At 40.4% G+C, this 72089-nt stretch overlaps 1 protein-coding gene across 1 annotated transcript; it reads right to left on the bottom strand.

Moving 5' to 3' along the window:
• Positions 1-38779: 38779 nt before the first annotated feature.
• crb2b (crumbs cell polarity complex component 2b) lies at positions 38780-67842 on the bottom strand. The gene is made up of 13 exons (XM_020102344.2): positions 67556-67842; positions 60915-61610; positions 59310-59505; positions 56627-56766; positions 55173-55358; positions 54944-55057; positions 49625-50578; positions 48293-48834; positions 47125-47290; positions 45276-46137; positions 44491-44607; positions 44144-44270; positions 38780-43546 (listed from the first exon to the last, which is right to left on the bottom strand). Exons 1-13 carry the CDS (start codon positions 67623-67625, stop codon positions 43325-43327), a joined length of 4392 nt encoding a protein of 1463 aa, XP_019957903.2. The 5' UTR covers positions 67626-67842; the 3' UTR covers positions 38780-43324.
• Positions 67843-72089: the final 4247 nt, after the last annotated feature.

Raw genomic sequence — 72089 nt, 5'->3', positions numbered from 1 at the left:
ATATAGGGCATCTCAGCACTAAAATGCATTTATAAGAGCAGATACTTTCTACACAGTATGAAATGCGTTTCACTTTTACCTCACATGACCGGAAGCATATTTCTAAGCTTCAGATCTATTTCATCATCTCTGCCAAAACATGAGTCACTGATTGAATGTAAACATCCTGTGCAGACCCAGATATAGGACTGTGCTGATATATTACACGACCACTGATTACACCAGGTGTAAAGAACAAATGTATTATGATATCACAAACGCAATTGTGATGTAATTTTGCAAATTAAAACATTTTAAACAGTTTGTAAATAGAAAATGGTTGGATTTTATATAGCACTTTTCTAGTCTTGATGAAATCCACCATCCACCCATTTACACACCTCCAGACCCACAATTGCCCAAGTAACCAAGTTGTGTTCTTAAGTTGCATGCTTGAGCTAACATATCATATGCACCCTAATAGTTGTATGTATATTTTTACAGAAAATAATGTTTTTCTTGCTGAAATAACGGCTAGCTCTTTTTACTAAACATTGTAGACTCATTATTATGCCGTCACAAGAGTTAATATGTCCCATGATCAATTATTTATCAGCAGAAAACATCACATCATAGCAGCTGTGTTGTTTTGAGAATCATGCTTCAAATGATTATGACTTATTTTCTTTATGTTCCTCCCATCTCCCCTCCCTAATTTCTCTCCACATCTCTTGGGTGGGGGTGGTCTGCTGAGTGAATGGCAGAAGGGAGTGGGTCAGCAGCGCTAGGTCGGTCATGCGAGATTAGCCGGAGTGCTTGTGGTCATTATCAGAGAAAAGTCTCAACGTTGCCGCACCAATTAGTTTTGACCCAGAAGGAATAGTCTGTAGAACAGGGATTGGCATTGCTCCATCCACAGCAGATTCAGATGGACACACGCACACACACACACACACACACACACACACACACACACACACACACACACACAGTTAGGCTAGCTTGCACAAGGAGCATCACTTTCATTTGTACTGCGTGAGTGTACATCTCTGGATCTCTCTCCCTCATGCCCCATATTCTGTTGTGTCCGTTCACATCCATGTCGACACAGAAGTTCAGGTGCGTCCTGACAGACAGGATCTTTCTGCAATGACAACCTTTACATAAATCTGGGTGAACATCTTGAAGGATGGACCCTCACAGGGAGATACATTTGTTTTGATCACAATATAAGACCTAGAGGGATGGAAATGTTGTCTGTTTAGTAAAAATGTTTATTTGAAAGTTTGTAGATGGGCTCTGCTTTTGAAAATTTTAAATTGGCCAGTGAGAAATAACCATTGCAGGAAAAAAAATTATTATTACTATTGTGTGTAATGGAGAATCTTTACAATCCAGGTTTTTTAAACTAAATATCTAAGTAAGTAGGTGTGAGTTATTGTTATTCACGATACTCAGCGTAAATGTTTTCATTCGAGTCTCCTCACACAGAAGACTGCTCCTCCAGCTGTGGGTTGTAATATCATCCAGATCAATTGGTTCAGACTGAAATCTTTACATTTCTAAGACTAAATGTTTTCCAATCCTCTCATGTGTTTCCCAGTGTCAGATGTTAGGAATCCAGTTTACCTCAAAGGAACTACCTCAAATGTGTCACAGATGCAGAAAAACCTACAGTGAAAACATGGATGTTCACATGCAAAACCCAAAATGATCTATTCATCAGGTTTTTAACTAACCTGGTTAGGTGATATTACACCCATCCACCCAGATTCCATGTTCGTCCCCTCATTTAAACCCTGGTGGTCTTCTCCTCTGTCTGTGTCCCTCCTGGCTGCCAGGTCTGCCCAGGCAGACTCCTCTCTGATTTGTTAAGGTAATGATCTAATCTGCGGCCATTAGGGAGAACAGCCTTTAGTGTTTAATGTGTGGCCAGGTGGTCCAGCTGCCAAGCTCCACATATTAAAGGGCCCGGGCTCAGCGGTAATGAGTAATGAGCTGTATTTAAAAGCTGCCATACCTGAGCCCACTTGGCCAGGCCTCAATATGGCCAGGTTCAAATGAACAACTTGACTGCTTTTTTCAACTCCCCAGATGCTCAGATGAACTACAGTGCACAATGTCGCCACACACACACACACACACTCTCACACAAGTCCTGTTGATTGGTTGTTGTTGTTTTTATCCATCTTAAAACTCTACTCACGATCTCTGGGAGTTTGTCATCATTCTTCTGGTTCATACTGGCCATTAGGAGATCCCTTCATTCTAAAATTCTTACTCTGTGGGTGATGAGGGACAAAATCCACACCCTGTGAAATGTGCAATACTACTGTAAATGCAAGTCTGTCGGAGGTTTGTATGAGACTTCATGAGCCTGTATTAGACCAATCCAGCGGCTAATCTTCCAAAGTTTTATGACAAAGGAAACTTTGCACTTAAAGAAAAATTGTGAGCCTAACCTTAATTGAAGGTTTCGGAGCTGCCCAGCCTTGTGCTTTCCAGTTGGGTGGAGTTTGATGTGTGGCCTATTAACAAACACAAATATCTCAGCTCTCCCAAAGTCAATGTATTAGCACTGTGAATCCTCAGCATTTTGTAGCAAAGAACTTTTATTCTGAAAACAAAGCAGTTAACCTTCATTTGGATAGATTTGACTGGTTTCCAAGCAGCGGGTAAAGGTTGTCTATAAGTGTGATACATGTATTACAATACTTTTAATAAAGTAAGCGTGTGTTTGGAATGTTATAAATTACATTTGATAATAGCCCTGTTGATACCTTCACCTTAAAGTGACAGTGAAGTGGCAGTGCACATTTCCATAAGAGCACTGATACATGCAATTTTCACACAGCAGGCAGGTTGTTAGCAAAATGCTAATGGCAGCCAATGTAGACATTACTTTGATTTTTTTTCTGGTATTTAATTAAAATTTGTGTTTTAATGTGAAGGGTATTTTATTTTATACATACGATTTATATTTTCCATGGTTTTAATGAAGCAGTTAGTCTATCTAATCCATGATAAATTAGTGCATGAGTAACATCCTTGCATTGTAATGGAATAATCCTTTTTCCATATCAGCTGAAGAGGGGAACTACATGAATTCTGTTTACACAGTATCATGAGCACAGAAATAAGATAGATCCAAATTAAAAGTCAAAAGTAATTACAAAGTTCTACAAGAAGAGGATTAGTTGGTATTCAAAACTGGTGCATGTTTACAAACTCCCACACAGATCCTGGAGTGCGTGGTGGCTATTGACGGCTGACCACACTTAATCAGTGCGTGTGTGACAGTGTGTGGTGAATGCATGAAGCCTGCCATGTCACATTATATTCATTTACCACACACACCCACACACACACACAAACACATCTTTCCACCACTTTGGATGACATTACATTGACCTCCATTTATTTCCTGCACACATACACCTACTTTAACTAACTCCATCCTTCACCTAAACCTAACCTGAAACAAAGTCTTAAGGATAAAAATGATTGATGCTCTCGCCTGCCATTGTTTGTTTTTCAAATTTTTTGTTTGTTTGTTTGTTTGTTTGTTTTTGTATTGTGCACATTGTTTGTAATCGATACACCATATAGGCAAACTATTTCTGACTCATAAATCTGAGACGAAGTGGAGTTCCGCATGATTGTGACCTGATAGTCACGATATAGGAGTAGTAAATATCTACATCTTTACATTGCAATTTTCACAGTGTATATTTTTTTCCTACCTGATACATTTTTAGCTCCCTCAAAACTTTTCTTGAGGTAATTGTAATCGTTATCTTGAGGGAGGTTCACGTGACAGTTAGACACCTCTGTATCTGCTGCTGTCATGAAAAAAGTTTTGTCCCACAGGCTGAGAAACTAAAATCTAAATACAGTTGCTGCAAAACAACAAGCTCACAAATACAGTATATACATATAAATCTGTATATTTTTTACTTTGGTCATAATTATATTTGCATCTCAACCTCAGTGTCAGTGTTGTGTAATCCTGAGAGCATTAGTGACACATTCTGTGAAGTACCTTGGTTCTACACGTATATGCTAACCTTTATCTACCAGATGACCGCTACACTGGATGTCAGTACTTCTCTGGCCTGTTTAAAAACTAATTAGGTATTTGAGAGCCGTTGTGATTGTTGGCTCTGTGTCTGGGTCAGACCATCCGCCCATCCAGGCCTCCTCGTCGGGGCTGATTGACCTCCACTTCAATTTCATGCATGTGTGGCAGAGAGCTGTCATTAAGCAATGTGATTTGAATATTCAGATGACTGTTTTAATTGAAGAGAACAAGTGTTCACACATGGCGGGGCTGGCGGTGTTGTCGAGTGCCTGAGGCCAAGTCCCCGAGCGGCCCAGACCCATCTGATCATGGCTCAGTGGAGACCACGAGCCCACCAACACTACGGCAAAACCCTGGCTTCTTTTAATGCCCCCAGGCTTCCATCACATCCACATCACACTGCACACACACACACACACACACACACACACACAACCACACACACACACACACCCACAGAAACACACTTACAGGCCGACAAAGCATACGAGAGGACAGGGAGGAGGGGAAGAATAAGGACAGAAGAGGAGACATAAAATAGGAAGAGGGAAGGCATAAATGAAGTGAGCGGCAGCTTTATTTAAAACAGCAAACACATTAACATGCACAGCAAATAGGATTTCAACAATGTCAGTGATTTTGCTGCAGTCAGCGCAAGCAGTGTAACAATAAAAACATGGAGAGTACACTCATTTTATAGACATTCATAAGCATAAGTAAATTTGAGTAAATAATTAATTTATTGGTTTGAAAACAAATACTAATAATTTATAATTACAGTATAATAACATAAAATAATGGCAGTGCATATTGTGCCTTCCAAAACCAAAAAGTTGTGGTTCATTAGAAATTAGAAAAACTATTCTGTATAACTTTTATACTCCCTTCCTGACATTTACTTTCATTGATCAATTGTGGACATGATACTTGAACCTAACTTCTATCTTTGCAGCCATTAAAAAAAACATAAGGCTGAAATATGTGGATAAAAAGCTGAATCAATATTTTGTATTGTGATTTGTCTGTGGCTGACAATAGGGCCTATTTTATTAAAATGATATTGTGGCCTCTGGATTAAAATGTATATTGAATGAATTCGTCCCAAAATAACATGTGGTGGAGTTTGAGACTGTGCTTTTGGCAGCATGCATGAATCATTGTGTCAGGCTATGACAATAATGACCAACATAATAAAAATACAGTATAATGATGACAGTTGAAGGCAACTTTCACAAGTGTATCAGCATTTTTATCACTCCTATCTCCACTCATTCTGATTACTATAGCTGGACAGTAAGCGGAAGCTGTTTAGAGAGACTGCAACTCTACAAACAAGAAACTGTAAAATTGAAAGGGGAAAACTAGCAAACCGGCCTCCGTCTTATCTCCAGGGAAAAAGCTTCCCTTTCAAAAATTAAAAATATAAAACTGAATAAAACTGGTAAAAGTTCAAACATTTTTTTGTTCACCTACTTATTACAATTCTGTCAGCAAATAAGTAAAAGGCAAAACGGTCATGGCCAGACAATAATGCTACATAATTCACAAGTCTAAGATAAAAGAAAATTGAAATTTGCCATTTAAAAAATAATATTATATTGGAAAAGTAAATATAGCTTATTAATGTAATGCTGATGAATGCTGCTTTTTGTATTATCAGATGAGTTTATTGTATTTGATCAATATGCATTTTGTCTGACTAGATTAATTGTATATGTGTATATAATTTAGTAGTGGATTAATGACTTTTGTTTAAAATTTCCATGAGGACTATATACTGACTTGAAAATAGAAGTTGTGTTTGAAAACATTTTTCTCTTTGCATGTATGGAAACAATATATATTGGCTTGGTCGAGCCCTGTATTAAATACAAGTGCCGATGCTGTGCTGTTGGTCCCTTTTACTGCAATAACTGCAATAACAAGTTTATCATCGGGAGATGTCTGCCTTTACAAATCCAGCTAGAGAGGTGGAAAACCTGTTCATCTGGTGTGAGAATTTCCACAGAACAGAGATATTACCTCCCTGTTTTCTTCAAGGTTTTTACCATAAGACAAGTCTAACGTTAAATTGTCAAATTTAGCATGAAAGATCTTGGCTTTGCTGCAGTCTGTTCTATCTGAGCGCTCTCTCTTGAGGAAAAATCCAAAATATCTTCTGCTGTTTTACGTAGATTAAGAGAATAAATATGCGTGCCACTGTCGTGCAGGAAATGTACTATGCCGTGGCTGGGTGATTGCCAGGATCACTATGGAGAATGAAATGGTTGAGTGATGCTGGGGTCTACTAGCCCTTCACCCCCTCACGCCTGGTCCTCTTACCGTGTTCAGGCACCTCCTGTCCTGCCCAGATCATCCACTCCTCAACCGCATTAATTGGCTGTCAAAAATGTGCTGAATTAACGGATTAATGAGCGTGGATTTGAATCCTAAGTTTGGCAAAGGGGCGATGTTTCCCTGCCGTGGCGCAGGCTCCCCCTGCCTCCCCTCTCGTGTGCGCAGGCCTGTTACAGATATGCATCCAGGACATTTGAGTGGATTGCATTTCATTAGTTTGATTTGAGCGGACAGCACTAAGCTGCTGAGGGCTCTGTGCTGACAGCTAATTACAGGAATCAGCGTTGTCCACTGATAGAGAACAATGGGCTGGGATGAGCCCGCCTCGCCAGGGGGACCGGCCCTGCATACAGCCCCAGTGTTTGGCTCCCATGTAGTCCCCAGTATGGAGACCCATTACTTGTGTTAAAGGATATGGAAACCCTAATTGAGTGCTACCTTTCTCCTCAGCTCCAAACTCTATTTTGAGACAGAAAGAATGATAGAGAGATAGGGAAAATGGCCTTCCTGCCAGAGCACCCCCTCATTCACACACACCTCTCCACCAACTTCCCCCCACTTCCCCACATCCCCACTACTACCCTTCAACCCACAGCATCCTCATATCCCTTTGCCCAGGCCAGCCGGCCGGATGCATGCATGGGTCCGTCCGCTTCCATAACTCTGTCCATCTTTAAATCATCAACATTAAAACACGCCATTCACTCATGTGAACACTTTCCCCCTTAAAAGAGAATTAAATGGATTAGTGCAAACGTCAGTAAATTTAGCGGTGCATTACCCTTGCAACATTCCAAATGGCAGATCGCAGTCAGACAACTGGATTAGCTGAGTTCCTGCTCCCTGCCCGTCATAATCTTTTGTCAGGAATCATGTTTGCTCTCTCTCTCTTTCTCTCTCTCTATCTCTCTCTCTCTCTGTTCTTTGTTCCATGCAAATAAGTTTTCTTTTATTTCATTTTTAATGAACAGCTTTGTTTTTGAAGCCATACAAAACTATTTCAGATTTTCTGTGTTCTTCTAAGTTGCAGTGCTGAGGCAATTTTGGACAAAATCTCTGTCTATTTTGTGCTTCTCTCTTTTGTTTTGGAAGCATTGATATGGCCAGTGGCTAGTGGCCAGGTGCGCTGACACAGACTATTATTTTGGGAGTGAGTAGCACCATCTCCCAGCTTTTTGTGCCATTTTCAGGTCAGGCCTTTAGGTCATTTTCCCCTACAGATTCTACCAGTCTATTTTCTAGTCGGCTGATGGAAGGTAATGACTGAGAGGCTGATGGTGGTGCTGGCTGTGCCTGCATGTGACCATGTCATCTCAGCTCAGTGACAGGGCCTGTGGTGGCCAGCGTCTGCCAGGGGAGCACAGAGGAACAGGCAGAACCCAATGCCTGGTCCGGGGGGTCAATGTGAGGTGGCCCCTGTGCTGACTGACAGGACACAAGGGTTTGTTAGGGAGATTTGTCCCTGCTGCGGATCTCCTGTCGGCCTGGTTGTGGCACTCGTGTCAATTTGCACCCCACGCACGTCGCCAGTCTAGCTGACAGGTGAGCGGTGGTATGGCGTCCTGTCCGCCTAATTGTACCCCGCAGTCCTGCCTGTGTGTGGGTGCAGCGAGGATGGCTGAGGCCCAGGCCTGTTAGCGCCCTGCTTGCCCTAGCGGCCAGGCCCAGAGCAGCCTCCTCAGCATGGGAGTAATCCAAGGTGAGGGCCTGTCGCTCTGTCAGCAGGTTGTCTAGCAGCAGCAGAGGATGATGGACATGTCTCCATGTGCACGCAGATAGTATTCTGAGCCTGCTGTCTGCATATGGCTCCATGCACAAAAAGCATGCACATGCACATACATACACAGAGACCCAGTCACAACACATGCAAACAATAAATCAAACTACATTTACATGAAATCCAGGGAGAGGTAGATAGATACACATGCGTTTATGTCATGCATGCTGTATTCTTTGGGGAATCCAAGGCTTTCAGAGTAGGGGGGGAGGGAGGAGGTAGGTTGTAATTGTCAAATTGCCCGTCTTTGAATTCCCCAAAGAACTTTGTATGTAAATATGTTGAACACAATTCTTAAGCAATTCCTATGCTTTGTTTTCCAGCTCTGGTTTGTGTTGAATGGGCACAAATTAATGTTGCAAGACTCAAAATTCCTTGCATAATGCAAACTTTTGTCATGTGATGTGTCGGCTATTTAGAGAATGATCCAACATGACTGACAGACAAACAGCAAATGAAACCCCTCCCACTCATCCCACCATTATTTTTTCCTCCAAAAAGAAATCAATGGCGTTTGCTTGTTTGATTAACAGTGTGAAGTGGGTGTGCATGTGAGTACATATGTGTGTGTGTGTGTGTGTGTGAGTGTGCTTGTGGAGTGAGCGAGGGAGGGAGGGTTGGGGGGTTGACGGGGAGGTGTGCCATTTCCTGGCTCATGAAGGCCTCAATGCCAGCTGCGCGGGACTGGTGCTGCTTCCTGGGGGCAGATGCCTGCAGTGCTGCCTCCATGATCCCAGCTCTGTTCCTGCACCAGCCCCTGCAGTCTGCTTCACGCCCTAGGGGGGATGGGGGGGGGGGGGGGGGGGGGGGGGACACACACACACACACTCTCACATAAACACACACACACACACCCCTGCCTGTGCACGCACAGTCACACCGAGTACATAGGAGACTGGACGTGCAAATACACACACTCACATAGCCTACACACCTCCTAGGCTCTGGAGCATTAATTAGGCAGCCTACAAGTCTGCCACACCATGGTCTACCTCCATCACATGCTGGAAAACAGGCAGAGAAAACGTAAAGCACAATTCAACACACATGTCGCAGAATTCAGCTGAACTGGGAGGTGCGACTGAACCCCGACCACAGCGAAAAGAAGAAAAGAAGAGATTCCAGTAGGTTTTCTTCGCTTCTGAACATCAGCTGCCCCTCGCCTTCAACCAGCTCGTCCATCGCTTTCATCACTCATTCCCTCTATCAATGCGTTCCTCGCCTCTCTCTGCACATTGTTACTGACACCACACTGGCACCTAGAGGCCCTGCCAGTTACTGCAGCTTCTCTGCCATAGTGTTACCCCCACACCACCACCACTAAGTCTATAAATAGGCTCTAATTAACCACAGCACTGTACCTTTGGAGATGTTGTTTGGAGTGGGAGAATGTTTGTTGTCTTGTATCTATAGAAGTCGCTCCTCTCTGGGACTGGAGGAGGACGGAAGGTCTCTGCATTTTGAAAATAACATGCAAGATGTAAACTGGTGCTCAGCCAGCATGTGGAAACGACATGAAGTGAAGACATGAGCTAACCAGGGTCAGGCTGATGCATAATTCTGATTTTGGACTTGATATGAAAAAACCTAGTTTGATAAAGTTTCCTCTCTAGTCACAATAGTTGTGTATCATCAGAATCCTGACCAAACAATTTGTTCCTGTCTTTAAATCCCGCCATTACCCTGACAGATTCTGTGTTAGCATCATAAAACTAACTAATATAGTATAAACTCACTGAACTGGGATTTCAGTGGGAAGTGTTGGTGTCACATATGAAGGTGCATGACTGTTTATGTTTAACATCAGTTACAGATCAAACATAGTGTACATTCATATTAAAGCTAACATTCAAATGTTTTTCTTTTGGCATGATACTAACATTTTGGATTTGATTTTGATTATTCCCTCATGCTATTTATAAATCTAAAAATGAATGTCCTTTGGTCCCTCTGTGTGTCCTTTTCTTAAACGCCACAAATTCCCTCAACAAATGCGTGTAGGAGTGTTTCTGAAAACCCCATAAAGTCCAGTGTCGACTGCCGGCTGAGCTATTGCCAAGAGTCCAACTCTCACTCAAACTCCTACATGTTTGAAATGCACTTGCTATGATGTCGCTGTCATATCACTGTTTGTGAATAGAATCCATTTCCCCCATCAGCCTATTTTTTGTAGAGGGGCTTTCACAAACAGGCAGTTTGAACAGGAAAGACATAGTAACTTGTCTTTTTAAAATACAGATCTTTTCTTTGCTGCTGTTAGATAGTTTTTAATGACATGGAATTTAGTTATGCAAATTATTATTATTAATCTATATTATGAGCTCCATATAAGCATAACAATTTAAAAACTCACAATGTCACTGATGACGACACACGAACACGATAATATGGTTTAGAAAAATATTCTGCAGTAGTGTAATTGTAATTAGCCACACATCCTGAGTTGAAATACATAGTATTTTTGTCTTCATCTTTATTAATGTGTCCTTTGTCTGTTTTGTTCCTGAAGTATAAACCTTAGTCTCACAGCATGTAATTGATGGAATCAATGAGAAGTTACCAGAGGGAGACACCTGACAGTGTGGTCGCTGACATTCTCTCTCTCTGTTTGCAGTGGGCCTGGCTGCAGAGAGCTGTGGCAGCTGTCTGAGCGCGTGTTTTGCCCATGCGGGGCAGAAATGCTCATGGTGTGCTGATTTCCGATAGGTCTTCACCTCCTCTGCTGCTCATGGCCTGCGGCTCCTTCCTCCTTCTCCCGCTCCTCCTCTCCACTCAATCAATTGACTGACGCCGCTGACCAGCTCCCACAGCACGCTGCCGGAGGAGGGAAGTTATTGGAGTCGTGTGTGTATGTGGGTGTGTGTGTCTGCATCAGATACCTCCAGTGGGGTTGTCCATACAGTAATGTTTGCATAATCTGAAAATAATATTTATTTCCCTTTATTTTAATGTGCATTTTTATTACGTCCATACCAATGGACATGAGAGGGAATGTAAACACACACACTCACATCCAGTGTGAGTGTGTATACTATATATATATATATATATATATATATTGTCATAGAGCTTCATAATTTATGAGCTAAGACTGTATATTGACCTAACCAACAATTATTTCAGAAAAGCATGCAATAATTTATGATGTAACATGAAATGTATCAATATGTTTCACCTACTTTTGCTGCTTAACCTGTTCAGATGTGACATCTTGGTAAGGTTCTAAACAAAGATCCATAACATTGTAAGCCAACGGTCTCAGACCTCAACTACCTTCACTCATAAATGAATCCTTATTGACACAGTGGTGGAGCAGAGTTTACAGTGAATATAGCAAATGTCCTCCGCATACTGTACTAAGTGGTTAGCTGTCAGGTTGAAGCAGTAAGGAGGCAATACATAGTTTGCAGTAAATTCATATGCTCAGAGAACATTCAGAGACTTAAAATACATAAGAAGACACAGTGTAACATCCTTTGAGTGTGATCAGCACTACTAAGGTGCAGGTCTGGAATCCTCTTTGCTCCTCTGATGTAGTACTGCTTCTGACGTTTTTGCTGAATTTGAAGAAGATTGTACACCTTTTGGTACTGCAGGCCAGAGGACTGTGCTGGAGCTTAGTACAGTGCTTCTGAGGACTCTGCCCATAAACACAGGTGAGTACTCTGTATCTATAGTTGTGTTCCTCAGGGTAAGAAATGCAAGATGGGGGTCTGTGTTTGCGGCACTGTCTTCAATATGTATTTAACAGCTTTCACTGTTCATTCAGATGGTACATTTGGTTGTTGGCGCTAACTTTTTTATGACCAGGGACGAAGTTCAAAGTTTCTAATTTTCTGACTTGCAAATGGAACATGATCACACACTATCTCCCTTCATTGGTGATGTCTACTTGTTCAGGCTCAGTACCTCTGAGTATTTTGAGAGGTAGGAGATCTTATTTTGAGATGTTTCTTCAGATTGAAGAACCTTGGTACAGGAGCAGACATGACAGAATCATTCAGTGTCTTTACTGCATCCTCCAGTTCCTGTTGGCAGTGTCCTTCCACAGTAGTTGTCTAAGGCCCAATCCCATTTCACTCCATAGTCCTACCCCTTCATTTTGCATGTTCCAATGTAGGGGTAGGCTGTCCCAATACCTGTTGGGACAGAGAGGTAGGGCCAAGTGTTAAGGCTGTACAGCCCTTGAAACAGATTTTTCAGAAGTACACTTGAAACCAAGGGGTATGGGAATTTGCTGGGAGAGAGACCCACAAATGTAGCAATTTCTCTACTGATATGGATTTAAAAATTGCGATAATGATTGTAATATCTAAGTTTAATATCGTTTTAATGTAAAACAATTGATAGTTATCTTTTTTTTTTGCATGGTAAGCCCATAATTTCATATAATTTTATTTGAAGATACACTCTCACTTGATTTAACCAGCGTATAGCAGCATGTTACTGAACTGAACTGCTCCTCTAATAACAACGGAATGGCAGGGTTGCATACAGACCAGTGCTAGCAGTCTGAAGCTGTGAACTTTTGATTCATATGTGACATGATGCCGAGCATCCAAAGCTTTTAATTTCAAATGTCATTGATTCATCTGCATTAGCATAGATGTTATTAGGATATTATAGGTTTGTCACTTTAGTAACTGCAAACAATAGCATTGGTTTGTATAAGACCTCAACAATATTATCACAATGACACCCCCTGCAAAAAATGTTGTCTGTTTACATCGACGATTACTGATGACGTGTCGGGTCGTTGCCATGACTACTATTGATGTAACAGCTTCTTGAAGTACTGTCCCAATTCCTAGGGAAGATATCGACCACTAACCCCTGTAACTCCGTTTCAAAGGGGAAAGATAACCCTCAAAAACAAGGGGTAGGGAGAAGGGGTGAAAAAGCATTGGGGCTTAGTCATGTCTTCACAGGGATTTTAACACAACAGTTACCTTATTATGCCAATAATCTTCTTTTTCAGTTGGTGATGGCATCCCTGTGATGGTCTTCACTTTTGTCCCATCGTCTGTAACAGCCTTCAAGGTGACAACGTGGCCCATGTTCTGCAACTGATTCTGTGTTTTGAATTTCATGTTAGCCTGTGGCTCTCGTCACCACCTTCTGTATTATCCTGTCATGTTGTTTCTCTATAGATGTGGCAATGATCATCTATGACGTCGCTGACTTGATCCAAAATGATCAAATATCTTCCTCAAAGTGTGTTCAATGTGAAAAGAAGCAATGACCCCTTGTCCAGCTTTATTTGCCAGTAGACATTTTTTTCATTAATCTCTGTAAATATCCTCTGACTAGCAAGTTAGCACAGCACTAAAGTCATCTTGGTATCTCTTTGTTCAAATCACTGGACTCCAAGCATGGATCATTTTCTAAGGGATTGGTCCACACAACCATTCAACCTGCCATCAGTTCTGGATCATGTTAGGTGGATGAAACAAATGTTCTGTTTTTTTATATTTTCCTGGGCATGTCTTAATGCAACTACATGGTTACCTCACTTTTATTGCTGCTGCCGCAGTTAATGGTGGGATGGTATTTTCTATTTTCTTTTCATAAAGGACGGTCCAGTGTTTCCTATGCTAAGTGAGATAAGTTAGAAATGCATGGAAGCTCCCTCTCCTTTCCAGAATTCAAACAGCTCTTGTTATGGCGGCCGCTGAAATACTTTCAAGTCATTTCACTCAGCTAGGAAGGTTGCTAGGCAAAATGGACTATTCAAACGCACCATCTCTCTGGCTCTCTGAGAATCATGAAATCAGTCCTCACTAAAATGATTCTACACTGTTTCATAGCTCCTTCAAGAAAGGGATAAAAGTAAATGTCTGTCTCGTTGGTATATGTTGTCCCTGTCGCTAACACCCCCAGTTTATCTCAATCGCCTTCTGTTTCCAGAGGCACCAGGCACATCATGTCACCAAATGCACAAATTCACTCTCCTTGTGCAGAGGACATATAACCGTGCTTTATAAGGTGTGCCATGGTGCACGAAAATAGAGCCCGATGTTTTTACTGACCAGTGATAGCAAATATTTCAACCACAGTGTGACCTCACTCAGAGTCAATGCAAACAATGTGTGTCAAACTAAAACCCTTTAGAAAGGCGACATCATGTGAAAATGAAACATTCACTTATGAAAAGTCACTGTCTCATCCAAGAGGCTTCTTCAACAGAGTCTCCACACATTATCTCTAGAGAGGTGGGCATAATTTAAAAGATATTCACTCTAAAAGTGTAATTTTGTAAGGCAGAAATTAAATATAGAGCGTGAATGACGTTCACTTTCTGGTTTAGCAGTTGCAAAGTGATCACCGTTATCAAAAATATGAGCGTGTTCAATGTACGGCACTCATTTAGCACATTCATCCACAACACATTTTCTTCTACACATTTTAATAAGCCGGAGAAATTCTGAGCAGCTATTTGCGTACCTCCAATAATCTCACTGTAGCATTAACTGGGTCATTTCACAAAAAGACGAGAGCGAGAGCAGAAATCTGAGATGATAAGTTTGATGAGTGTATAGAGGCAGGAAGTAGAAGGACTCAAAGTGACGCACAGAACATTTGTGCATCACCAGTAAATCTGAGAGCAGACAAACGGTTTGGAGCAGGAGCAGAAGGAATTAAAACGCCATAACAAACTGGTGTAATAAATTCGAATTTAAAAGCAGTTCAATTTCTTTGTGATTCTGGGGATCTGGAGAAGGCAAAACACTGTAACACTGTTAATGAGACAACAACAATTTAACAACTAGTTCATTCAATGAGAGACACTAGCAGCAAACACAAAGCTTTTTCATGCACTTATCAGTTTTTAAATTGTGGCTATTTTGCTTCCATAAACATGTCCTTCTTCATACTGGTAAAATGTAAACATTCAAGTTTTTATTTTTAATTTCACTTAAATTACTGAACCAATCATTGAAGGAAAAAAAAAGTTTCCCCTCTTAATCGGGACATCTCTGCTTCAGTAAATTAAACAAGAACCTTTAAAATGGCTTTGTCAAATGTGTAGCTTTCTGTTCAGGGAATGTTTGTAAAGTATTGCATAATTAATGATATAATGCATAATTTGCATATTTACAAAAATGTGTCCACACGAGTACATCCACTGGAGAAGTTTCATGGTTATATCTATAGTCTTATTCGTTTTAAATCTTGTTCTATTTGCCTTTAGCCTGTGAAGTCAAAAGGTTCACTCACGACTTGCTAATTAATCATTGTCTATTTAGTGCAATCAAATAACCGTGCATCATATTTTATATGCACAGCATGGGATTGTTGGATTTTTATAGTGTGTGTGTGTGTGTGTGTGTGTGTGTGAGTGAAGTGAAAATTCTAAATAGTATCATGTGTCGAGTATTAGTACGTGAAGTTTTGATGAAAATTCCCTAATAGTCCAGAAAGCTTTTACTTAGGGATTTATGTGTTTCACACAACATAATAGAAAAATATATATTTTTTCGATATCCCTAGATAGATAGATAGATAGATAGATGGATGGATAGATAGATAGATAGATAGAAAGGACAGAGATTTAATGATATATGGGGATAAATTCAAAGATTTGTAGGATAAAGCTTGTTGGTTTGTAGATCAAAACATCAAATGTCTTCAGAACCATTTAGGGATTAGTTTGCATTTCTTACAATCACAGCTGTGATTCTGAAACTTTACCTGAAACACACACACACACACACACACACACACACACACACACACACATATGCACACACATTGGTCCGTTCAGCTGTTTTTGTGTTGTGAGAATTCACCGCTGAGACAAGGGAGCTGTAGATACCAGGTGTGTGATAGAAAGTACCTTCCTTGGGGAGCGCAAGGTGCCTGCTGTCATAGCCACCAGTCACCAATGTGTGTGTGTGTGTGTGTGTGTGTGTGTGTGTGTGTATACATGTGGCCACCACCTCAGGGAACCGGTCAGCTGTTGTTTCATGCAGAAGATTACACAAGTTAATCAGGCAGCCGGATAAGGTGCAGCTGATGCTGCAGAGTCAACACACATACACACAAACACACACACAGGCCCAACCCCACTACATATACACACCCCTCCCTTTACACCCAATTAGCCTTGTTACCCGGCCTTTTGTGACAGGGGACCACAGACACACTAGAGGTATACAGGTAAGCAGAGTCTCACTTGTGCAGGCCTGTACATGTAATATAATAGTCCACACACACACACACACACACACAGTGCAATCAAAAACATGTGTAATTTAAATTGCACCAATATTTATGTAGAGTCTGATAGATGTGATGAAGTTTGACTGATACAATGGGAAAGTGCAGCGTTGCACTGGTTGTGTATGAGCAGCTTTAAACTGAAATGATTGGCAGCAGGTTTATTGTCACTGTTACTGTTCCACTTGAGAGTTTAGTTTTATTGTCTAAATGCTGTTTCCGAGTAAGTATATAATGAAAAATTCATTAATTGAGCAAATTAGTAATCCTGAAGAAAACTGATTATTGTTTTGTACATGAAACAAAAGTAAAAATGCGATATACCCTTAAAACTACCCCTTCTTCCTTTATGGAGATGTCAAAACTTTCTCATAAATAATGTTATATTTTAATATTTACTCAAAGTCCTCTGTGTTTTACGACTTGTCATTCACTGATGTTCGGGATAATTAAATTTGGCTGTAATTGTTGTAAACCTGTTTGTTTGGCTGCTCTCTTGTCCTGTGTTAATGCTCCAGAGTTACTTCAGAACTGTTCCTTGTCATTAGTGAGTCCTCCTCAGATAGTTCTACGATATAATGTCACTTTTTATTGTTTTATTTTATTTAATATACGGTCTATGGTGCAGAGTGAAGTTTGAAAACTTCATTGTACCTGGTTTATCTGCAATGAACAGTTTATTGACAATGTTTTTCATAAAATGAAACTGAATTTGCTTTATTATTGTGAACATGTGTGGCTTTTATATAAGTTTGAATGATTTATCTAACTTGTGCTAATTTGTCATACATTGAAAAAATGTTTGAAGGTCTGTTAAGCAATTAACATAATCTTCAAACCCAAGTTCACAGTTTCTCAAAGTAAAAGCTCTGTATTTCATCTTAGTGAAAAGCACTGCAGCAACAAAACTTAACTTGTGCATTTACTTTGAGGAGAAACCACTTGTTAATGTGGACAAGGAAAATAATTCCATGAATGTTGCTGCCATGATGGGCAGCTGCAACACCTGCGAAAGTCTGTGTCTGTCCGAAATAAATAAGTAGATAGAGATGCTGCTGAGATGAGGGTTTAATCCAAAACATTTTGGGCATGAATAGCATCTGTAGGTATTTCAAGCTGCATTCAGCGCCAAAGACCTTCACTGATGAGACGGGATAATGTGTGTGCAGCCGGGAAGTAAAACCCAAGGCACCTCAAAGTAGGGAAATGTGTTGCATCACTTCCTTGTGCTCCTTAGCTTATTGCTTTGACACCATATGACTAAAAGAGACTAAGATGTGTTTGCCCACGCAGCATTTGGTAGAGAAAGCATTTGTTGTTGCATCAAGGGGAATTAATGAAGACTTCCTCCATACAATATGTGACTGAGACATTACATCATCATCATTTCAGCCTGAATCATTTACAGAGACAGTTTAGTTGCAAGTACGGAGCAGAGCTTACATGGAGGTGATTGGATCTGCTGGTGTGGACTCCACTATAGCATTAAAGTTCCTTTAGTTACCTAAGCATACAAGAACATTAAACTGGACTTGATGTTGTGTCCATACTCTTACTCTGCAAAAGTACAGCTGCTCAGAGAGAATTTGTACATTGGCTTTTGTACTTCAACTCAGTTCATTTGGAAGATTGAGACTTGGAGCCGAGTCTCTGAGGTTGAGCATGTCACAGATTTTGGAGACTCCTGCAGTGTCTCTTGGTGTCCTGAGGGCAGACAGAAAGACAGACAGAGCCTCTTTGTGCCTGTCACTGCTTCTGTCTCCATCTTTATTTCCCTCATGCACTTGTTCTTTTCCTCTTACTCGCTCCCTCTGTCTGATGCCACAGTCTGTCTGGAGATTAATTAAACGGCTACCCAGCCAGCCAGCACCACATCAGCCATCATCAGCCTCTCCACCATCGGGTCTCTTCTATAGCATGGCTGGAGAGAGCGCACGTCCGCCTGTGCACATGCGGCCGCGCATGCTATTAAAGATCTGTGTTTCGCGTGTGTATTTGAAGTGTGTTCATCGCTGCATGTTCTGTCTGTGGAACTGAGCGCACATACCGTATGTGTATATCGGTATGTGTTTGTAAGGAGGAAATGTATTTAATGGTAATTGTGTGTGTGTGTGTGTGTATTATTTGTGTTCTTTGGTGTGTTTTCAATGTGTGCCTCTTCTGCTGGATGAACCACGCTCTACTAGAGAGTGGTGCCATGTACGGCAGCCGTCATACGTGGCAGTGGTGGTTATGATTGTGGGGTGGATATGTGGCAGGTGTGTGTGTGGGGGGGGGGGGCTGCAATGGGATGTCTGATCTGAGTGTTTATTGTTTGCCATTATTGTTGTCATTACTGCTGCCATTGGCATCATTGGCGTGTGTGCTCCAGCCGGTCTTATCATTACCATTCCGCCTCACCGTAGTTCTCTGCTTGTCAATTTACTGTACAGACTCCTCTCAAGAATTTCCCCTGCTGTCATGCTGCTGAAAGCTTCCTCTTTCCCCTTCCCTTCAGTTTTCCCTCTTCCTTCTTTGTTCTTTGCAGTTCGCCGCTATGCTTTAAAGAAGTGTGTGGACAGTATGTGTGTGTGTGTGTGTGTGTGTGTGTGTTGGGGGAGGGGGAGGTCAGTGAAGCTGCCAGCTCAGACCGACTCTGTTCGGCTTTCCAGGCCTTAATTGAGACATACTGTCAGAGTGACAAACACATTTGCATGTGGTGTGTTTTTCAGGATGTGCTTTTTTTCAGCTGCTCACCACTCTGTTAATCAGCTCACCATCACTCACATGAAGAATGTGTGTATGCAGGCACATGCACACACACACAAACACACACACACACACATTCAGTTCACACTGAAATTCATTTTGCGTCATACACACAATGCACATACACCTTAAGGAGCTGTCTCGATGGCCGTTACTCCACATCCTGGCAGTAATGAGAAGAAGAAGAGAAAGTTGAAGGAGATAAAGAGGGAAACATTAAGCTAATACATTTGAAACTCATACTGTCCCTGCTTACACAGGACTAAAGTCAGCGGGATTCATCCTCTGGGGAACATGAAAGTTGATGAGATATTTCAGTCTGGACGGACAGATCAACATTGCTACCGTGGTTAAAAGCCAGACTCAGCTGCTGCACTCAAACTATTTCCCATACAGCATGTGAGTGAACCCACTGTCAGAAGCTTCCACTTTCTAAAGCAACACCTCCATGTTTCACACAGGTATCGACTCAACAAGTGAGTGTACAGAGACACAGGGGAAAAGTTGAGCTTTGAATGCATGTGTAGCATATGGAAATGTAAGGCCTTGACTTTGCATCTCTTAAGCTAAACCTGATGATCACTGTTTGCCTGCTGGCTGCCTGGCTTTGTCATATTAGTTTGTAAACTATAGGCTTTCGGTCATATGCTGTTAAGCTGTTTTCCATACACTACTGCAGCAACATTCTCTATTTTTTTCCTTTGATTTATCGTCTATGTAAAAAGTGTATACAGGCCCACCATTGATGAACACAACTACAGTGACATTTAGAGTTAATTCAATTCAATTCAATTCAATTTTATTTATATAGCGCCAATTCATAATTTACATTATCTCAAGGCACTTTACATTTAAAGGTCAAGACCTTAAAACAATATTAACATAGAGAAACCCAACAGTTCCCACAATGAGCAAGCACAGGCGACTGTGGAGAGGAAAAACTCCCTCATTAACAGGGAGAAACCTCTGGCAGAACCAGGCTCAATGTGGGCGGTCATCTGCCTCGACCGGTTGGGGTGAGGAAAGAAAAGTAAGGGGGGAGGAAAGGAGAGATGGGTGGAAAGCGGGGGAGAGAAGAGAGAGATGAGGTGGAGAGAGAGAAACCACGTTAAAAAAGGGTAAAAATGAGGGAGGATGACCTTTAATATTTACAGTCATCAACCAATCCCAGGCAAACTGGAAAATACTGTGTACAGCTTTGTTCATATTGTCTGTTTGTGCAACCAAGTCTTGTGAAATACTTACATAATTTAATGTACTGATTCATGTACACAGACGCTGGGGACGACTTCTGAATTAATGTATTTCAATAGGAAGTATCTTATTGACTGCAGCACGTTTTTTTTCTGTCAGTCTGGACTCAGGTTGCCTGGGTCCAGACCTTTGAATATGCCCACTCCAGAAGCTGGATCGGTTTGTTTCATTTGTTTGTCTTTTTGTCATTTAATCAGAAGATTTTATCCCTGTCTTAATTTTAAATGTTTTATTTCGGTCGATGTTATGGTGACCATACTTACATTATATGTTAAATTATATATTTTTGGATTGTATTTATCTTATCTCTCTGTTATCTAACAACATTGTAAATGAGGAGGTTTGTGAATGGTTATTTTGAGTAAAAGCAAAAGATCACAAACATGTCAGCGGAGTTGTGTTGTGGCTGTTATTTCTAAATGTTGGGGTTGTGGCACTCACTGTGCAGAAAGCACACTACTTGTTATAGAATCTGTCTAAGAGTTAGAAATAATTGTCTTAATTTGTTTGGTCATATATGAGGTAAGGTATGTTAATACTGTATTAGCATTACATTATTTTAAGATACTTTCAGCATGTGATTATCCATACATCATCATTTTTATTTGTTGATTATCACAAAAAACAATAAATAATTTAAAATGCATGTTTTTTTGTCAATGTAATCCAAAATGTTGCCAAGTTATCATTGATAATGTAACTATAATTTCATCAAACAATTTTTCAGATTTAATCTGGACTGAAGTATGTCATTATGAAATCCAGATTACGTGTTCTGTTACCCACCCCTGACCATATATATTCCTAGGCTGACTGCACAAAGTCACTCAGGATCCGCCATCGTAGTCCAACATCAGCTGCCACCTCGATCATGGTCCACCACCACTGTCCACTTTGAGAAACCTATTGTGATTTAACAGGACTGAGTCAATTATCAATTGAAAACACTCCTTTTTCTCTAAATTTACCTTTTGCCTCATATTAAATCAAACAGAACACTTTGATTTATTTGTATTTTCAGTTGCATTAAAACTGATCGGGTCATAAAAGCACAAACTCAAATTTTATCTTGTGATCCTTTATTGTCAATGTTCAAGGACAACAACAAAAACATTCTCATTATTACTGATTTAAGCTAAAATAGAAATAGTCTTTAACTTGAATATCTCTTTTCTTGTATGATTATAATACTCTGCATTTCACTATTGCAAATATGAATACCTGAAACATGCTTCATAAACCATCAAAAAGAGAGAGAGCTTAATAAATACATTTAATACATATTAAACATATCAATATCTGTGTACCATTAACATATGTATAAAATAATATAATAATTTGATGTATTAAATCATTTAAGTGTTGTACTAACAATATTTAAATGTATATTTGACCCAGTAACAACCTACACTGTAAATATGTGATGCTCTTGGAGGAGCACAGTGATATTAAATATATCGATTGGGGACTATCAACATTTATACATGGCTACATCAGCTACATAGGGGCAGAGTGTGCCAAAAGCCATAGTGTGGTAAGACTGGTAAAGGAACAACAGTGAGAACAGGTCAGGGTGTAGGGAACTATAGGATTACCAGCTGATTAGTTTGAACAGTGTTATGGCCAAATGTTAAACTTCAAATACTATATTAAGAAAGATAATACCCATCACATAAGAAACTGTGGGCTGTATGGGTCTAAAAACCCAACCTAACTTCAACAGTGACATAAATGTGCAACCTTTAGTTGTTGCTGCAATTTAATGGCTTTACATTGATGCAAAACTGTTTAAAAACGTCATTACACTGTGTGGGGAGTCTATCATGCAGAAATTAACCAGGAACGTCAGACATCATGTGAGGGTGTAAGAGGCAGCCACTTGAACCACTATGTCACCATAACACTGTTCTCAAACCTGCGAGTCCTGTCAGTTAACCCTGGACTGGCACCAGCCTTCCACTTGCATCTTTGGGTGATGTCTCGACAAAAGCAGGTGGAGGTGGTGCAGGTTCTTCATTGCTGTGACAAGACTGTAGCTGTCCCAATGACCCACACATTCAATGAAAGGAAATAAAAACAGTGAAAAATGTGTCATGTGTAGGGCTGTAGAGAAAAGCGTTAGAATACATAGTACTGTTATTAGATGTGCTCCACTTCTCTCTCGATACATGAGGCCTGGGCCACACTGGTTATGTGTGCAGCACATGTGTTGCTGATCTGTTCTGTCTCGCGGGTGTCTGTTGTTTTGCATGGGGAGTGTGTCTGCTGAGTGTCTGCAGCAGAGCTGGTCTGTGTTTTTTTGATATGACTTCTGTATCTCCCCAAATAAAAGTCGCCTATACTCAAATGCAACGGCTCTCCAGTATAAAATCATGAGTCTTACAGTCCAATTTCAGTAATCAATGTTTTATTTATTTATTAATTCAACAAAAAGAGTTAGAGAACAGAAGGTGTTTGAGACTTCCTCAGCAGATAAGGACATTGTAGCTTGTGAACCATGCCCATCTCATGCAGGTAGTGCGGCCGATATAACCTGACAACATTGGCGTTGAAAAGAAACACAAAGACAATTCACGCCACATGCACCGCTCATGCAGTTGCCCGGGCATTACTCCCTCCACTTAACTGTGAAAAATCCAGTTTCAACTGAAGAAAAGAACACACTTCAATGACATTGAGGGTGTCCATGCCATAATGGACCCCTGCAAATTATTTTAAAAAGTGAGAGAGACAATCATTCCACTATGTGTTTTAACTCTGTCATTAACAAATCGAACCGGAGCTCAAAAACACTTAACCAACCTTAACACTCACATAACATTTAACTGCACTGTTAAAGGTACAGTGTTTAGAATTTTGTGATATCTAGTGTTGAAGTTGCATGTTGCAGCTGAACACCCCTCACCTCACCCTCTCCTTCCAAACATGAAAAAGAACCTGTGGTAGCTTCAGTTGTCATAAAAACTTAAAAGGTGTTTAGTTTGTCCAGTCTGGACTAATGTAAAAAACATGGTGGCCTCTGTAGAGAGAGTTCCCATTTCTTTGACCTAAATCTTACACACTGGACCTTTAACAGGGAAGTGTGTAAGTTGCAAGTTGTAAGCTCATTTCCATTTGCTGGTGCTTGAACTAACAGGATATCCAGATGCCAACATTTAACTGTAATAACATTGTATTTTCATTATGGTCAGTGAATTGTGACATACAGAAAATGTAGTTAGTGTAGCTGTCCTCTTACATATAGGCTACAGCTAATGCTAATCAAATACACTTACCATGTGCTGTCAAACACAATGCGTGTGCCAGTGTCAAAGCTGGGTGTCTACCAGCAATGTTGTGCTTACCAGATAAATGGACATATATTATTTAACAACAAGCATCATCTCGAGTAAAAACATGCAGCCAAAGTGGTTATATCAAAAAGTCATAATATAAATATAAAACTTGATCTGATCCATAACTGCCTTCCAAATATTTCCCCCCATCTACTGGACACCATGAACACAAAGCAGCAAACCAAGCTTACATGAACTGTACATGCTGTGGGCCAGATGTCTTATACATAAAAATCAGTCAGTCAGGAGATTGTGAATGATTTGATCTTTCCCTTTCACATCCTTCAGCAGTTACACACTTGGTTGCGTTTTACATTCCATGTATTATTATAAACACTGGATGTTTTGGGTGCTCGTTACAAAAGTAATCTTGTGAACATCAAGTGAAACAGAAACTTTCTCCTTCATCAATATCGACCCTTTAAAGCAGCAGAGCCGTACAACCGGTGCTTCTATTCACGATCTGCAATCCTTCTTTGTTGCCATTTGTTTGCCCACTGAAAAGAGATGGTACCCTGGTACTAAATGCATTATACCTTGCATGTTTATTCATATGTGGGCCACATAAGCTTTATTCCTCCAACCATATTCTACATCCACTGAGGTCCAATCTAAGCAACAGTGGGAGAATGTATTGTAATGAATGCCAAAGCTGAGCACTAAGAGGTATTTTGTTCTTGGGGCTCTTAAGGAATATGGATTATGAATGAGGGCAGGATCAGACCTGCTGTGGTTTCAATATGTATGAATCTTTTCATATGCACCGACCCCACTCCTTTATCTGCCGCAGCAGGTGAGGATCAGGCAGCACTTCTGACACTGGTGGAAAACAGCCATGCACTAGGATATTTGGCCCCATGCTGAGCCAAAAAAACATCATATATTCCTTATTAATGTTCTACTGTTCTATTACAAAGGATTATTTCCAAGAAACTGGATTTATACCTTGGTGAAACTTTCAGGGATTACCGTGAGACCAGGAATATTTTTCTGGGCGGTCAGAGGTGGTGCGGATAGCGTGGATTCTTTTTGGGATATTTCTGTCTGTGGCACACCACACCACACCTGCTTTAACTTTGCAGCAGGATATCTTTCGGTTTTTGGATTAAGTTAAACAAACTATTTCATTTGATGAACTGAATGTGGGGTTTGGGGGAAACGTAATGTTCGTATGTGACTCGAGATGTTTTGCTTACATTCTGGTCTTTGTTTGCAGGTTGACATCAAGTGTTAACTTAATTTTCTTGGTAATACAAACTAATAATTGCAACTTGTCTCAGTCAATTTTGTTATTCTAGATATATTTTTCATATTTCAGTGGGGCAAATAATAAGGTTTCAGATCTTATGTTGTATTATTGTTATGTTGTAACAGGGTCAGCAGGTTGCGTCCATTCACAGTGTGACGGATCCACCCATTGTCCTTAATAATAGCGTTTATAAATTTGTTTTTCCTATATTCTCAATTAGGTCAATGGTAATAAAACAGCAACAGAATTAAAGATCATGAAAAAAAAATCAATCTAAAGATCAGCATTTCCTGTTTTTAAGTTTGACTTGCAGTGACATTTTAGGTGTCTGATATTGCACATATTGTCTTTTTCCATTGAAGTGGATTGTTTGGGGTACATACTGTTACCATGGCAATTATCTCTAATCCAATCTCATCTCTAATCTGCAGCACTGCCAAAGCTAAAACTGCATGGATTGATATTTTTCTTTTCTATATTACCTCATAAAGTTGTTCTAGCTCATATGTGTACACCATCTGGATGTATCATAAGCGACATGGAAAGCAGTGAAAATACAAAAATATCAGTGTAGCTTTAATTCCTCATGTAACTGTTCACACTGTATATTTGCATTGAACGTGGCAGCTGCCATGTCTTGTAACTGAAAGTGTGTGTAACTAAAGAACGGTACATGAGCAGATGTTCCATATGGTGAATAAGAGCTAATGGAAAAGGGAAAGTCAGGCTGGTTTGACAGGCTGGTCTGCAGTGGCTCTTTCATCTTCAGCTTCATTAAACAAGCTTTCATTTCTCTCTTCTTTCGTTTTTTCACACAGACTCACTTCCTTAAAAACACTGAATGGAAACCATTGCAATTGTGAAACTTTCACATTACATGTACAGTGTGATGCTGGAAAGATGTTTCTGGGGCTTTTTTTTTTTTTTTAACTACATAGAGACTATCTGCAGATTTATATTTATTGAGTCCTCAGCTGGAAATCTGGGTGTGGTCTTAGACAAACCAGCCTCCACTGTGAAACACTCGGTCCAGCTAGCCCCCACTCATTTTGTGGTGCACATTTTCTCTAAGCATTATGTTATAAGCATGTTAAGCATTATGTTACGAGCATATTAGAGTGATTTAAAAAAATTAACAGGCGACCTTCCAATAAACAGGACCTCACAGTCTGTGAATTCAGGGATGAATTCATGTGGTAACAAATTCATTCATTAGAATACAGAAAATTAACTGAACTATATGAAGTAATGATTTATAATAAATACAATTGATGATTCAAAATTATGACCGCCCATGAAATTATATTTACAATAAATGTTCTGTATTTTCTGTATGAGAGTGTTGTGTCGGAGCTTAACCATGGGAGGAGAACTCCAAACTATATCAGCACATTTGTTAACTATAGTTGCTTCTACAACAGATATTCTCTCATAGCATTTAGATTAGCATAACAACCAGGAGCAGGTCTATAAAATGGCACTGAGCAAGAACAGGTTGTAAAAAGATTATAGATTATAGTCAGGAAGCACTACACTGGAGCTTCCAGCCATAATCATTTCAGTGCACTGTTTCTTTTCTGCTCGTTATGATCAGATAAGGGGCGAATGCATGATCCTCCTATCTCTTGAAATTAAGTTGTGTGAGAGATCCGTTTACAGTAATCTAAGATGTATTTGTAGGTTTTGTCATTTCTAATGCAGTATCTACTTTACAGGGGTTAGGAACCTTCTGCAAGACACCTTATGGTTCTTTACCATCACATCCAAATAGAGCACTGTGTCAAGCATACAAGCAGAGGCCCAGGACAATTATTAATTATTTGTATTTATGCTGTCAACAAATTCATACTCCTTGAACATATTTTAACTCTCCTAACTGCAAAAACGTGTACATTTTAAATAATTTGTTTCTAACTGATCAATTCCACCATGATTGAATCAATCATATAACCAATGTCTCTAAAATGACCAAATATGCCTGCCTGCTTTTGTTTGTAGGAAAGTTTAATTCATTAAAATGTCACAAAAATGTAAGATAGTTTCAGTGTGTAGCTTCCAGTCTACAATCAGAAACCTGCTAACAAAATCACTCTTTCAGCAGCAGCAGTAGTTGTGTTGGAGAATACTGAGAAGGGGGGGGGGTGATGCTGGGATTGGCAGAGAAGCCTATTGTGTTCATGACATCCCTCCACTGGTGGAGCTTTAATTAGACCAACATCATATGAGGAGAACTCCCACAAAAACACACTTTTCCATCATGTCCATTTCTCAATTTAAGGGTCATTTATGGCTCCAAGCACTGCTGATGTGTCACTCTGGCTCGCCTCTCTAAAAGATTCATTCTGGTGTTCGAAAGATGTCATCTCACTAAATATATATTCATTTTATCTGACAGAGGAAAGAAATGTGAAACTTGAAATGGTCTCAGTAAAGCTAACAGTCGTATAGACTCATACACTTCCAGTCCCTGAGCTCTTTCATTTTCTTTAGGTGTTTTTTCAGATTCATTGATTGTGTTTCTTTGTAGCACTTTTATAGAAAAGCTCCAGCTTCAATCAGAAATCAAATAATAAATATGCTTACATGGTTCTTCTCCACTTTTGCACCTTTATCCAGTGGAGCTCTGTTCACGTTGGCCATGTTAATCCCTGCATTAACTTAGGCCTCAGGTGATTCGCTCACAAGTGGACAGCTCTAAGTATATCAGTTCACACCTGACATTAGAATGCATCTCCACCTGCCTCTCGAGTGACCACATATGATAAGAGCTCCTGCTAGTCTCTCACTCGCTTCCTCTCTCTCTCTCTCTCTATCTCACTCACACATCTCTCTTTCTCTCACGCACACATTGACAATAGCCCCATCGTTGTCAGAATGCCTACAAATAACTTTGAAAAGGTTTAAAGGTCTTGACCTTCTATGTCTTGAGATAATGCATATTATTTGGCGCTATGCAAATAAAATTGAACTGAATTGAATCGAACTGTGTTAACATGCTTATCAAAGTAGAGGTGGTTATCCTCAGTGACACTGCAATTTTTACAATGCTATATATTTGGACAGAAAGTAACAGCCAGGAAAACACTGGAGTTGGGGAAGTCTGACTGTCCATGAGTGTCCCAGACAAATGCCCTTTCCCAATTTACCCCTTACCCCTACCTCTTAGCCCTACACCTTCCTTTTGTGTGTGTTGTCCCATTTCTCCATGTGATGTAGGGGTAGTGGCCATCAAGCCCTTCAAACACCCCTTCAAATGTAATGTATTCAGGACCCCCCTAAAAATTAAGGGGTAGACGGACATTCCTGAATGCTTTACGAACGGACAATGCAAATCAATATGGCAACTCCTGTGCAAAATCTGAAGCAGAGAAGGAGATCATCCTTGACTATAAACCACTCTCAACCGTGAGTGACCCCGAGTGCTATGAAAGGCACCATTAAATAAAATGTATTATTACTATTACTATTATCTTGCTTGGTGACTCAAGACAGTCTAATGTCAAACCAACTTCTGTTCAGCATTCTAGGCCAAATTTCCAGGACAGCCCAACAACCCAAAGATAGTCTCTGTCGATTGGTGGACAGTTGTTCGGTGAGGACTGCAGGGAGGCTCTTATATGACACTCATACAGAGATCCACACAAATCTACAAATCCATGGTTTTAGAGAAAACACAAGCCACGTGTTTGTACAGACAGAAGCTGGTTCATAACCCACAAGCAACATCTACAGTCTTGGATGTCTTCCCCATTTAATTTAAACATACATTGATTGGTAATGATATCTAGGCTATAGATTATTAAAACACACTGTACTCTGATTGACACTTTCAGTCATACTGTATAGAGGAAGAAAACAATGAATATTCTGTGAAATGCATTTAACACCTCATTTACTTTAGACCATTTGATAAGCAATACTCTAATGACAGTGAATAAACATATACTGTCCATTATTGTTATATGTTTATGTCTATGTGGTGCACATTTCAGAAATAAATGTGAGTTAACCAAGCATTATTTTTCTACTATCTTTACTCCTATGAGAATTCATATGTGGGTAACACTATAGTTAACAAATGATAGATGAGAGAGTTAATGAAAAAGTGTTTTCACTCCTAAAAGAGTCAGTAATTACACTTACGTAGTGTTACAGTACTTAAGTGTAAAAAGAGTTAGATTACACGTTGTGGTGTGGACCCATATCGACACCTCAGAAGAGTTGAAATCAAATCTGACAGGGTTAGTTCATGTGGTGGTGCTGGTTTTGCTGTGATGGAGAAACTGCAGATGTGTAAAGAAGTCTGGAAGCTGTAGCTGCAAAATTAGCTTCTATTAATTGCTGAATTAATACTCTGAATACTTTCTCTTCGATTTGTACATGTTTTCACTTTGTCATCACAAAGGCAATTAAACAATTAAACCCATTTAAATCACAACAATGTAATTGTAAGTGTACTAAAAGTGAAGGGGTCTGAATACTGCAGCCTCTGTGCGAGTGTAACCCTGACGTCCCTGCCCTCACCACTGTCTCCCCCTCCCTCACTGGCTCTGAGCCACTTGGCTGCACTGTCAGCTCCACTTGGCTAATTAGCTCTGTTGTTCTCCTCCTCCCCAGATTCCCTCTGTTTCAAGTACAGACAAACAGCACCAGGCTTTCATGTTCACTTTCTCATCTCCTCCACAATGTACAGATGTGAACAAAGCCTGCCTGAATCTCGCCCCTTGTACCCCAGCTCAAACTGTTGACCCGCCTGCTGGGTGTGTACTGACCACCAGACTCCAGAGAAACTTGTCATTAACATCTGAGTAGACGGAACACATTCCAGTACAGTAGAAACTGGTCATGTTGACTTTAATTTGCTAAAAGAATTGTGAAAACGGATTGGTCACTTTGTAACTTATCCTCAAAAAAAGTTACAACTACGCACTAAGTGCTGCCAACTGTAATGTGATAAAACAACCCAGTGCTGTGTGTGCATCTCCTGCTCATCCACCTGTTAATGTGTACAGAGTTATCGATCCTCAGCCACGTGGACCAGTGTGAAGTCATCCACTCTGTAAAATCAAAGCCATTATGATGCCACCACAGGGTATCATAGTTGAAATGTATCATGGGTGAAGAAGTTTTTTTTATTTTGAGCACATTTGTACAAAACAAATAATTTGGGATATAATAGACTTCATTGTTATATACGGTTCAATGTTGTGGAGTAAACTCCCCTCTGACATGAAGAGGGGTAGAAGTATAAAGTATATAAAATGGAAATATTGGATTAAATTACAGATGAAATTGTACTTGTAGGTATATTTCAGTTAATGATTTCCTTCAGGTTTACTCTTCATCTGCGTGACACATAAATAAACACCAGGACAATGATGAAATTAAACCATCACTAATTTTATTATTTACACGTGCTTTTTCTTCAGGCCTGTTTCAATGTTTTTAACTGTCAAAAGTGTTAAATGTCTGATTCATTGTCAGGCTGTGTGTGTCTGCTTTGGTACAAAATTTCATTGAGGCTTCAGGAAAAAAGTTATTGTGTCTCCTGAAGAGCAGGAAATAAAAATAAAAAAACAATGTGGGAATTGTAGCATTTCTGTAACTTTAACTACTGTAAACATTCTAATAAGACTTTACCTTTCAGTTAGAACACTTCCATGGGAATCTGGAGCTTTCTCACTACACTAAACATATGAGTGGGATTTGTTTGTCAGCAACTTACATTCATGTCATGAAAGGATTATTTTAGTTAGTTTCAGAATTCTTTATATCTTTGAGTCATAATACCAATGCATTGATTAAATTAGTTACTACAATTTGGGATCTATACAATACAACATTAACAAAAACACAAAATCCAAGAAGTCAAAAAATTGAAGATGTCAGACAATCAGTTTAAAATGTGACCCAAGTTGTACTTAACCAGAATCATCCCTAAATGCCGACATCTTTGTTTCATTGAAAATAAGTGAAGTGCTAATTTAATTTAATTTGTTTATTTATGACAGGGACATTACCCATTAATCTACAGACAAAACCCTGTAAATGAACCAGAGGTAGCTGTATAAGCTAATTTTAATGAACTGACCTATCTTATATAATTACAAATATGGATAATTGATGTGCATTAAATATACCATCCAAATTAACTGTTAAAGAAACCCATGATTAAAACACTTCACCTGATAAAACAAGAAAATAACCCATGATTGAAATACATTGTAAAAATTTGACAATACAATGTAATACTGATATACAATCAAAAGAAAACACAGATGTGCATGTTATCTACATCACATACGATAAAGTTAATACTAATTGCACATTATTACAAGTTTGGTTTGATTTAAGCCATGTCTTAAGTTTGCATGGAAAGGTTAAATGTTAGATAATGTCTATTGTTTCTTAAATCAGTTGAGATATTTGGGGACACCTCAATGAATGTGTAAGGGTGTTACACAAAATGAAATGCCTCAATTCAAGCAATCCTCATAAGAGGGTCCACTCGATTCTCTATGACATAAAGTTTTGTTGAGAGTGGTCCATCCGGCCGATACTGAAAAAGTAGAATGAGAAGAACCACAGCATGTCCGTGGTGTCCACAGTTGTCCGCAGGAGTATAATTGAGGCCTATAATTGAGGAAGGATTAGTGTGTATGTGTGTGTGTGTGTGTGTACCAGAAGAAACTGTGCATGCGTGTAGTTTAGTATGTGCATGCGTGCATACATGCATGTCTGAGCATCTTGTGAGTTGTGTGTGTGTGTGTGTGTGTGTGTGTGTGTGTGTGTGTGTGGTGAGTGGATGTGGTGAGCATATCTATTCCTGGGCCAGGGGATCCTCTCCTGCAGGTCTAATTACTTTAATGAGGGATGTCTCCCTCTCTATCAGCCCTACCCAAGGGTGCACATTAACATTCCCCCCACATAGTCATACACACCAACACTCACAATTAACCACAAATTCATCAGCAGAGTAAATACTCTTTCTTGCCTCTGTGTGAAACTTACTCCGCGCTCAAACTCTGACTTCCGTGAGAAAGTGTTCCCAGCTCGCCCCTTCCCACCAACGCCCCCACCTGTGCGTTGAGCGATTCAGTCCAGACTTGATTCCTGTTGTACTTAAAGTCTGTCTGCCTTCATTTCCATTAGACATTTAAAGGTGAGAAGACACCAGGCTTTTTTTTTCTCAACAGATCAGACAATATGCAATTGAGTCATTATTCCGCGGTGCTGTATGACTCTCACCCACTCATCCAATTTAGAATTCAAGAGAGTGGCTGACAGCTGGATATCTAATGATGTTTCTGTTGTGACCCGCAACTATTACCTGTGTGTATTTGTGGGTTTTCATGTGTGTGTGTGTCTGTGTGACTGTGTATTAAGCTTCAGAGAGCAGTCTAGTGTTGCCAAGAGACAGTGCAGGCACCACTAAGGGCCACAGCTTTATTCATGAGAGAGAAATGGAAGCTGGGAGGGTTAGTTATTTAAACTGATCTGATGAGCAAAGCCCAAGGATGTGAGATAAACACTCTGGAACTTGGATGGTCTCCCTCTGCTTGTCAGTCTCCAGCCACAGTCAGAGCTGCAGCTTGTGTCTGCCCTCTCGTGGCCACGAGTAGAAACTGCAACACGGAGGGGATACGATAAGAAGTCCTTTATTAGTTCCACAATGGGGACATTTGCAGTGTTACAGCAGTTAGAGTCAAAAACACATCAGCAAGTTATAAATAACATGCAGTACTTAAGTGTAAGGAGTATAAAAAATATAAAGAAATATATGAATATAATTAAACTAGTATATATACAGTGTAAAGACAGGAAGAAATATATGCAGTGTTAGGATATTTACAGTGAATAAATTGCGCATGAATCGTTTGCATTGTTATCTAAGTATTGCAGCCTGGAGATAAAAAATTATTTCTCCTTTTCTCGGAACCAATGTAGGTGCTGTCTATAAAACGTCACTGTTGAAGTCCCTTTGAAAGGGGCCACCTCAGCTTGATCATGTAAAATACTCGTTGTATGGCTGTATGGATTTCTTTATATGTTTTACCATATTTGGTTTTGTCTTAGCTTCACTGTTAAATGGAGCAAATGTATTACAAATTATTAAAAAGTCAAGAATGTATCTAATGCTCAGTATCTGACCCCAAAACTGTCACTGGAAAAATGTCCACACACTGAGAAAAGGAAAAAAAGAAGGCTCTTCACATGCAGAAAGTAAAGATGGTTGACTTATTACAGCACACAATGAAAAAGAATGTAAAAGAGAAGGGAACATTTTGGTTTTCGAATCCTTTATCCACACAACTTGCAGAAGATGTTTGAATCTGAAAACTCCAAAAATCAGTTTAGTCATGGTTAGCATAATGTGAAAACAGCTGTATGATGGTCTCTGTGGCTCTGTCCAGACAAAATAGCCCTGATGATGTTGCCACGATTATATCTGGGTTGATTATTGCCTACAGTTTAATTGCAGAAAGCTTGTGTTACAAAACAGAGAAGAGAGTTTGAGGGGACAAAGGCATTTACCTGGAAGGGAGGCTCTTGTAAAATGTTATTGGTCATACTATGGGAAGTATCCAGTAAAAAAATTGAATGGAATGAAAGGCAGGGAAACATGGGTGGTGCAAAATGAATGTCCCACCTCATCCCCTCCCTGTCCTCCAAACAGGACAGGGGTGGTACTGTTGGGCACTATTGCATTACTTGATTAATGTGATTAGACTAACAAGTGCCAATACATAAATCACATTTCTATAGTCCATATTCACAAATCACAATTTGCCACATAACAAGGTGTGAAATCCTCCGCCCTTTTAACAGGAGTAAAGGACATAAGAAATTCAGCAATCCAGTACCACTCGGTCACTATGTTTGATATTTTGGGGGATGGCTTGTTTGCAGTTTTACTGGGAGTTTGATCAAGGGTTGAAGTCTGCATGAATAACTGTTATGTTTTCTGGCACAGAATGGCACTCAGTCGAGCCCATACCTCTGCCAAGGCCCAACCGAATTCAATCAACCTTCACCCAATCGCACAAACTTGGTCAGATATCAGTCTCCTGGATACTGTTGTCATCATGATAGATTATCCCCTGGTATCAGCTGGTCATCTTACTGTGATAATAATCATTCTTTACAGAATAGGTTGGCTGACTAAATGGGAATTCAAAATATGTTACCACAGTATTTCTTCATCCAAAACACAGTCACAGTGGAGACTAGTGACACTATCGCTCACAGTCCATGCAGTTTTTATTGATGTAAGTTTATTAGTAATGAGCTTTTGACGATTCTGTGACAATGAATACAAATGAATCTTTGATTAAAGGGAATCCTCCTACTGATAAGTCAGCATCACAACTAAAAATTATTCTCCCCAAAAACAGCATCTACAACTCACAGTAATCAAGTTAAGCTTGCAGCGCTTGAAAGTGTAACTTTGTGCCATGGATTCCTTTTTATTCGTCTTCTTTAATGAGATTATTGCAGCAGTAAAGAAAGGCGTTTATAGCCCTAAAAATGTATTAGCAAACAGACAGTAAGAGCAATAACAGATAGCAGAATATCAAGTGTTCCCAAATTCAGCCTTTATCAGGCAGAGCTGAGACAGGGGAGTTTACAGAGAAAGCCCACCTGGCTAAATGAACAGGCAATGTTGTCAGGGTTTAGAAGAGCCAGTCAGCTGTGAGGCTGCCGTATAATACAGCGTCTGTCAGCGCTGACAAGTCTCAGAAACTCACACCTCTAATCTCAACCCCCCTTCTGCTCCCCCTCAACCACAGCGCACAGAAGAAATGACACCCTGCGCAAATATTAAACATCTTCCAAGGCTATTGCAACATCTTCCTTTCTCGGAGACTGTTTTAGCCCCCTCCCCCTCTGCAGCTCTTTCCCTCTCTCTCCCTATCTCTCTCCCATCTTGTCTTGTCCTTGTCTCCTCAGAAGCCCTGGCAGTCGGATCATCTCTGTCTCTTAGTGTCAATTAAAAGTGAAATATCTGCATTTGTCAACATATCATTTGTGCTTGGGCTCGTGATGCACTGCTGATTTGTCGGCCGCTTCCTGACACTGGGGAGGCAATGCCGAGGCGGCAGTCTCCCTCATTAGACCTGGAGCTGGCACCATGATGGCTGACAACACCGGGAGGCTCCCCCTCCCCCCTGCCGACATGATACTAACCCAGGAACAGGCCTCGTCTGTCAGTTCTGTCACTTGCCAGCCAGCCATCCAGTCAGGGAGAGCACGGGGCAGATGGGTAGAGAAGGAGATGTGCAAATGGTGGTGGGAGGGTGCACCATCCACCCTACTCGGTGGGCCAAGGAAGGAGAGACTATAATGAAGTTTATTTGTATGGCACAATGTCAATGCATATCCTAGTGTCTGAGGGACATGTGGCCTAGGGCTGACATTTTAGTGAGGTAATAGCAGGTTGTAAGTTTTTCTTATTAGGATTTCCAACCCTGTAACCTCATCTCATGAAATAATACACATTTTTAAAAAATAAAGAGACAATTAAAGTATGTAGATATAGACCATCTATATGTTTAGAATAAGTCAAAAGTCTGGAAACCCCACCAGTAAATACTAAATGCTGCAAGAATATAGTGAATTTTCTTTTCTTTTTGGGTAAATAGCTTGTCCTGAAGGTGCTGCACGTTTATCCTTTGGCCACTATGTGCTATATGTAGAAGGCTATTCAGAGAGCTTTTCTGGCAGTTTACCTGTAAAATGAGTAAATGAATACCTGTAGTGACATATAAGTGAATATAAATGAGTGTAGCAGGGAGGAATCTTAAATGGCACAGACTGCTGGGATTAAATGAGGAGCACTAGGTTGTTATACTTATCAGATAGAATCCGATTTGTCAGTGTTGACAATGACTCTTATATGCACACAAAAGTTAGTCATGGAGTTTCACAAGGCTTCGCTTTCTGGATGCTTCCTGTAAGCACCATCATCAGAAAGCACCACATACACTTCCATTGTTATGCAGTTGACATACTATGAAGTCTGATGAATCTATTCAGCCGTTTTCATATCTGGCCTGTGGGTAAAATCCAGATTTGGCTACGGACTTTACTTGCAGTTTGCACAACACGGCTGTAGGTCCTCTGCACAGACGCATTCACAAGAGCAACACATCCGCAGAGTTTTTCAGGTGAGAGGTGGTGCAGCAGACGGAGGCAGGAAGTGACATATTAACTGTGAAGATCACGTGATTTTCTTGACAACACACATACACCCTCGTCAGCTCTGATCACACCAAACCCTTTTGACACATTTGCCACCGCTTTTTCAACCAAAGATATTTATAATTTATAGTTTCTTTTCTTTTTTTTCATTTGGCATCTGTCGTGTGTTAGAAGCGTCATCAACTCACCCCCCAACTTGTTTGCGGTGAATCCAGTGGGGGAGTCCCTGCTATGTTCTCACATCTGATTCCCCTGGATTTCTTCAGACATTTGCTTTCACACATGCACCTCCTCCGGAGGAACTGAATGCGTGAATGCGTTCAGTGCTTGTCTGGAAGCATCTTTAGTTTAACGTCAGAAATGCTGTGACCTGGAGGACTTGTACTTTTAACTTCTAAATTCATACAAAACTGAAGTCATAGCACTTGGCCCTAAACACAAAAACATTATCTGACTAGATAGTTACCTTGCCCCTCAGCTCTACTGAAAAGAATCATGGAGTCGACGAAGTGCAGAGTAATAATGTGGATTCTGAAACAAATATTTCGTTAATTTATTTTAGATTCAGCTCTGTCTTCTTGTAATTCCATGTTTATACAGCTAAACTGCAGCAGTAAATGCATTTTGTATGAAACATCATCACTTTGCTGTAATCAAACGCAACAGAGCTGCTGGGAGTTTGTCGGGGTGAATGGAAGGTTTACAATGTGTCACATGAAAGACCAGCATGAACCTGCAGCCTGTGGCAAACATGTCACTTAGCATAATGTCCTTAGTACATAAAGACAAAATGTTTTTCAATTACATTTGCTTCAAGATTTGACTGTTTACCTCTAATGATGTGTTCACATTGTGTCGTGATGAGATTACTTACAAAATCAATGTATAGACACAAATAGATTTGTGTGTTTCTCACTCACCGGACACAAATGATGTGTCATTCACGGCGATTGGTCGAGTACCGATAATCCAGTTCAACTGACTCAGGTCCTGGCATCGACCCGAGCTAAAATGAAAATCATCTGGACACAGCTCCTGGAGAAGAAATTCCCTGAGCTGCGTATTGGTCTTGTAGACGCACACACAACGATGCTGACTTCTCTGGTGTTTCCACGACATGTACAATGCAACAGCTGTTTACTTTGTTTGTGTGTTGGTTTTAGTTCAGGCAGTGGTCCTCCTCTCCTCTTTTCCAGAGGATAGCAGGCGAATATTTGTGGGTTGTCTATTTTTACGTTATAAGTGCAAAAAAACACAAATGATCACAAGGCATGAAGAGTTTTTTAGTTTGGTGTGAATGCAGCATTAGGAATCTATACGGGTACAATTTTATTAGAGACCTTTATTTGGATCATGGTGTTATACCAAATCTATTTTTCATTGCTATTTCATAACATTGACATTTTTAATATTTCAACTTTACTAAAAGCCACAGGTCTTGATGGCCTGACTGCTTCATTTTTAAAGGACGCAGCTAGAATCATCACACTCTATATCCTTTGACACAATTACCTGTTCTACATCTCCTCAAGTTTTTTGAAGAATTCCTGAGCCTCCTCTAACTTACTTGGCTGTAGCAAAATAATCTCAGTGTGTCACGCCAGCATTCCTGGCTCTCCCACTCACAGGGAGGAGGAGGAGGAGGATGGAGAGGAGAATGCTTTTCCTCCTTTGCCTGACATCGTTAGGAAAAGAAGCACTGACCAAGTCAGAAGCCACCATGGGTGGGAGTCACCCAGAGACACCAAGGAATGCACCATTATAGCTTCAAAGAGAGGGATGAGGGAGGGTGGGGGTTAAAAGTTCAGCTAATCTTTTTTTGTTTTTATGTTTTCTTGTGTTTGAAGGGTGAAATCTTTTTGCTGTATTGTGTTCGCCAAAATTCTACAAAATGATTTCCTCCATCTGTGTGGCGAGAGAAAAGAAGCTGTTGGATATATAATCTTTAGAGGACAAATCGTCCATCTGATTTAACCATCTGAAAACCAGATTTAATAGTTGTTGTTCACAAATTGGACACGCAGACTGCATGTTCAAGAGGCCAAACATGTGTTGGAGTGGGTCAGTGTGAGCTTGACCTTTGATCACCAAAATGTGATCAGTTAATCCATGAGTCAAACTGGACATTTGTGCCACATTTTGAAGGATTCTCTTCAGGCGTTCCTAATAATGTGTTCACGAGGCAAAAATGTGTTTCGAGAGGTCAAGGAGACCGTGAGCTTTGACCTACGAATTCCAATGAGGTCATCCTTGATTCCAGATAAATGTTTGTGCCAGATGTAATAACGCTCCCTATGGGTGTTCCTGAAATATAACGTTTACGAAACGATGAGGTCACCATGGCCCTTCATAAAAAAAACGAATCCATTAATCTTTGAGTCCAAGTGAACGTTTGTACCGAATGTGAAGAAAGGTGTTGAATGAAGAATTGGATGGACAACCTGAAAACTAAATGCCTCTGGCCACTGTTTTTATAATGTAAAAATATTCATCTTGGTTATTTTGTATTTTATTTCTCCTAAAATACTTATGACAGGTTTCATATTTACCAATTTTAAATTCCAATTAAAGCATAATTTTCCACATTAAACACGTAATTACAGAGTAACTATCCACTTTTAATGAAAAGTATACATCTTATTTTACAGACAAATCACAAACTCCTGGTCATATATACAGACTTCTCAGCACAAATGAAGAATTATATTCCAAAATGAGACATCCAGTTTTAAAAAAAATGAGGAAACTGGCTCTTAATATTGCCAGATAACTTTCAGCTCCAAAAAGTAGCAAAATATAAGACACTACGATTCATATCTGAATGTTAGTGTGTTACAGAATTAAAGTCGTAGCTCTAGTATCACTTACAATCTGGAATTAGAAAACTCCAGCAACGATTACTCTGTGGTTTATTGGAATATTTTGGATTGGAACTCATCATATGTGGATCAGTGCAGCTTGCTGTACATGGTACAGCTTTAGTAAAACAACTCCAGTGTAAAATCACTACCACCTCACACACAGCCGGGGTACATCTGTTGTATAGTTACAGTATCATAAAACAGTGAATGTCTGTTTAACACCATCATGGGATGAGCACAATTTGGATATTTAAGTAGAAAAACATGTTTTACAATGAGAGTTCTATCAGTGGCCTATACAGCACCATCTACACAGAGACTTGAATCGGTATGACACTGGGTTTTGCAGATGCAGGTGAACATGAAGGCACATACTGTCTCATCATGCACATACCTGCATGGAGACTGATGCATATTATCTCTCACTGTCCCTTGACTGATACAGCATGGTAAACTAAAGCATGGTGGCCATCTCTTAAACAGGACTTCCCTCAGTTATATTGACAACTCTACTGCTCTGAGTAACATTGTGTTAAAACTCCAATTAAGGCAACAGTGTGTAAGATTCAGGTGAAAGGGATCTATTGGCAGAAATTTAATGTAGAATAATCCTCATGATGTTTTCACTAGTTCATTTCATCTAAATTGTATGAATTGTAGTTTTCTTTACCCCAGAAAAGAACCTTTATATATAAATACTTTATATTTACATCGAGGGGACCCTCTCTACAGAGGCCGCCATGTTTTTTACATTAGTCCAGACTGGACAAACTAAACACCTTTTGAGTTTTTATGACAACTGAAGCTACCACAGGTTCTTTTTCATGTTTGGAAGGAGAGGGTGAGGTGAGGGGTGTTCAGCTGCAACATGCAACTACAACACTAGATATCACAAAATTCTACACACTGTACCTTTAAAGCAACAGTATGAAACTTTTTTTACCTTAATAGTGTTCAAATAATTTGGGAATCAGACTAAGCAAGTTCAACTGTAGATCATGCAAAACTTTAAAAATACAGTACTAAGAATTACAGATTCTTAATACGAAGTTTTGTTTGTTTGTAACAGGGACAGCATCTCTGGTTCAGGAAGTTGGGGATCATGAGGAATATACACCGGTAGACCATGTTTTAGTTCAGTTAGCGGGACGCAGTCGGAGCTGGTCACTCCACATGGAAATGCCATTAGCAAGGAGTCATGTCTTTTCCACTATCCTGGAAATAGATTACAATTTATCAAACCAGCAAGTAAACATGGAGGAAGTTTTGGAATTTTGACTGGGGGAAGTAGGAGACATTAGAAAGCATTTCTCTAATATGACATATAGGCCTGTCTCTCTAGATTCACATTGACTATTTTGAGAGTTTACAATAAATTAATAATAATCCACTTTTATAATGGTGCATTTAAACTCCATGCTTGTATTGGTCAGATTTTTAAAAAACATTTTTACAGTGAAACTTGTAAAAACTTACAGCCATATTGCCTTCTGCAATATGTTCAACTGAAACGGCAGGTGTGGGAGTGAATCATGGCCTGCAGTAGATTTGGCATCATGTATATGAATTGAAACTCTGTACACCTTCATGGCCAGAGGTATAGACACTGGAACATTCCATCCATATCTTACTCCTGAATATCCCATTCCAAAACCATGTGCGGTTTGCTTCTGTTTAGCCAAGAGAGCATTTCAGTAAAGTCTCCCTGATGTTGGTTGATAAGGTCTGGCTCACAGTCATCCAGTCTCAGGTAGGATGGAGTTGGGCTTGGGCTCTGTGTGGGTTAGTCAACTTCTTCCACACCAAACTGTGGAAGCCAATTCTTTAAGGACCTGGCCTGATCAACACAACCATGCTGTATTTTGCCATTCAGTAATCTTTCTTCATTGGAACAGAGAGGCCTCGGCAATAAAACAAACGAAAAAGTACACTGCAGTTTGTGGACATTGTTGGCTGCATACATTTGCCACATGCAACATCAGGGCAGTTGCACTTAGTCATGAAATAAAGTCAATACAAACGTTAAGTAATAAATAAGTCAGTAGTGCAAACCCCACAGTAAATATGACAGATGATGATCAAGATACTCATTTTTTTTACCCCTTAAAACTGACAATAATGATACATTCAGTCGTGTTGACCAGTGTTAATTCATGTTTATCTGTCACTTGCTTGTGACTTTCCTTTAACAAACTGTTTCTAAACTTGTTCCAGGAACATTCAGCTGGTACAATGTGTCCGTCTGACTTCATGTCACATCAACACCTTAACTGTCAAAGCTTCCAGGTTAACTGTAGCAGTTAGCAGCCCTGGTGAGTTCAGAGTGGAAGGCAGGTGAGTGGTGGGATTTTCTGGAGTAACAGTTGCAAAATACTTTAAGGGCTAACTTTGAGAATTCATAGACTAAACAAATGAAGAATTATTTAAGTTACTATTGCGGTCAAAGGCAGTCGGATCAGCATCAGTGCATTAGTTCAAAGCTAGAAAGTAGGTAGAAGTTCCATAAGATTGTAGATTTTACTTTAGTTGTTTCCAAGTGTGAGTTGTGGAGATGGATATCAATCTCAAGTCTGTGTGTTGAGAAGAGAAGTGGAGTCAGGATAAGGTTAGCCAAACTTAGCATAAAGACTGGGAGCAGGGGAACTGCTGTCCTGGCTCAAATAAAAAAATATATATGTCTGCAAGCACCTGTAAAGTTCATCAGATATGTAAGAAAAAGATATCTGGTTTTAAGGAGTGTCACACCACACAGAATCAACTTGACAGCCTCACTGTGCAGTACACACAGTTACTGGATCAATCTGCTGTGTGTCAAGAAATAGTCTATATTGTACTTTCACACTAGTGTATTTTTTCACTCTTAACAAGGGAAGGCCAGGTGATCTAGGATAGCCTAACTTAATGTGCCTTCAGAAATAGAGTCTTCTTATCTCACACTTCCAAAAAATTCCAAAAAGTGTTGGATAGTTATTTTAAATTAACTTGTTTTTAATTTCTTGCATCTGAAACATGAAAGTATTCATGCCCATTAATACTGATGTGACCACCTTTCACCACAGCAACAAGATTTCTACAATTAAATACTGTTTCCGTTGAAGAGAGTAAACATAAGAAAATACAGTGGCTTAAACTTGAGCTACTCGTTCTACGCAACACAAGACACTCACAGCATACTTTGACACTAACAAAAATGGGTACAGTGGTTAACCTGTTAGCCATACAGTGCACACACAATATAATACAGCAATTATTAACACAGCAGTACTTGAAGCCTGCAGAAGCTGCAGTGATGTCCATCTGCACATTCAGGAAGGTTCATTACTTTTTGTATCTTTTCATTCACAGTGAGCTCAGACAAGCAGGGACAGAGGCCAGGGGAGTCTGGAGGAGTAAGATCTTCCCATAGAAGAATCAGTGATCGAGACAACAGTGTACATTTTAAACACTTAGGATTCAGCAAAGAAAAGCATTATGTTTTCATTTCAACTGAATTAACTCTGAGAAAAAAGTTGAAATTACAAATTTGCAGGGACATAAAAATCAAGTGGCAAAGCCCATTATGGCATCAGAGTAGAACAAACGCAGGGTTAGCATTACCAAGGGACTTTTAACAAGACGGAGCCAGAATTCAAATTAGTTTCTTGAAATTAACTACTTGTAATACTATTACAAGGAGTGTGACCGTTAACAAAGGCTCTCCTGATAATAATTTGCAATTTATTTTCATGCAGATGAAAATGTTATCGACAGAATTAGTTTCAGGTGTATTTTCCTCCCTCTCCACATTCCTCTTTCCCTCGTCATGTAAAACAGAGTCAGATGTGGAATCTGCAGAGGAAGGTTTTCGGTTCCAAAAAGGTTTTGCTTTGCAGAGACAGTTTCAGTGAATACATTGCTCAGTACTCACAGGTTTGGGGCTTTCCTTCAGTTCATATGCTCCTCATAGGCCTTTGGTCCCATGCGAACCAAGCTTGGGATTGTTATCAACACTTACAAGGGGAGATCCAGGGCCAGTTCATGCTTTGACCACACTCCCAGAAACAGGACAGCTTCAGAAATGTCTGTCCCTCACCTCTGGTCTTTACTTGTCCACCTCTCAGGCTTCAAGGTCAGTAGTTTTCCCAAGTAGAGGACCAGTCATTGCTTTATCCTCTATCTTTTTTTCCTGTATAGGGCAGGAGAGCTCAGCAGTGTCACAATGCAGAGCACATGTTCTCTAGGCCCTTTACATAAATACAGTACATCCCCTGGATGTGAAGTTGTGAGGCAGAGCTGCAGGACTCAGATGAGCCTCTCCTCTGGAGGAACTTTGAGGACGCTGCCCATCTCCAGCCTGGCACCGGCTACTTCCTGTGAGCTCGGGCTGTATGTGCCCTCCGACTGACGTTTCTTCCGGGCCGTCATGATGAGGAAAAATACCACCAGGATGGCCAGTAACATACACAGTGTGATCAGAGGGATGGTCACAGCAAGCCAGGGAATTCGCTCCATGAGCTCCTCTTTCTGCAAGAACACAAGCCATAAAGTAAAGTGTTGTTCAAAATAATCAAGTCTGAAGTTCTTAATGGATTTTTTGTCCAGATGACGCCCAGCCGAACATTATTCTCATAAGTGATCTAGCTCTTCATATTTTAAGATAATGTATATTTCCATTAATAAAAGGAAGCAGTTAAACTTTAAAGATTAAAATAAAATAAAACTAAACTTTTTGTCTGAGTAAATTATGTTGCACTCTACATTCTGCTTAACAATATGCACAGGCTGAATTTTTTTCACATCTCTATACTCTCTAATGCTTATGTAAAACACTGGATTGTGGGAAACCTAATGACTGAATGCTTAAAGCACATACCACATGGGCATACATGCTACAGGCAAAAAGAACTATATTTTAGAATCACTGGACCAAGGCAATAAATTATAAGATTAACGTAAATGTATTTTGTTTTGTCTTTGTTTAGAACCACACGTTATCATGTATCTTTGTGTCGCATGTTGTTTCAAAGTGATGGTACCAGTGCCAGCGACAAGAGGCCTGAATCTGAGCCATGCATCTCAAACCTTCTGCTCAGATCCAGTGGCAGTGTCGGAGTGACTTACATTGCTCTCACACAGTGTGCCGCTGAAGCCGAGCACACACACACACTGGAAGTGGTTGAGTCTGTCCAGACAGGTGGCCCCGTTGAGACAAGGGTTGGACTCACACTCGTCTATTTCTGTCTCGCACCTGAAACACATCAGCAGGGTTTTAACACAACACTGACTGACAGAGCAGCTGCTCTCACACACACACACACACACACACACACACACACACACACACACACACACACACACACACACACAGCCTCATTCTTTCTTGACCTTTGCACTTTGGATTTGGTCCAGATAGACTTTCTCCTCAGCTGCAGGTGTGCACTGAGGATTGTGTAGTGTGCTGCTCTCACCTGGCTCCAGTGTATCCAGGCTTGCAGGTGCAGTTTCCTCCAGAGCTGCCTCCTATACAAACCCCTCCATTAAGACATTCTGTGTATGCATCACATGCCACTGGGGGGAAACGCCACCTAGACAAACATACTTCCTTTTATAATATGCACCCTGTTGACAGTTTATTAGGTACACGTAGCTTCTTGTAAGCTTATTGTAATTGCTTTGGATACAAGCATCAGCTAAATAAAATGTAATGTAATGTAAAAGTAATGCAGTCTTATAAAACAGTCCTGTAATAAGTCCTCCTTCATGAAGATTGTAATTTTCACTTTGTGTGGACACTCTCTGAGAAGTGTTGACTTAACTGAATCATTGGTGTTGTATTGTTTTTATTTTACTCCCACACCTTTCTGTATAATGCAGAGCTGTTCCACAGCAACACAAACTACAGCCTCCAAAATAATTATAATGACAATCAGTACATCTCTAAAACACAGTGAGTATTATAACCCTTTTATAAAGGAGGATTCTTTGATATCTCCAATATTACAACTCTATAAGTTCATAGTAAAACAATTTTTGCTTTGACAGTAGTGTACTGAAGAATAACATTACACATGAATTACTTGGAGGAAAACACTCAGGCGTGTAAGCAAAAGAAGGGAGGGGTAAGAGCTGAAGAAGGTAAAGGCAATGATTGATGGGAAACATAACTGAGAGGAAAATACAGGTTTTCAGACTTTTCAACAAACACCAAATGTCTCAAATGTATAAGAGAGAAAATGTAAAGGTGTGTACTCACTGGCAGCGCTTGCCGACATAGCCAGGCGGACAGAAACATGTGTAAGTTCCCATTGTTTCCCTGCAGGTTCCTCCATTCACACAACTGAACTCCAGACAGTTATCCACCTCCTCCTGACAGTCGTTTCCTGTGTATCCAGGCTTACAGTCACACTGGTAGTCTGCCAGGAGGTCTTTGCATGTACCATGGACGCAAGGATCTGAAGCGCATTCGTTTATATCTACCTCGCAAAGCTCCCCCTCCCATCCAGCTCTGCAGCTGCAGTTGAACTCAAAAAATTGGTCCTGGCACTCACCCTGGTTGAGGCAGGGTTGGGAATCACATATTGGTGCACCTTGGCATCCTATGATTGGCTCATGGCCTCCCAGTCTGGAGAAGCGGCTCACCTGAGGGGCATCTGGTACGTTAATAAGCGGCAGGTAGACTCCACCCACTCTCACCTCCCCTAAGCACCCAGTGTATTTCTCTGCCAGCCAGATTTCAGTATCATTGAGGAAGTTGAGGTTACCACCAACACCAAAGCTGGCACCCACTCTTTGCCCATCCATGGTTAGGCGCCAGCGGGACGCTGACTGTGTTGGATCGACCATGGACAGTTGGATATGGTGCCACATCCCATCTGCAATGACCCTGTCACTTGTGAAGGCCAGCAACTCTGTACTCTCCCCGCTGTCCAGCTTGACCAGCAGAGAGGAGTTGAGTAGACCCACGCAGAAGACTTCGGCTCTGCTGGTGGCCCGCAACAAGATCCCGTTCTCGTCTCGAGTTCTTATGTCCATGATGATGTTGGTTACAGGGCTCAGCAAGGAGCTGTTGGCAACATATCGGAGAGCATTGTCCTGGAAAATAGCTTCAGTTAAACCTGTTGGAGGAGAAGACCATGTTAGCAGCGTTGAAAACATAGAGTTGTGTATGTGTTTCATACAGCCAGTCTCACCCTATCCAACTATTAAAGTCCATCAATTAGAATAAATTGATGAAATGAATTCACTGTTGTAGCTACTCATGACATAATTTTTCTCATATAGTATCAGTATAATGATATTAATGGAATTGTTTGAATTACATATTCATGCATGCATCAAGCTTTGATTGGAGTTGGTTTAGCAGATCCACCATGTAACCTATGCTGAGGCTCTCCAAATGAAATAGATTTTCTTGTCAGTATACTCTTTTACATAAAAGTCAAATCACTGCCCTGGACTTTTGTGGGTCCGGAGAAGATTTGGATTAAGTCTGGATTTCTGAGTTTTAATGGAAAGTCAGTGATTCAAACTGAGGCTGTGGAGCTTGAAAGACATGAACCTTTACCATACATAGGTCAAATGAACTAACTAGTTGGGAACTGTCAGATTTAGCATTTTGCGTGAAGAATGTTGACCATTCTTTTTCGATTCTGACTAGGTATTAATGTAGGATGAAGTGTGAAAGGCCACCATCAATCATCAAAACTCATAATAAAAAACATTCTCAAAAGAAATACGTAGGTATGATGCCCAAATATCCCACAATGCATCCCACAACACTTTAAAATCCAAGATAGGGCCATTTGTGAGACAGTCTACAGTAATGTTTAAAAATTATATATAAGGAGGACCTTGGCTTATCTTTAACTAAGGGGTTCAAAAACAACAACTAGCATCATGATTCTGATTCATGATTCTTGCAACCTCTGCAGGACAGTTTTTTCACTTAGACCTTTGTAGGTCTTTTCACTTGATGTCAGTTTGTCTGTAGCAATGGCCATTCAGAAAATCTGTTGACCACTAAGATTAAGAGCTAACCAAATAAACTTGACCTGGCCTGACTTGATGAAGGCAGTGATAATCACTACCAAAGGATTACTCACACTCATAACCATCCTGTAGGTCCACACAGGCCAGTCCATCAAAACAAGGGTTTTCGATGCACCATAGACGTGTCTCACACAGCCGGCCTGAGTAGTTAATGGAACAGTTACAGATGAAGTCATTCCAGGTGACGTGACACTGTCCACCGTTGGAACAGGGCTCATCCTGTACACAGACAAACACAGATGGATGGATTACAAGATCACTTGTAAAATCTCTCACCTGATGTGACCACAGGGGTTAAAACTGCAGAGAGGACTGAGCGGTAACTTACAGACCAGAGGGATTCAAAACCAGATCAGTGTTAATAGGGTGGGGATGATAAAGTAGAGCCCAATAATCAGACATCAACAATCAGTGCAAGGAACTAAAACAATTAGTGTTAGCTCCTTGTTAGAGCCTCACACTGGTTAAACCTGGAGATTTGCATTATAACTGCAAATTAGCCAGACCATTTTGTTGACATGTATCCATGCCACAGTGGCTGTAGTGAAAATAAGCATTTGTGTTGATAAAATTCAATGAAATTTGGTACTGCTGATTTCTGCTGGTTGTGGAAATTCCCTATATTTACACCAACTGCTGCCAGCAGATAACATGGAACCAAATTCTCATTTGCCTGACTTGTACTTTTCCAGAAATACTAACATAGCATGTTGGCATCCAGTGGTGAAAATGCATTTTGCTATTTTGACTTTATTTTACTTGATGTTATTTAAAAAAAAAAAAAAAGATATCTGAAGAAAGTTGGTTAAATCCTGATTGATGCAGACAACAACATGACCTGTTACGTCAAACCTTGGTATAAATGGAAATCATAGACTCTACTAACTGCATTATATAAAATCATTTCTAATAAAAAACATTCTCTGTTTATTTTCCAGTAGTAGTTATGGTGCTTGTGGTAGTGGAGGTAGTCATAGCAGGAGCAGGAATAGATTTGATATTAGAAACAGCACAATAGTAGTTTAGTACTTGTGCTGAGCAGTAATTCTAGTGGAGTAAGTAGTTTTCTGGGTTCCCGATCCCTGATCCAAATGCTGTTAGGATGTTAGATGCTGTTAGATTGTGGTGGCATATATATATACATATATATCTCATTTTTTGTCTGCTCTTTAGTTAAAGTGGTGATCATTCAACTAATTATCGACTGTATTTCTCTTTTACCTTGCATGTGTCATCACTTTGACATCCTCGCAGCACATTCTCCTCTGTGCTTGCCTGGTAAACCTCCACGCTCTCTGGATGATCCTTAATGGTCAGAAACTTGTTGTCCAGCCGAATGTCCTGCAGGCAGCCCTTGAAGTTTCCACCCCAATTGTTTATGCTCTTGTCCAAAGGGAGCCCCCCAACATACACTACATCCCCTGCCTCCACACTCACATTCCCTAAGGCAAGATGGTTCCCGGCTTTGGGGAAGACCACATGGCCATAGCGTACCCTGATAGTCACTAAATTATTGTTGCCATCAGTGACAAACTTCGCCTCTGACAGCAGTGTGGTGTGAGGACAGTAGATAGCAACAGTGCCTTCCTTCAGATAGATCGTCAGGTAGGGCTTTTCTTCTCGACTGAGCTGCAGGATTAGGCCATTGTGTTTTAGAGAGCGCATTAAAAAGGAAATGGTGAAGTTGTCTCCATGGGTTTCTGAGATATTGAAGGTGGAGTAGCTGGTGATGTTCTCATGGCCGAAGGTCCAGGATGGGTACTCTAAAATGGGAGTTGGAAGCACAAAGATGTCACACTGTAGTCCCAAAATACTTCACTTGAACCAGCAATATTTGATATTCACCTGAAATAAAAGAAAGAGTGAAGGGTCTCACTAAAAAGGTCCACTTGCTTTATGGGCAGTGTGGTCAACTGTTTTTGAAGCTGGACCCATACTGATTATGATTATGAACAACTCTGCTGTTTGCCTCAGATCTATTTTATTTTAGCTTCTTTTAGCTTCTCTCTTCTCCATCATAATTGTTTTGTTTTGACAGCTTCCAACATTACTATTGGGATTCAAGTCTTGTTCCTCTCTATAATGTTTTTAACAACAGCAGGCAGATGTTTTCAGTCAGACGGCTGTCGGCTACCTGCTAAGCACAAAGTGGTAGACACAGACAAAGATAACAACTGGCTGGTGATCACTGTGGAGCATTAAGCAGCTAAAGACATTTCTCATTAGTTGTTTCCATCCAAACCTGGCTAGGTAGAACTTTTTATCATGTGGAGGTTGAAATAATTATCTATGCTGCTCTTTGTCTGCTGGATGAATACATTTTAAACATCAAAAACATTATAAAGTGATAATATGTCACTGTTTTGTTAACAGATATTTCCACGGCCAAAGTAGCCATAAAATCAATTCATGGTTTCAGACCACATTATCATTCATGTTTTCCACCATTTGAGAAGCTGTGAACACTAGCCACAGTATAACTTTTTCAGTAACCCACTAGTATATTTGCAGTCACAGTAGAGTATATTTCTGCAAACCTGGAACTTATCTCACCTTCCTCGCAGCTTTCTCCGTAGTAGGGCCGGTGACACTGACATCTGGCACGAACCCACATGTCCACACACTGCCCACGCTCCATGCATGGGTCTTTATGACACCAGTCTTTTTTGGTGCAGCCCATTTCCAGGCCGTGGTTCTCCTCTCTGAGGAGGTCCTGAGGCAGAAGCAGCTTATGGTCAACATGAAGGTCCTCCATACAGCCAATGAACCCCCTTCCACTGGAAGTATGGCGTAAGTATTCCTGTGGTGCTCCTCCTACATAGAGCTGCTGAAAGGAGCTGGGCCGGAGGAAGATCAAATGGTTGTGGCCTTCATTCTTCACCTGGCACCCTTCCTCACAGCCAAGTCCTTTTACAGTCATGACCAGCCTCTCATCCATGGTCACAGACACCTGGTGCCATTCCCCATCATTGACAGGGCCAGGGTAAATGGCCTGCAGCACCTTCCCAGACTTTACCCTGGCCTGGAGGGAGCCACTAACAATTTCCAATGAGAAAAAGCGCTCCTTAATGCCCCGGTAGTACAGCACCATGTCAGGCAGAGTACTTTTGAATCTGAGCTGCATGTGGATCCCATGGTTATTGTCATCAATCTCAGGCCTAGTCCTATTTGCAGAAATAGGCAGCTGCATGTGAATGTAGCCCTCAGAGTTGAAGGAGAAGGTAGTTGAGGTGTTGCAGCGTTCTCCAGTCCAGCCGGATGGACACAGGCAGGTGTAGCTGTGCTCTCCATCATCTGTCAGCATTGGGTCACAACCTGCTTTGTGTTGACACTGGTGATGTTGGCAGCCGACCAGGCGGACATCACAGTCTTGCCCACCCCAGGGTTCCTGGCCAGGCTCTGGCATCGGGCAGTGACACCTATAGGAGTTGGCAGCATCTTCGCACGTGGCGCCATTCTGGCAGGGAGCGCTATCACACTCGTTGATGTCCACCTCACAGTGCACGCCTGCAGCATGGAGAGACACTCACTTTTAACAACAGAGATTCACTTATTTCACTTATACACAATCTTCAAAACTCAAGTCACATGTAAGAACTGGAAATTCAAACAAGCAACAAGGGTACAGCACTAGGTGAGAGAGCTCGGTGTGCATACATGCAGATGAAAAAACAGATGTGCTTGAGGAACAGCACAAATATTTCCATCAGTGTCATCAGCAGATGAAAGAGGAAACGACCAGAGGAAACAGCCGTTATTAACAATTAGAGGTGAATCAGATTAACAGTCCTCCTTAACGCAATTAAACAAGGATATGTCATACTGATCGTATCAGCTAGACACTGAAATATTACACTATATGCTCCCCACACACACACACACACACACAGGTCTATCTCTCTGATTTCTGTAGTCAAAGCCGTCTTATCACACCGCATCCAACATTAAGCCCTGGCAGCAGCAGTCAGCTTGCATTAACATAGTCCTTTAAAATACTCTACACTCAAGGAACCCTAAAGCTGTTCGTCCTCTCCCGTGTCAAGACTCCACCCTTACAAGCACGCAACTTTCTTCTCTGTCAATGTAGTATTCAAAAGTGCTGTGCCATACTGTACCTGTCAGCCCCCAGGGCCCACAGCAGCAGCACAGCAGCAGCAGCATCAACCTGCTGCCCCCCATGATCCACTGAGTCAACAGCCAACACATTCTTCACACTGCTGGGTGGCAGAAATGACACAACCAAGTCCTATCTCTCTTTCTCACACACACACAAATTCTCCTTCTCCCTCTCTCTCTCTCTATGGCTTACAAAGCAGAAGTGTCACTCCTCCACTCTGTACCAGGCAGAAAGGCAGGAGTGATTAAACTGCAGCCCTGCCCAGTTTTTCTTTTCCTCCCTTTCGTTCTGCCTCCTCCATCCCCCCTGAATCCCTCCCTCCCTCACACCCACTTCTCCTCTCCTGTCTGCAGCCCAGCCCAAGCAGAGTGGTAAGCTTCCAGACTCCAGCTGGCTCCTGTCAGTGTTTGACAAGAGGAATGCAGTGCTGCGTTCCCCTCTGTGCTCCATGTGCTGGCCTGTGGATGCCCACTAGTGGCAGGAGCTGCTGATAAAACCACCCACAGGTGGAGCTGCAGGTTCAGGGCTTCAGGTAAGCGATAAAATAGTATAAGCAAGACAATTGCAATGAATTTAGATTCAGCACTAGTATATACTTTGGTAATAGTGACAAAGAAAGGGGAAAAAAGGATTCTGACAACCTTGGTTGATCGTTAAATGTTTTATTATTATTATTATTATTATTATTATCGTTATTATTATTATTGTCGTTACTTTTAAAGTTGGACTTTAATAATTTTCAGCATCATGATTTTAAACTCGTAATTCCAAATCCAGATTTATTAATAAAGTAATTTTTTTCACTTAAGACATTGTGACATAAAAGTATTACATAATCCCTATCCCACTTTTTTTCAGTTTGACCTTGTTACAAGACATTTGACTTTTAAGATTTTTACATTTTTTATGAAATCTAACAACATTTCTCATGAAATTGATTTTAAAAAATACTTCTACTAATACTTTTACACAAATCTTATTGTTTGCTTTAATTTCATTATTCTTAATTTGTCCTATCACATTTATCCCTTATTTTCTACCTTCATTTACATAATGCAAGATTTACCTCAGACATAAAAATCTTCCATAGTGGCAATATACATACAATATTCCCTCACAATGTGGTGATATAAATGTTTTTCCATTTAGCCTTTGACTTTAGCAGTTACAAAGAAGGTAGTCTGGCATAAAAACTAGAGAAATAGAAATCAGGGACACAAACTATTTGAATAATCCTGATATTGTCTTCTTGTCATCTGTGGTTGACAGAATTAGTTGTTACTATAAGCTTTGCCTCTTACTGACAATGTGATCAGCAAACCTATGGAGGCTACGATGAGCTCAACACTCATCTCTCAGATCTGTCAATGTGACTGAACTAATGACTGTAACCGCATCCAAGTTATTTCCAATACAAAATGTCCTATGTCAGCTCCAACTACTATAAAACTGTCAACATGGCCCTGGTGCAAGGAAGAGGGCACAGGAGGTCGTCTCTAGTGGATTAACAACCACTTCATACACGTGGAAGGTCAACCTGTTGCACATGTGCCGTACACAGTTAACAGGATTATATATTTTTGTGCCATATGGATATTCCCTCTATTTTTGCTGCTGTTTCCAACAGTGATTTGTTTATAATGTAACATACCAATGTAATGAATGCAGATCATTTAGAAAAATGGCCTTGTGGTGCTCACAATGTTTAACATCATCTTTGTCTTTTTTCATTGGGCATTAATTAGTCTGTTAAGCAGCTTTTTGTAATCCCCCATCCCCAGGGCAATTTACTAAGGAGACCCCCGTTTAATGCCCATGATGGACACCTGACATATGGCACTTTTATTGGCTTTGTTGTTTTCCACTGTGCTCCTCCATACCATATGCCCCATCATCCCCACCTACCTTATGCTCTGTTGTGGCCTAAACATCGTTGCAGCCATAATGCTGTTAGCAGATTCGCTTCCTGGTGTGTTGACAAAAGCTTTTGGTTCAAGTCCTCACTTCTAAGTCCAGATCCTGCACTTCAAGGTCAGAGTTTGATGCTGTTCCTCCTGTTTTGAGTGATGCAGAGGCAAATCTCCTCTAATGAGGAATAAATACCTTTGCGGGCCATTGGGGAATGATCAGCAGGGGAGGATTAACCCTTTATTGTTTGGCCCAGGGGGGATAAGGAGTTTTTAAAAATACTTTAATTTAGTATATTTGCTGTCGATTATATTGGTTTTCTTGATCCATTGTTCTACCAGTTACTAGAGTAAATAAGCATTTGAAAAAAGTACAAAATGTTAATCACAATTTTGAAAGCCTGCTATATTTTCAAGTCTTGAGGTGTTTGGCCAACAGTCAGTATAAAATGATAAAACACTCATGTGTTGTGCACATGTAGATTTGCTATGACAACAAATTAATAACAAGGTCAGAGTATTTCACCCGATATTACTTTGAACACCTCTCAGTCAACATTAAGGGCCCATGCCGGTGTCCATGTGCTGTAAACAAACAACACTTGATCTCCGCAGCAGAATTAATCTGTTTCTGTCTGCTGCACCACGAGATTTCTGTATCTCCTGCTGTGTTGTTCATGTGTGAAAGGAATCTTCTAAAAAACAGTCTGGGCCAAATTTTCCAGACTTCCTCATGGAGGTCATGTCTGGAAATGGCTCAAGACACATCGAGGACGTGTCTGAGGTCTGATCACTCAGACCACATTTAGAGCAGTTCTGGGATGCATGTGGGCACAGTCATTTAGCTGTGCGAACATTAATGTGACTGCTTCTGTTTCATAATGACCCCAAAGTATTGTTACACTCCTTGTACATTGATAATTTTTAACCACCACAAAAGAATTAACACTGACCACGGAATATAGTTTTTTTTCTTTTATCAGTAAATTGTATTTCACTGTAGAGCTGAAGAGCTCACATACCGTCCTGTTGTTTATTTGTAGTACGTGTTTATTAGCATATAGAGCAGAGGAGTGAGATCCAATCACAAGTGGTCAATTGATCATAAGTGGTGTAAAGTAACATATGCTGTCCATGTGATAGGATCATTCGAGATGGACCAGGTCTGAACAGAACCTGGCGGTGCAGCCAGGGATCTACAAAGAATTAAAGGTTGCCCAACATTATCTTAAGGGATTGTTCAAAAAGTATCAACTTCGTGTAACTCCCCTTTGACACAATGCAAGAGAAAACCAGAGAATCAATCACACTCATTTTGACTTTTTCCTATGCTGGTATCTGGTGAACCACATTGTCATATATATAAAATATATATATTAAAGTTATTGACTGCACAAGCAATGATATAAAGTTTTATAGATAGGTGAACTCTAGTGGCCATAGTAATTATGACAGGAACAAAGGAGAAAGTCAGGTGACGCAAAAAGTGACAAATTACTTTCACACAGTCCTGTTCCCGATAGCCACCATTGGTTCTTGTGTCGACGTTGTGTTTTTATTATGTTGCCGTTCTTCTTTTATAACCTTGACTCCACTGGGACTGTTTTAACCAGATGTTTACTATTGAAACCATGATGACACATGCCTGTGCATTACTACCTAGGGAGACGCTGCTATGGGTCGTATTAGAAGTTAAGAACAAACAACCGCGGTTATTCAAGTACATTTAAAATCATTGGTACCATGGATGAACACTGACAGGGACAGGTCTGCTAGGGAAGAGCTGCTTATTGAAGATGTTTTGTTAGGAGATAAATAGTAGGAGAGCAGAGAAGTGGTCCCTCCTACCTGTGAAGCCGTCTGGACACACACATCGATAAGAGTTGACCATATCCTGGCACTGTCCTCCATGGTGACATGGAGCAGACTCACACTCGTCTACATTGATTGAGCAGTTGTCTCCTGCGAGAGGAAGAAACTGATCAGATTCATATCTGCGTCCTCGTCACTTAATGACGAGTTACCGGGGCAACATACCAAGAAACTGAAGGTTCCTGCTGCGAGCAGCATGGCTTACCGGTGAACCCTGGCAAACAGTCACAGATGAAGCCAGCTGCCTCTTCATATGTAAATGTGGCTGTGCTGAGTTCAGGCAGCATCCCATAGTTCCTGGCATCTGATCGCTGGAAACACACTCCATCATTCTCACAAGGATGCTGCTCACACTCATCAATATCCACCTGGCAGTTCTCTCCCTCATAACCTGGACACACACACACACACACACACACACACACACACAAAAACGTTGAACGGATAGGTTTTGACCTTTTCCACCTAAGTCTATTTAATTCAATACTCACATGTCATTAAATATTTTTGAATCAATCACTGTTATCATTCCTTCTGTCCATAGAGCTGATGTCTGTGCTGTAAATAGAATCGGTCATTTCCATCAAACATAAATAGAATGGGGAAAAAAAAACTTCAGGTGTCAAATGTGTCTCAATAAAGCAAAGAGGAACTTCTTGCATGAGTGTTTCTTTTTTGTTACAAATAGCCAGATCTATCCCTCAACCACAGTTGGAAATTCTGTTCATTGAAACGTTCAGAGGTAATTTCAAAACAAAAAAGGATGTAACTCAGGAAGCTGACCACATTATTTGACTAACCCACACTACCTGAGCCTTATTTTAGCTGCAGTGCTGCTCAGAATACATTTTGGGCAAACTCTAGACTTTTTTAGATCCCTGAGATTTCTAGAAGCCCTTTATTTTTTACAGGTACCATTCTATTATTATTACATGATGTTACATTTATTGTCAGGATTTTTATTGAGTTGATATACTTATATCTAGTTATTTCTATAACAGCCTCCTGAAAATGTTTTTGAAAATACATATAGTTTTAGATGCATAATGATGAAGAGGGAGCCTGAAAGGTGGGAGCTGGAGTCAGACACATTGATTGTGTAATGATATACTTAAACGTGCTCTTCCAGCATATCCAGCTTATGATAAGTGAGCATTGTTTTAAGTTATGTACTTTCAAAAAATACTTAAATCTCAGTTTTTTGTACAAGGTACTTTTAGGACATGCACACATCATTGCATAACATGGTAGAAAAATATTCACAAGATGCCTGTCGACGTCTGTATCTCTCGACTGAAATGTGGTCAGGCATTACTTTTCATAATTCATCACAACCCTGGAGGATTTAAATACTGCCACACTGCTGTTTTTATTTAGCGGCACCATAAATGAGAGAAGAGGCAAAGCCCCTGATATTTAGCCCCCCTTTGTTCTCTAAACTCAAGGCTCAGATGTATGTGTGTGAATCCTCCAGCCTCCAGGGGACGCTCTTTGTGTGCATAAGGTTGCACTTTTGAAACATTTAGATATGCATTTGGTCACTGTTCAAATCTATTGAATGTCAAAAAGTGGGGTCCAAGGGTTTATGTGTTATTAAATAGTTATTGTGGTTGTCAAAAATGTGGTTGGTATCAGGCCAAGTGTTGAACCACAGTTTACCTGGCCAGCAAAGGCACTTGTACTGGTTGATTCCCTCCAAGCAGGTGGCTCCATGTTTGCAGGGGTCAGAAGCACATTCAGGAATATCATCTTCACAGTGGTCGCCCACAAAGCCCGTCCCCTCACAGTCACATTTATAGCTGGGGAAAAAGCAGAGATACAAATAAGCCGGTCTGGTATTGTGATTGTCAGAGCAACATTCTATATCAAGATTTTCTGTGGGATTTTTGGATCAAGTATCTTGTTGATTTGAAAATGATTTGAAAATGGCACAAAGGCACCCTATTAAATTTGAAATGATTCAATTACCCTATCTAATTCAAACATGCTCAATCAATGGCTTATGTGGAGGGGGCTGGTGTAAATAGTCAACTAAGATTCAAGGCTGAATAGTGGACAGTAACAACTTAAAATCACATAGCACAATAACAAATTTCCCATTATTTGTCAAGATTCTTGCAAATAACTTATTACCTGAAAATAACCTTGAGCAAGAGTGACTGGAATGTTTCCAAGTGGAAATCTGGTTTTAGGTTTGAAAAATATCTATGTGACATGTTTAAACCATATAAGCAGGTGACAGACTAAAGAAAACGCTTGAAATCTAAATTAAATGCAGATGCTTCCAAACAGGGAACAAGAGGTCATTGTGATTATTTCACTATTGACTGATCTTTTTCTTGATTCTAATTTATCTTTCTATCCATGAAATGTCCAAAAATTATATAGAATCAAAGTTAACACCCTCAAATGTCTTGTTCAGTTTACTGACCCTAACCCTTAAGCCTCAAATCCTCTCATATAAAATGATTTAACCAGAAAGCACACTTTCTGAAGCCACCTTCAGAAAGTTAGATTTCTATCAATAAATATTGAAAAGCATGTCTCTATTTTGTCATTATAGAGTATAAGGTGTGGACTGATGGACACAAATGGCTATTGGATCTATTTAAAATGAAACATGACAATCTTTTAAATGACTAGTTGTTGCAGCTCTAGGTCACTAAAAGACTGAATGTGTATGAAACAACAGATTTGAGTCGAACATAATGAGTGAATATATTTTGCCTGAAACAGTTTTGCAGCATCTATGATAAGAAGCTGAAGCTCTTCTGGACTCTGTTCACTTGCCATCTGTATTGTTACCATGAAATAAAGAGAGAAGACTCATAATATAACATAAGTGAAACAACAGTAGCATTGGTCACCATAACTTACTGGTCATACCAGAGTGTCTACTCCAGGATTCACGTCCCTAAGCCAACTAACATCCCTCCTTCCAGCAGCTTCCTCACACCCTGCTAGTCCGATCAGTTTTACTACTGCACCAGGTATTCTTAGCACCTCCAGCGCTTTAATGACTCATCACAATGACTCACAGATAAGTGGATTCATTATCATCCCTGGTCAACTTTAATGTCTGCCGTGCAACCTGGAGCTGACACAACACACTGCTGGATGACACACATGAGAGGCAAGTATAAAGAGTGGTAGATAGGAATAGATTAACGAGTATTTACTATTCTGTTGTATTAGTTGTACATGTGATATCACATCTCTTAAGATGAGTCAAACTCATTGGATGTTCTGAGCTTGATTCTAATTGAGCATTATTTCTTATTTACTGTCCCACATATCATGTCAGGAAAAAAAATACTCAGACATTAAGAGACATTTGCTGATACAATACATATGAAAATAGTTTTTTAAATATGTAATAAATAAATGCATCTCAGAAAAGAACAAATAGAACAGTTTCATTTGTACAGTGCCAAATCATTCCATACATTATCTCAAGGAACTGTAAGGAAGAGCTTATAAATGATAGAGATTATCGAGAATTGTCCTTTATCCTTGAACCTCCTGTTTATTTTCTTCATACCTTTTCTTAAACCACTGTCTTTTTCTTTCTAAGAGGAAACAATTCCATTTCAGTTTAGGATGAAAACTGCCATTTGCACATTTAAAATGTTTTCATAATTCAGTGACTCCTGTCCTTGCCCTCCCCATGTAAATTGTCAGGTAACTGACATCACATGTCGTCTATATGTCGTTACTGCTAAAACATTCCTGTTTCACAGACAGTAGTGCACTAATGTACTATAGTTCATACACTGTATTTGCCAGTTGTATTCAGTTTCATTAGATGAATGTTAAAAGATAACATGTATATAATGTTGTAAATGTGTGACATTTGAACTAATACTTATATATACCAAAAGACCAGGGTCAGTTGAAATCTAAAAAAAAAACATTCTGAATGTTACATTTTATGTTGTAATTTCAGAAAGTAGAACCTTAAGTTTTGTGGACTAGTGATTCTTTAACTAACTTTATTTAAGAGATAAACTTTCTCCTGATAAAGTAGCCTGGCTGCTTAAACAAGATTTAAATTCAAGTTTTTTAGTTTGACTCGTCCTTGTTGTCTCAACTATCACAGAAATCGTGTTGAAACAAGTTGATGGGACTATTGTGTCAACATCACCTTTGTCACACCAACTATTTATTTTAAGTTTATGTAACACAGATGTAAGTGACAACAACAGAAGTTTGCAGAACTCAATATTTTCAACATTATACTTTTTAAATTGCATTGCCCTTCCAAAATGAAAATCTGTCTAACTCCAATCACATTGTTTGTGTGTGTACATTCTCACAGTATAAACATGTGCGTGTGTTCTACCTGTTGACCCCATCCATGCACTTGCCCCCGTTCAGACAGGGCACGCTGGCACATTCATCAACGTTGACCTCGCAGTCTTGGCCCTGGAAGCCGGCCACGCACTCACAACTGTATGCGGCGATGTGGTCCCAACAGGTGGCGCCGTTCTGGCAGGGGTGCACCTCACACTCATCGATCTCCACCTCACAGTTAAACCCTGATGGGAGCAGAGGAGGAATGGCAGTGGGCCAAGGCATGAGATTGGAAACACACCTAATTATCTTAGCACACGTGCAGGTACAACACAATGACACTGACGCTGCCAAGAGCTCAGCTGCAGACAACAGCAACACTAATGCTACTTAAACAGAGCCATGCAACCTCTTTCAATGTCGGCAATGAGAAGTGGTATAAAAGCTCAGTCCGTCTCTTTATACAACAGGAGAAGTAAAGCAATACTGTACTACCTGCATTGTACAATACTAAAATAAAGATTTACAATGAGCTTTTATTTACATTGAAGTGAGTGGACCAAACTAAAGCACGTAACCTTCATTGACATCCACGTGTCACTTTCATCTACAGCAGTATATTGTATGTGCCTCATGTTGCTTATGAATTAAACACTCCCACACCCTCTCTGGAGGGCATTTGTTTTGTATGTGTTCCGATGCCTTCAAGTGCTGAGTACCTAGAAACTACATATTGACTGTCTCTAATGACTGCAGATGAAAATGAGCTAGTAGCTACATCTGTATCTCCCAAAACATATATTTTATTTCAGAATCCAGAGATGTTCTTTAATCATGCAAATGCCAACACAAAATACTAGAGAACAGCATGATTAGCATAATAGCAATATAAGAAATATAAAAGTATGTGAATATATGCTATAATATATGTTTTTTTATTTATTTTCACGTCCACAGCTGAGTCCACAGCTGACCTAACTTTGTTTTTAGTTGTAAAAGTTTGGCAATCACGGAACCATTAACTGAAACATAAATGTTAAATCATTTATAAACATGACAGTCAGATGCACTGTAAAATCTAGTGGCCTTCTTGACATCTTCAGCCTTATAATCCTAAATAAAGTGGATTAGACTTAAAAGTTCAGTGTGTAGAATTTAGTGACATCTAGAGGTGAAGTTGCATGTTGCAGCTGAATACTCCACATTTCACCCTCCCCTTCCCAACATGAAAGAGAACCTGTGGTGAACTTCAGTTGTCATGAAAACTCAAAAGGTGTTTAGTTTTTTTCAGTTTGGACGACATAAAACATGGCGGCCTCCACAGAGCGGACCCTCCTCCATGTAAATATAAAATATTGAAATATAAAGGGCCCATTCTGTGGTAAAGAAAACAACAATTCATACAATTTAGAGGAAACACACCAGTGAAAACATCACTAAGATTATTTTATATTCAATTTCTGCCAAAAATCCCTTTCACCTAAATCTTACACACTGACCCTTTAAAAGGAACAAATTGGTTTGAATTAGTATTTTGATTGCTTCAGAAACTGAAAATGATATTTGCTAATAAGATTATTAATTCTGATTAGTACATGTTCTTGGTTCAAAAACCCAGACCGTTATAACCCTGACATAATCTACAGTGTCTTACCTTTGAAGCCTGGGGTACAGTCACATGTGTAGTGGTCCACTTCATCCAGACATGTGCCGTTGTTTTGACAGGGGTGGGAGGCACACTCGTTAATGTCCAAATCACAGTGGTAGCCCTGAAATCCAGGCACACAGAAACACTGGTAGGCATTGACCCCGTCTTTACAGATGGCTCCATTCTGACAGGGCTCAGACTGACATTCATCGGTGTTCTCCTCACAGTTCGTCCCCTGGTACCCGGCAGGACACAGGCAGCGGTGCCCGGTGTCAGGGATATATAAACAGGTACCACCATTCTGGCATGTTTCCTCTGAACAAGTGGTCACATTAGCCTGGCAGTCATCACCTCCAAAGCCCTCGGGACAGTGGCAGGAATATCCGTTGATTCTGTTGGCACAGTAGGACTTGACACCATTGCAAGGTTCGCTGTAACATTCGTCTACATCCTGGGTGCAGTTTAGCCCTGTGAATCCATCTGGACAGAGGCAGCGGAACTCGTCTGTCCCGAGTGTGCTGGTACAGTTGGTACAAGGAGCAGAAATACAGGGATCATATAGCTCATCACAGTTTTTGCCCATGTACCACACTGGTCCTTTGGGGCACAGACACACATAGTCATCCAGGTGTTCAAGACATGTGGCACCATTGTTGCAGGGAGATGAGAGACAGTTGTCTGCTGCCACTGTGCACAGAAGACCTGTGGGGGGAAAGGGAAGCTGCTATTAACACATTTTCCTATAAAAATTACATTTTTGCAAGCATGAATCCCAAACTAGAATGGAGATCAATTGTTTACCATTGCCAATGCTAATTCAATACAAACTAGTCCCTTAAACATATGAAAGTGAGCACTTTGTCCAGAAAGTCTCTCTTCTGACCACCTTGATTCTTTGGTGCCTCTCATTTACAGTATAGAAGTCAACTCCATGATGTTGGGATTTCTGGGTAATTAAGTTATAAGTCTTTCAAATGTTATTTCCTCATGACCAACAAATGACCAAGTGCAAGGACATGTGTTCATCTTGTGATTACATGCTTCATACTGTCCATTTAAAATACCTTTGTGCATAATTATTTACCATGCTTTTGTTCACACTGAAATATCCATTCTGTAATGTATAGTAACTTGAGCCCCACGTGGTTGAGTTTGAGCAAGATGGACCATTGTTGTTGCTGTCTATTCGTCTGAGTCTTAAGTCAAATTGATATTTGGTCATTGTATGAGAATGGAATTGTTTTTGAGTTATCTGACATGAAGTTAAAAGAGTACAGTACCCTCTGAAAACATATCTCTGCATGAGCTATTTGAAGACCAAAGCACTGTGTGCTATATTTCCAAAATACAGTCAAACCTATATTCTGTTATGCACCCAAAAATAAATATAATGGAAGATATTTCAATTAATTCATTAAAGAGCCTGAAATACATTACGAGTTGTAGGGAAACTGTGTGGCTAACGCAGAACACTGTTCTCTGTAAGATTGGCTGTTAGGGCTTATAGAGTGGGCTACCTACAACTCAAAGACTATAGGTGCTGGGATGAAGCCCCTCTTTCCCCTAGACTTAAGATCACAGCAGATGGTGTTAGAAGTAAACGTATTACATGACTGAGCAAGCAGCTGTCAGTGTTGTCAATCAGCATTTCACTCACTACTGGTTTAAAGGCTGCACAAGTGGAACAGATGTGAAAATTGAAATACTTAAAAATGCAATGGCTCTGTTATGTTCACTATAGTTCTGAGTTTTCACTTTGACACTTCAGTTTAATTTAGGGTTTTTTGAGAGTTAGTATAAGAGACAGTACATATCTGGCTCAAGATCTGATGGGTGAATGGGTCAAAGGTCACAGGACTTTCCCCCAGAAGATCAGGGTCAGACTCCAGCAACTTCTTATTTTACTTTTTTCTTTATAATTACTTACAGATGTTCCGATGATGAGGCAAGAACAACACTTGGTTAGGTTACTAGATCATGTTTATATACCAAATTATTTGTCAAGTAAATAGAAATATGTATAATTTGAATGAACCGCATTGTGATCTTTACTAATTAGGTTGAGTGAACATTTTTCACTCCACATACGCTGAAATCCTGCTCATTGGACACGAGCAAGTTTAATGTTGATTATTGAAAAACTGTTGACCTGAGCAATGGTGAAAAGGAGCTTATAGATTCAACCATTAGGAGGAACGTTTCTTTTTTATAATCTGTTACATGGATCCCCCCCCCCTCTCAACTATATAGAAGTTTGGGTGTTTTGGGTAAAAATCATCCGATGTGATTCTCTGCTGTCGAGTCATCAGCAACAACATTGCAGTAACAATGTGTTTATATTTTCCTGGCAACACCTATTCCTCATTTCCCACTGCATCCACGTTTAACAATCTCAGTTCCTTTCACATGCATCTGTTCTCACACCTTTTATCTGATCGTTCCTCTTCACATGAGTCTCACTTCTCCTCCCACCACCACCACCGTCCGTACCTGATACATCCTGAGAGGTACTGTTGTTTCTGCTTCCTCTGGTTATATTTAAATGCTGAAGTAACAGCCCAGTGTTTATAACTGAAGCTGACAGCTACGCCGATGTGCATTAAAGGGCCTGTCATTCTTCCTTACCTTTCTGTTGCCATTGTTTTGTCATTAGAAATTTAAATTGTATTTAATCCACTAAAGAATTAAATTATTTGACAATCTTTGATGTGTCATTACTTATTAGAAAAATGTAGCCTTTGCTCCATTTACTAATGTAAATTAGAATGTCTCGTAACATACTGTTTAAGTCACAATTGCTTAAAATGTTGCTTATTCTTATTTTTAGTTAATTACAATCAAATGTATAGGATTATTCCAAAGGCATACTCCTATCACCCTACTGAGACAGACAAGAATAATTTGAATGAGTTGTTTTTCTTAGAACCCTGAAGTTGACATAAGAGTACGAAGGAAAGCAGATAAGACAAATAATTTGGAATGTGTTAATTTGTTGATACATGTGGTGTGTTTGCATGTTTGATCCTCTTTATCTCCAGCTTTATCTCCATTTCCTTTTCAGAATCATTTCCTCTGTCTTGCATCAACTTCATATGCATCACTCTGTGCTTTATCTCCCTCAGTTGGTTCTCACTTGTACTGAAATTTTTTAAGAATCTTTTTGTTTATCTATTTGGAACCGTCCCCCCTCTTTGTCTTGTCGAAGATAACCTAGATCCTCTCCAGGCCTGGCCTGTCCAGCTCAACTCAGTGCTTTAAACCTCTACTACCTGTAATCTCATGAGTCCTGCAGGCTGACAGGGGCAGCAAGGGTCTCCTCACTCTTCACCCCTCCATCCAAACCCAATCCACCTCTCACACATTCCAGGGAGCTGATAACCGCTCCTCCAACACAAAGCCCTGCCCCCTGTTTCAGAGCACTTCATAGATCATGGTTATTACTGGACAGGGCCGATCCCTGCAGTGACTGGTACCAGCATCTGAGGCCAAGAATAACACTGAGCATATCTGACTGATCAAACCACTGACACTATCCAGAGACCTCAGCATCTCTTCAAGAGGGGGTTAATAGTACTGCTCACTCTGATTGAGAAGTCTGATTTTATTTGAATCTGATTTAACAGGATGTCCAAAAACTAAATACAACACAAGTCTTAAGGCCACTTTCAAGCTATATGGATGTGGAGCAGGAAATCCAGCTTTCTGTTCATCTACACTCACACTTTATAGAGAACACCTGTAGGCTACACCTGCTTATTCACACATTACCTGATCAGCCAATCGTGTGTCAGCAGCTCAGTGTATAACATCCTGCAGATACAGGGCAGGAGCTTGAGTTAATGTTCACATCAAACATCAGAATGATTAAAGCATGTGAGCTCAGTGAATTTGACTGTGACACGATTGTTGCTTTATTCTGAAACAGATGACCTGCTGAGATTTTCACACTCAACAGTCTCTAGACTTTTTACTCAGAAAGGAACCAAAAAGCAAAAACCATCCAGTGAGCAGCAGTTCAGAGGAGAAGGGTCAGACTGGTTGGAGCTGACGAAAAGGCTTCAGTCACTCAGATTATCACTGTTTACAACTGTGGTGAGCAGGAAAACATCTCCGAGTGAACGTGTCCAACCTTGAGGTTAGGGTTAGGATGGTTTATAACAGAACAGACACATTTCTGAAACTGCAGATGACAGAGTCACAATCTGAAGTCAACGGCATGAATTCATGAAGACCTGCTTTGCGTCAAAAGTCCAGACTGCTGCTGGTGGTGTGATGATGGGGGGAATGTTTGGGCTAAGAAAAAAATCATGATGTAAAATATTTATATTGACTAACAATAATATCCTGTAACATAGGACGGACATACATTTCAACTTCAGTATAGGAGGAGCAAAGTAAAAACACATTTCACCCGAGTGTTGTGATAAATGTCAACGCTTCTGCATACACCGTACATAATGAGAAATGTTCATGCTTCCTATTCAAGATATTTTATTTTAATCAAGAACATCCTATCTGGATTTTAGGTCAGCCCCACATGCATTGTCCTGCATGCCTCAAATCACTAGAGCAACAAGTGTGTATAGATCTGCTGCTGAAAAAACAATTTCCTCCTTTTTAAGTAATGTTTCATAAAGGGTATTTACTGTGCCCAACTGTCTTTATTAGAAATGTAGGGCTTGTAGCTGAGGGGTAAACATGATGGAAAGACTAAGTCTTGTCATTTTGTTTCATTCTTTGCAGGTGCACAAGGCAGGCTGGGGGGGGAAGTATTTGCTCAGAGTCACGGCAACAGCAACACAAAGTCAGTAGAGAGACACGCTGCAGGGTAGGGGAAGCAGCGACGCTGTGAGTCATAGACGAAGGGAAGCCCCTGGCTAACGCACAAGTTGAGCTCAGAGGAATTTTATTGATTCACCACAAGAGACTGGCAGCTCTGCCTGTGCGCCAAAGGCTCCACAGCAGTGGGTTGCTTTGGTTTGCCCCCAAAAAAAAGCACAAATCCCCCTTGAATCAGTCACACTGAGTCTGAGACACACATCTGATTGTCTCCTGCTGCAAAGGCTGCGTTACTTCTAACACAATGTCTGTGTCTTGTTTTGGGGGCTAACGTGAAAAACAAGTGCTTTAAGGTCAAACCACTTCCATCTTTTACTGTGACGTATTGTAAAGCAAATCATTACGGTAACAGTGGACTTCAAGTCACACTTGTTTCTGGTACATGTATTAAGAGTAATGAGTCATAGCTGAATAATTATCAGATGACTGATCCATACAACGTTGGGTAAGTAATCCACCCAGTGAGCTCTGTTTCATTGAAGAGTAAAATACCTCACTAATGAGTAGAGACCTCTTCGACCCCAGATTTCTCCGTCCCTTAACAACTATCAGAGCAAATTCTTCTTGAATTAGTCACAGGTTTCCACTTGGAGCCTTAAATGCACTTGTCTCGTCTGTGTGTATCATCTGGAGATGGCAGCCCTGATGGGGAGGGAGGATGGTTCTTTTGGTGTTTTCCTCTTTTGTTTAAACTGCTGTTGTTCAGACTTAAATTAAAGATAAAAAATACATTTAAAACCGCTGCATTTTTGTGGGCCATTTTTCCTGCATCTTTCCCTGTCGCACATCTTCATCAACACATGCACTCTGCCTCCCGTTCCTGTTTTCAGCTTCTGCCTTTTTCTTTAAATCCTTAAGTGCTCAGAGTGCCAGGTCTCTTGCCACGCTCCTTAATACCCATCTCCCCCTCCTTTCAAACATGAGACAAAAAAGCTGTGCAGCAGTGCAGCCGAACGCTCAGCTCGTTACCATGGTGACCTTTAACAATGCCACCCACCGGCCAATCCCCGGTGCCGGCCCGCCACCTTTTAAATGAGGTTCAGACGCTTTACATAAATGAAGGTCGCGGGAAAAATAGGTCAACAGAGTTTCATGAGGTACTGGGGGTCGAGCAACCCCCACCCAGCTCACACACCCCACGAATGGTGCTGCACTGGCTGCACATTCATCACACATGAGGGAGCTGTGAGGAAACGAACCAATTAGATCCTGTTAACTTAGTTTAGTGAGTTGTAAACACACATTTAGCCATGTGCTGTGCTCGAGATAAGACCCACCTGCTCATGAAACCCCACAAATCATTAGGTAGGGTTACTGACACACGATCACATTAAAGTGCAGAAATAATGATAATAAACTTCGATTTAAAGATGGTGTTCTTGCTTTTCAGTCAATAGCAGTATTTGTTTTTGTTTAAAGAAATAAAATGCATCCTCTGGTTCCATCATTTACCATCACTTTAAAGGATGTTTAATGGAAAGAACTTTCTCAATCGCAGAGGAAAAAATGAGTAAAAAAGTTATTCCATTATTCTATTATTCTTCATACGCGTTGGTGACTAATTTCTAACCTGCTATGCATTGACTTAAAGACTCTTTGAAAGAATGGACTGTGAATAAGTCATCAAACTATAACAGTGTGTATGTGTAGTGGTTCTCAACACACAGTATAAATACAGGGTGTACACATGAACGTGCAGGGCTGCACACATGCACTTTAAGGTTGTGGATGGAGTTTGAATGTGTTCCTACTGTGATGTACAAAGTTTTGCGCTGCAGGGTACTGCCCCACCGAAGATGATGACTTACCCAGTTTGAACATCATCACAGTGATCAGCACCGTCCTCTGATATCTGGACCAAAGTCTTCCAAACTCCATAGTAAAGCAACCTTGTTTCCAGTCAGTGCAGAACAACGCCGTCAATCCGCAGGTTCTCCATCCAGCACACTGCAGCTCTCCATCCAGGCTGCTCCGCCTCAGCTGCTCAGAGTGAGCGGCAGCACCTCCATGCCGGACCACTGGGACCCTGTGCTTGAGTGTTTGTGTGTGTGTGTGTGAACGTGTGTTGTGGAGAGGGAGTGAGTCTCTCAGGGGACCAAGCTTGGCTGGAGTAAAGCACAGTAATCACCCCAGCAGAGGGTGAGGGAAGGAAAACGTGGGATGGATGACTGGATTAGACCGGTTCATCCACCGCTCCACTGGTTGTATGGCATCTCTCACTCTGTAACAAGAACTGAACACACTGTTTACACAGACAGGTTTTCACATCGACGTTTCCCACAGCACACACGCATGTCCCTTACGTTGCTTTTAAAACTAGATCGATCACAAGTACCTTCAACTACTACTAACATTTCTGTTTACTTGGTTTTTTATTATTTTTCTCCTTGAACTTACTTTTAAATTTAAATTCAAATATCCATTTTATTAGTTAATTCTTGTAATTTGTCCCTGTGTTATTTATAATGTATTTTTTTATTCAGTTTAAAATTACAGGGACAATGCTCATTAACAAAAATTTTTTGTAAATAGGCTAGTTTAGCCATCTTGGCTAATTACATGTGACTGATTTGATTTTGATCAAAGTAAAATATCTCAGGCATGGAGTGCCTAAATAAATCTTGATATTGTTTATTGAACTTTAAGAAAATAAGCCAGCTTCCACAGCAAATGACTCAATGACCCTTCACTATCAACAGCAGGGAACATGTATCAAGCTGCAGCATGACTTGTCAGCGTTGCCTCTGAAGCGAGTCTGTTAGGGACACAACGCTTTCTTGTGTTGATGTAAAGACTGTTCACTCTCAGTCTGAAGTGTAAATTCACAAGTGACAGATGCATTAGGAGCCAATCCTGGAGTCCAGTCTAAGATTAGCTTGAGTGTAGGTCCCGGATCAATGAATTGTTGCTCCCCAGCCCCTTCAACTTCCACCCCCACCTTTGGGAAAAGAGGTGGAGGGAGCTTATCCAGCTATGGTTGGCGGAGGCCTCTGTGGCAGCTAGACTAATGCGCCCACTCACCCCCCACTCCCACTCACTACCCCCAACCCTAAACCCCAGTCCAACCCCAAACCCATGTTCTGAGCCCAGCACAAGGCTTAACTCCAACCTGCTGCGATCAACAACAAAAAAGTTTAATTAAACACTTGCTGTGCTGATGAGGGAGCAGAGACGTTCAGGAGAGACAGGCCCTCTCACTTCAGCGCCTCAACAAGCAACATGCAAATGTGTAAGGTGGTGATTCACAGCAGCTCCACAGCTCCACATTCCTCAGTGACGGGCGGCTGCCTTCATTAAAGCTGCCACACAATAGAGAAATAGACAGCAGGCTGACACAGAGTCTCAGCCCTGTCTGCCACACAAAGAACTGTCTGTAGATCAGGGAATATGGAAGGACATATTTGGTAAATATTCACTGTAGTTTAAATTTTATTTTTGATTTCTGACTTCCACCACACACTCATGTGCCGCACCTGACATCACAAAAGGTTTACAGAGGGGAAGGGATCAGACCTCTTCATTACCACCACCAATTTGTTAGAGAGACTCTCAAGCACCCACTGTGATCTACAAAGTGAGGGTCACATGACTGACAGGTGTTGCCAAAGTAGGATGGGATGGAACAAAGTGCATTCACTCAATTACATATTCACTTTACTTATTTATTTTTCTATTTTACTCCAAATATATCTGTACTTTATTTCTGTGCACTGCATTGATTACATGTTTATATTGTTTTTCATACACACACACATATATATATATATATTTCAAAGTAATCAACACTGAGAGTAATTATTTTACTGATCCAATCAGATCTAGCAGGGAACTAATACAAAGAAGAGACCAAATAACAAAAGAAAGACCTGCATGATCATTGGCAAGCTGTTAAAACAGTGGAGAGACTATTGCAAGTTGCGTCCATAGGCTGGACCGGGTGAAGGGAGGGGTGCTTTTGTTTTCAAATACCAACAGTCATTCCCCAAAAATCAGTAACTCAGAACTTATAGTAAAATGTTTGGATACTTCGTCTACTACTGCATGGATGTTATTGACATAGTTTGAAAGGATGATAACTGACTATAGCAATATCAGCCCTTTAAGTGGCATATTTCTACAATACTTTGTGACCACAAAGTCAAACAATCAGCCTTACCTCATTTCACGCCCTACAGACCAACATTGCTGTACAGTTAATGGAGGTGAAAACTGAGCTCAGTGTGGGCAGGGTGATTTATTGTGGGGAGCAACCCACAGACGACACAGCACGGAAACCATCCATCTCAATACTGGAAAAGAAACTGTTAAACAATTAATTAGAAACAAAATAGTAATTGTTAAAAGTGTAACGTTTTCTCTTTTAAAGTCAGTTAATGTATTTTTGAACAAACAAGTTAGGACATGAGTAATGGGGAGGTTCCATGTGAACCTGGTAAACCAGTGGCTCCTCTCTTAAAACTTAACAAAATACCCTCCCACAGTCAAAAAATGGTTGTTTGGTTTTTGAATACCATATTAAAGAGTCAATCTGCACTATCCACAGAAATATGTGTCAATAAACCAACAGCTGCCTCTTTTCCCTGTTCATATCACACACAGGGCTACACACACACACACACACACACACGCACACACACACACACACACACACACATAAAACAATGGCAATGTTTCCTTCAGATCTTCAGTCCTACAAATTATAAGAATAATAGTGTAGAAGCAGAGAGATGTGCATGTGTGTGTGTGTGTGTGTTTGTGTGTGTGTGGGAGAGAGAGAGAGAGGGGTGGATGGTAATCACAATGTCTCTGAAAGATATTTGTAAACTCCCACCCACCTCCCACCAGCTGACCTGTATGATGCATGATGAGCTGGAGTGAATGGTTGTTGACCTGGCATTGGCAACACTTCCACTTGCGATCAGACCATGCGAGACAGATATATCAGGTCTGAACAGGGTGAACCCTGCCTCCCCTTCAACCCTCAAGTATAAGCAGGAACAGATGGATTAATGCAACTACATTAAAACAAGTCACCATCTTGAGTTAATCACAGGAGCTGATAATGTGAATAATGTGTTGATGATAAAGTAGCTTTGCTTCACCTGACCAGTCAGGTTACATGCAAACTTTGGTTCATTCTCTCAATCCAGTTTCATCCAGAGCACAGACACGCCATGACAGGGGGTCGTCTTCTCTGGAAACAAACACTGTCCAGATTAATGAACAACACAATCTGTCCCTCTGAGTCAGTGTTTACAGTTTATACATGGCACCATATGGGGCAGTGGTCTGTGGGGAATCAAACATGCTTCAAATACACAATACAATCTCACACAATGATAGATTTCATGCCTGGAAAATGACAGCTATGAACAGGATGTTAACTTACATTCTCCTTTTACACCTGCACAGTATATAATTACGTTTCCTGACATTAAACTCTAAGCTGCACTGAATCACTGCATGCTCCATTCCACTGTATACACTGACCATAGACTGTATATAGAGACACTGACCCTTTCTCTTAATGATTACTGGGAGTGCTCTCTTAAAAGATCTTGTTGCAACTTGCTCCAGACTTCAAAGTTAAAGTGAAAGTCAGGGTCCATTAATTTGCAAATATGTTCCGGAAATCATCCGGAAATTAGTTACCTTGTATTTGGGAATTTATGAATGCAAGTTTCTTTAACCCACAGGGTAAGTATACAGCATTGTACATAACCTCCTAGAGGTCAGACTGGGGTCGAGAAAGTGAAAAAGTGTTGTGTGATATTACTTCCTTACAACAGTCAATATGTATATAAATATATATATATATATATATATATATATATATATATATATATATATATATGTTTGTCTCTGTGTGTGAACATACTATTATTTTAGACTAATCCCTCAGATGTAAGATGCACTTGCTGCTGATCAGGTTTCCACTGGTACAAAGTAGTTAGAGAAGAAACACTGTTGGTGGTATTTAACAAGGTGTGGGAAGAGCAGCAGCTGGCTGCTAATGGGCTGTCTGTACTAATTCTGCTATTGAAGAGAAAGTGAAGTTTACAACAGTCAATCACTGCCCACTGAGGTGCATCTATTAACACTCTGACCACTAGCCGGCCTTTTCTGTTTTCTTTGTAAAAAAATCCCAGATAACATTTCCCACCTTGTCTGGTGAGAGGAGGGACAGGGCTGTTTATAATTTATGTCTCCTTATAAAGTTCCAGACAGGAGATTTGCTGTGGGCACTCCATCTCACCCACTCCCTCTCTCCCTCTCCCCTGCACACAATCCCTCCACGTCTCAACAATGGCATTTCAAAAGAGCTCCAATTGCCTTGCGAGC

This window comes from Paralichthys olivaceus, chromosome 4 (assembly GCF_024713975.1).
Source record: "Paralichthys olivaceus isolate ysfri-2021 chromosome 4, ASM2471397v2, whole genome shotgun sequence".
Taxonomy (NCBI): domain Eukaryota; kingdom Metazoa; phylum Chordata; class Actinopteri; order Pleuronectiformes; family Paralichthyidae; genus Paralichthys; species Paralichthys olivaceus.
Note: the sequence above shows the minus strand (reverse complement) of the source record. Positions and strands in the feature narration are given on the sequence as shown.

Coding starts and splice junctions, on each gene's coding strand:
- crb2b (XM_020102344.2), bottom strand. CDS start 67,625: ATGGAGTTTGGAAGACTTTGGTCCAGATATCAGAGGACGGTGCTGATC. Junction 56,767..59,309: donor TGCATGGATGGGGTCAACAG/GTAGAACACACG, acceptor CTTTTTCCCCAG/CTATAAATGTGACTGTGAGG. Junction 44,271..44,490: donor CCTGGATACACTGGAGCCAG/GTGAGAGCAGCA, acceptor GATGTGTTTCAG/GTGCGAGACAGAAATAGACG.